General features: G+C 35.5%; 4 protein-coding genes across 8 annotated transcripts; 2 read left to right on the top strand and 2 right to left on the bottom strand.

The window, feature by feature from the left end:
- Positions 1 to 17,625: 17,625 nt before the first annotated feature.
- LOC121249184 (DEAD-box ATP-dependent RNA helicase 17) lies at positions 17,626 to 29,329 on the bottom strand. 3 transcript variants are annotated; one of them, XM_041147900.1, is made up of 10 exons: positions 29,162 to 29,329; positions 28,963 to 29,072; positions 28,775 to 28,884; positions 27,720 to 27,825; positions 27,501 to 27,609; positions 27,014 to 27,372; positions 26,871 to 26,944; positions 19,113 to 19,417; positions 18,342 to 18,588; positions 17,626 to 18,194 (listed from the first exon to the last, which is right to left on the bottom strand). In XM_041147900.1, the coding sequence occupies exons 1-10, from the start codon at positions 29,212 to 29,214 to the stop codon at positions 17,931 to 17,933; spliced, it is 1,737 nt and encodes a 578-aa protein (XP_041003834.1). In that variant the 5' UTR covers positions 29,215 to 29,329; the 3' UTR covers positions 17,626 to 17,930. The 3 variants fall into 3 exon arrangements, with proteins under 3 accessions (XP_041003834.1, XP_041003833.1, XP_041003836.1); XM_041147899.1 differs by having other exon boundaries at positions 27,720 to 27,863; positions 28,963 to 29,035; XM_041147902.1 differs by having other exon boundaries at positions 27,720 to 27,863; positions 29,162 to 29,303.
- Positions 29,330 to 29,512: 183 nt separating this feature from the next.
- On the top strand, positions 29,513 to 34,883 carry LOC121249185. Of its 3 annotated transcripts, none has more exons than XM_041147903.1 (7): positions 29,513 to 30,037; positions 30,329 to 30,422; positions 31,601 to 31,719; positions 31,805 to 31,888; positions 32,046 to 32,141; positions 32,219 to 32,276; positions 34,562 to 34,883. In XM_041147903.1, the coding sequence occupies exons 1-6, from the start codon at positions 29,726 to 29,728 to the stop codon at positions 32,273 to 32,275; spliced, it is 762 nt and encodes a 253-aa protein (XP_041003837.1). In that variant the 5' UTR covers positions 29,513 to 29,725; the 3' UTR covers position 32,276; positions 34,562 to 34,883. The 3 variants fall into 3 exon arrangements, with proteins under 3 accessions (XP_041003837.1, XP_041003839.1, XP_041003838.1); XM_041147905.1 differs by lacking the exon at positions 34,562 to 34,883 and adding an exon at positions 33,048 to 33,516; XM_041147904.1 differs by lacking the exon at positions 34,562 to 34,883 and adding an exon at positions 32,698 to 32,927.
- A 12,240-nt stretch (positions 34,884 to 47,123) lies between these two features.
- LOC121250194 (3-oxoacyl-[acyl-carrier-protein] synthase II, chloroplastic-like) lies at positions 47,124 to 57,955 on the top strand. The gene is made up of 14 exons (XM_041149200.1): positions 47,124 to 47,855; positions 50,529 to 50,734; positions 50,810 to 51,013; positions 52,070 to 52,180; positions 52,276 to 52,371; positions 52,550 to 52,595; positions 52,696 to 52,772; positions 53,060 to 53,128; positions 53,626 to 53,710; positions 54,926 to 55,080; positions 55,193 to 55,273; positions 56,844 to 56,903; positions 57,067 to 57,225; positions 57,571 to 57,955. The coding sequence occupies exons 1-13, from the start codon at positions 47,489 to 47,491 to the stop codon at positions 57,181 to 57,183; spliced, it is 1,674 nt and encodes a 557-aa protein (XP_041005134.1). The 5' UTR covers positions 47,124 to 47,488; the 3' UTR covers positions 57,184 to 57,225; positions 57,571 to 57,955.
- A 2,115-nt stretch (positions 57,956 to 60,070) lies between these two features.
- LOC121249922 (RRP12-like protein) lies at positions 60,071 to 70,265 on the bottom strand. Its single transcript, XM_041148782.1, has 18 exons — positions 69,266 to 70,265; positions 68,296 to 68,815; positions 67,910 to 68,170; positions 67,567 to 67,658; positions 66,218 to 66,427; positions 65,733 to 66,137; positions 65,037 to 65,215; positions 64,763 to 64,856; positions 64,602 to 64,658; positions 64,089 to 64,223; positions 63,849 to 63,917; positions 63,231 to 63,344; positions 62,803 to 62,964; positions 62,544 to 62,672; positions 62,337 to 62,438; positions 62,180 to 62,256; positions 61,648 to 61,794; positions 60,071 to 60,818 (listed from the first exon to the last, which is right to left on the bottom strand). Exons 1-18 carry the CDS (start codon positions 69,767 to 69,769, stop codon positions 60,251 to 60,253), a joined length of 3,825 nt encoding a protein of 1,274 aa, XP_041004716.1. The 5' UTR covers positions 69,770 to 70,265; the 3' UTR covers positions 60,071 to 60,250.
- Positions 70,266 to 72,089: the final 1,824 nt, after the last annotated feature.

Raw genomic sequence — 72,089 nt, 5'->3', positions numbered from 1 at the left:
TTATTTTTCTTAAACTTATTGAATTCTTCTATTCATCCATATCTATATACCACACATTTGATGAGATTAAAAAATAAAAATAAAAAAAATATAGTGTGAAAATAATAAATAAAATTTTTCTTATTATATATATATATATATATATAAATAAAACAACGTGGACGATCGACCTGGTTACCTCGAAACTGTTGTTTTTGTTAATATATATTATATTTATGCGTTAATCCATTAATTAAATGAAATGCATCTATTATATATATATATATATATATATATATATATATATCATGCATGAGAGATAGATGATGAGATGTTAGTATATCTAACGACAGGGACATGACATGCATATCTCTTTGATGGATCCACCCTCCATTAAACACGAGTCATGCATGCATGATGGTCCCATTAACGGAGCAAGAGTTAAAAAGTCATGTCCTTTCGTAGAATATGGTGGGGATTGCAATGCATGCATTTCTCTTTGTGGGTTTTGTTTTCTTTCTGATGATTTGATTAAATATTATTGTGACAGCCATATTGCATGGTACTACTACTACTACTACTAACCTCAACCTGGATTGATTATTATTGATGCAGCTGGTTCACGCAACGCTTCATCAACTACCAATGACTTTGCCAGATCGATATATATACCTGTCTGTCACAAGATTACTGATATAATATGATTTAATTTCATCTGTCGTAAGAGATTTTAATTTTAATTTTTTCTTATTAGTGTAAATATAAAGTGTAGAAAATTATGTCTTAACGAGAGAGAGAGAGAGAGAGAGGGCGGGTTGGATGATGGTTGATAATGCAGCCAGACTGAGGTCACCATCCAGGTGATTCAAAGATATCTCCATGGGGGGGGGGGGGGGGAGGTGACTGAAGGTTCTTTTGTATTGTCCAATAAGTAAAGTATGGTATAGCCACAAATATTTTTCGTGTGTGGGACCCGTTTCCAAGCAGGCACTTTAATTGCACTATTAAAAAGTGGGGTTCAATCAATCAATCAATCAATTTCCCATTCCCTTCCTACCTCCCTCCAACTTGTGGATAAAGATCGATCGGTTTGGAGGTAAGGAGGGTATGTGAATATTAATGTACGTTGTACGTGCAACCAAATTCCTTACCCACATTTATCCCCCGGCATCTTCAATGCTCTTTAATGGCCACCCTCTCATTTCCTCGCGCTCTTAAATGTGATTCTCAGGGTTCTTTTTTGCACTTTACACAATAATTATATATATATAATAATTTTTTCATCAATTATTATTTATTATTTCACATCTTACATTTTATAAAAAAAAAAAAAAATTATCAAATGTGAGATGTAAAAGTAAATAGTGACTGATATATAGCAAGACTCATATATATATATATAGAAAAACTCTACTATGCCGCTCAAAGTATACTGCTCAGTGTTTTTTTTTTTTTAACCGAATGTTGAAGAAAGTGATTTTAAATGTATTGATGTATTTTTTTTATTTTTTAAAAATATTTAAATACATTAAAAAAATGTGAATAGAAAAATAAAAAAAATATGAACTAATTTTATAACTAGCAGTAACATCGAGCGGTGCTACTCGGACAGCAGAGTAGCACCGCTCATATATATATATATATATATATATATGAAAATGATATACACACCACTCTTTTTCCGATCTTTTATATAATCTTATTTTAAATAAAATATATTTTTATAAAATAACTCATAAAAATAATATCAATTAATTATCAAAACATTCTCAATTTAAAGCATAATTGTATAGAAAGTTATAAAAACGATTGCACATATATCATAATTGGTACTCATACATACATTTATATATATATATATATATATATATGATGTGTGCCTGCAAATTTGCAAAATTAAACAACAAAATTTTATATTTGTAAGTCCGTATGGGGGACACATTTTTCATATTACTAACATGATATCATTTAATAATTAGCAAGAGAAGTTTAAAATTATTTTTTTTTATAAATAAAATATAATCATATCAATAATATGAAATATTGTGTGTGCTCATACATGCAACTTATAAATATAATTTTCTCTATTAAATATAGAACGAAATAACTGATCGGAGAAAAGACAAATACACAACGAATCAAGTAAAAACAACAAAATGAAAATTTGGTGGGCATATACAGGCTCGAAATTAGCTAGCTAGCTAGTTAAATTCGCCTTTCCTGGCCGCTGCATGTAGTTGAAATAATATTATAGATCAAGCTGTCCCATCAGCAACGTTGCATAGACAAAATTGAAAGAGTAGTGCTAACTTATGAGTTCAGTTGATTATAAAAAATTAAATTTTTAACGTGAATTTTATATTTATTTATTTTTTTAAAAACAAATACGAAACTTACGATATATCTTATAATTGTAAATATTATTTCTTAAATTAAAAATAATGACTAAACTCATTATTTAAGATATATAATTATTCATCGTACGTACAATTAAAAAGTCCTAGCTAGCAAGATGATGCATGGTTACATATACATGATACAGTGAATTTACGTTGATGAGCAGAAACTCGTTCAAATTAAGAACCCTAGAAGGCAAGCAGGACGCGAGATTCATGGCATAGTTTAGTGTTAGGAGGGAACCTTTTTCCTTAAAAAAAAATAAATTAAAAAAACAAGAGCAGTAAATATCATTGCTCTTGTCCCCTGTGTGTATCACACTACCCACGATTAGTACCTTCTGATCTCATATATATTATGGGCACCCACGTTAATTAATTCATTTAATATTTAAACACTGTTTCCTTTCCATTAATATATATACCAGAATCTATTTAGTACTGTAACAACGAACATGACCGACAATGCCTTTTGAAAATAACTATTCTTTGGCTCTGGCCAGTACTCTGCAAGTACTGTAAGTTTCTAATAAACATGCAAAATATGAATACTATATGTAAAAATAATTTTATAAATTAAAGTAATTTTATTTAATTTATTAAAAATAATTTTATAATTCAATAAATTGTATATATTAAGTTAAATTAATTTATAAAATTATTTTTATGTAATTATTTTATACTTAATTGTATATATTAAGTTAAATTAATTTATAAAATTATTTTTATGTAATTATTTTATACTTAATTAAAATATATTTTTTTAAATATATTATTTTATACTTAATTAAAATATATATTTTTAAATATTGACGTACAAATGAAGAAGAGCCGGAATTTATTGCTGGTGAGGAATATCTATGATCTACTGGCTATACAACAATTGTAGCAGAGTCCGTACCCTCCTTCATCATTTACCAATATATATAAATATATTCGTTTATTTATTTACTGACAAATTTTTAATTAAGACCGTTGTCGACCATAAAGATTTTTAATTTTTAATCATATAATTGTGGTAAATTTAAATAAAAATAAAAATTTAAAATTTTATACGTACATTTACAGGCATTATTAAGTTAGGTATAATTAACAAGCTAGAAATGCATTAGAATGAAGAGACATTTTCTCCGTTGCAATTGATTGTTAACTGGCGGGGGGGCGGGGGAAGATTTGATTTGATCACTTGAAAGAAAGAAAGAAAAAAAAATAAAAAATAAAAATCATTCGGTAGTTTTATTTTTTCGAAATCAATAATTTGACAGCCTTTTTCATCATGAGCTTGGTTAACTCTACTGTAAATTGTCCGTCTGTGTATCATGATGAGATCAAAAATATTCATAACGTGTTTCGCAACCCGCCAACCTTCTCGCCGTCCCTTTGTCGAAGCTGCGCTGCTTGACAGTGAGTCGCCTGTAACATGTCCTCCGATACCAAACTTAATATATTACTCGAAGGAGGGCGAGAGACAGAGAGGGCGTTTTTCTAGCATCAAAACCTGATTTTCCTTTGTGCCTCTATATGAACTTTCGTACTCCCATTTTTTTGGGCGTATTCATGTTTTCTCTATATTTGGGATGTTTGTCTCCTATTTTGAACGACATATCATATCGTCGCATTTAATGTGACAGTCTCTGACACCCATATTAGATCTCCGAACTTAAGGTAGTATGTCGCCGCATTTAATACAACAACTCCTATCAGAGACAAGATCTCGACCCGTATCGAGTCTCTGAGCTTGGAGCGGCATGCCATTGCATTTTGTGGCAACCCCTGTTAGGGACAAAATCTCAACCCGTTATCGAGTCATTTAATGTGGTGTGGCTGGAAGCGTGCCTACGTGAAGGTTGTCCCATCTTTCTTGTGTTGGTTTAGGTCTTCTTCTCATCATTTGCTGGATCCTTAATATATGGACTTTTGGTCTTGGTGAAGTGGGCCGGGCCCACCCCGGCGAGGGACAAATGTGTCGTTCCAATATTTACACCCACCTTATATATAATTAGTATCTTTTCAAAATAAAAAATGGCTTGAGGGCTGTTGTAATATTTTGCTGTGCATTTGCTCTTAGTTTTTAATACCATAGTACCATATATGGCTAGCTTAGGGCTCATTTGGAAACTTAATTGGAGTATCTTAGGATGCTGTAAATTATAATGAAATTGTTTAAGTTAAGATATTTTATTGAGTTTTGGAAAATATGAGAGAAAAAGTTGAATAAAATATTATAAAGTTAGAAATTGCTTTAGTATAATTATTTGAACTATTTTTATTTTGAAGATTGTAAAAGTTGTATTGATTTTTGTATTTTGTTTTGAAATTTGTAAAAGTTGCATTAGTTTTATATTTAGATAATGATTAGATGAAAAAGTTAAAAATTTAAAATTGAAAAGTGTTTTGTATTGAGTGAAATTTATGAATGAAATTATAAGAAATTTTGAAAACTTTCAGAATTCTATGCCTCATCTCTATGTCCAAATGAACCCTAAATTTCTATAAGGTTTGCTGTTGAATGGAATTAATATCCTAAAATAAACTCAGGTGTATATAGCACTGACATGTTGATAAACATAGAATAAAGTGGCATTAATAGTAAACTATATATACATATAAGTAAGGCTAGATGCAATCTTGGGACATGCAATCTTGGGACATGCAAATCTTGCGTATTCCTTTTGAAAATATTTTTTCATATAGGTTCTAGGTTTCTCCATTTTTTTCAAAGGGATGCACGAGACTTGCACACCCTAAAATTGTATCAATCATTTAACAATATTAGTTGTACTTCTCTAAGGTCAAACCCCTATTATATATATATATATATATAGTGACACCTCCAACATCTCTTTTGTGTGATTTGACGGGTTGTCGAGAAGTCGGGACATGTTATCCCGGATTATACATCCCATGTATTCATCACAATATTAAACATGCTCCTAGCATGTCGCTACTGATATAATGAACTTGCGGTGGAAAAATATTTAGACTGAAATAATTAGTATCAAACGAAAATTTTAAACCTCCATAATGCAACATCATATACCATTCACGAGTTACCAAATACATCCTCCTCAACTTCATCATCTTTTCAAAGCAGATCGAATAATAACTCTCGAGACTTAGAGGAAACAAGGTTCGAGATCAAACATTTGAAGTCTAAGCAATGAGAGTTGGAGAATCAATTGCATCTGGTAGCGTATATGGAGGTGCGATTACAACAAGACATGCGGAGTAGATAAAAATTCAATTCCAAAAATGTTCAAACATACATAGTTAATGATGTCCCAAAAGTTTAGGCTACCACCAACTTAGTATTAATTTTAGAATAATGTTACTCTTCATCCCAATTCTCATCATCATCTCAATTCTCATTATCCCATAATGTGGTGTTAGATGATTGGAGACTATTTGTGAACCTATCATCCAATGTTACATCATGAGATAATGAGATGATGATGAAAAAAATGAGGATGAATAGATCATTTACTCCTAATTTTATCACATTATGTCTATTGACTTATTGCAATATTTGAACAATTTTGATGTTTTAATTATAATTTTTAAATATGGTTTTCTTATTTTAAATTTGTCATTTACTATCAATGTTTATCATTCGAACGAAAAATCCTCAGTTCGAACAGTAATTATTAATTATTATAATTCGAACACTTTTTTCACTGCCATTCGAACGAGCAACATGAAATCATTCGAATGAAAATAAAATTGTCACAACGGTTTGAATGGATTATTAGTGCATTCGAACACTCTGCATGTTTGATCAATCCGAACGCATACTGTTATGTTTGAGCCAGTTTTTCAACATTGGAATGAAGAATAAACCATTTGAACAAGGTTCTTCGAACTAATCATTCGAACAAAATTTTTAATTCAAACATTTTTTCAGGGGCGTTCGATCGGATTATATATGTTCGTATGTTCGAATACAAATCATCTTGTTCGAATAACAAGAAAACGTTCAAATACTTGCTTCATTCGAATATGATCAAATAAATTAGTTTCGTTTGAATTAAATAACCAACCCGTTTGAATAGTTAACCGATTGTTCGAACCGATAATCTTCAATACGAATAGTTTTTTGGGACGAAACAATTTCATCCTCAAAAAAAATTTTGTTCAAGCGATTTCGAAAGGATCAGTCATATTTCGCCTCTAAAAGTTTTTGAGAAGGACTTTTGGAGACAAAGTATTTTCATCTCCAAAAATCTTTTGGGATAAAAATTTTCATCCCAAAAAATGCGATCTTGATCATTGAGTTGTTATATAGCCATAAAGTTATTCAAATACCAAATAAATGTCCATCTCATATATATATATATATATATACAGAGAGAGAGAGAGAGAGAGGGTCATCGTTCAATCATAATGGATTTTATTATGCATCAAAAGGGAAGGCTGAAAAAAACATGAGTGACGATTATTAAAATTGATCAGCTAGCAGTCATTAATTGATATGTGTGGTCATAATTAGAGTTTAAGTAAATGGCCTGATAAATAACTTGTGTACTAATTATATATGATTTTAAACCACTAATGATCAGGACAATGCATGCATGAAGCATTGATCGATCATGAGAAAATATGGATTAATATTCATTGCCTCTGAACAACTTTACGTACGTTATGATCAATTATGTCGGATTTCAATGCTCCTTTAACGTAATTGTCTTCATCAACAAGATATAAGTCAATAATAACCAATTAATTATATTTTTCACTTTTACAAAGGATATATAATACAAACCAAAAGCTCATATATATATATATATATATATATATAATTTGAACTGCATGGATGGCTGCATGTTGATCTCTGATCATCATAGGCCCAGTTTGGATATAAAAATCCCTCAACTCATCTCATATAATCTTTACAACTTTTTTAAATTCTCGCATAAAAGATACTAAGACATAAGGTAAGGATGAGACTAGTTGAGCCAGTACTTCCCTTAACAAGCATTATACGGTGAACTAGTTTTTTTTTTTTTTTTTTTGAATCAATAATACTTCACCTTTCATATATCAGTAAAACATTCATTACAACACTTGTCTTGTAAAACAATCGAAAAAAACGCCTCAGGGCCATCTTCTATCCAAACCAATTCCTCACTAGATTTAACAGCAACTTGTGCAAAAAAATGAGCTACTTTATTCCCTTCTCTATATATGTATTTTAGAATCCAATTTGGATGTGTGCAAAAAATCTTTTTAATATTTTCTATAACCTGTCCATGCCATTCCAAGCATTCTTCTCTGTTATTAACATCTTTAATCACTTCCAATGAATCCCCTTCAAGTATAGCCTTCTGTATATTAAGTTCTACAGATAAGCATAGAGCCCTTCATAAAGCAGCAGCTTCATCAACCACAGCAGATTAAACATAATCTCTTGGCAAACACAAAGACACCTATACATTCCCCTCTTCATCTCTAATGACCACTCCAGCTCCCATCATTCTCTGGTCTACTTTGAAAACAGCATCCCAGTTTACTTTTACAAAGCCATCACCTGGAGCTTCCCATTTAACCAACATTCTTCCTACTGCAACAGTTTCAGCTCTCTCCACCCCCTTCTGTTGTGCTTGTTGAAATTCATTGAGACTTGATTTTGCTTGCTGGAAAATCATCCCAGGACAACTGAAATTTCCTTAAAAAATCCACCTATTCCTCCTAAGTCATATATGTCGCATTACAGATACCACCAATTCCACCATTTCCAAAGGCAATTCAGCTAATAGTTTCTTCCATACTGCAACCAAATCCATCTCAGATGACTTCCACTTCTGCACTGGACTCTCTTTCTCAGCCCAAACATCCATAGCTGCAGGGCAGCTCCACAAGGCATGGCAAACAGTGTCATCCTCCCTCAGGCAGATAGGGCATAATGGCTTCTCCACCACCTTCCTCTTGTATAGATTCTTTTTGGTGGGAAGACAATTAGAAAGAGCCTTCCAAATAAAATTTTTTACCACACCCGAGGTGTTTAGCTGCCACAGTTCTGTCCACCCCTCTTTAGCTTTTCTTACATCGGAAAACTCCCCTTTCCAGTCATTCTTTCTGCTCAAGTCAAGGTGATAGGCACTTCTAACACTAAAACAACCATTCTTAGAGTAGGCCCAAATTCTTTTATCCTCCAAACCAGTATAGCTTAGAGGAATATTGCATATTACTTCAGCTTCCTCTTTAGTAACTGTAGCCTTAATTGTCTGAACAGCCCACCTCCCACCATTCCCAATTAACTCTGCCACCTTGGCTTCAGCATTCAGATGCTTAATAGGAGACTGCACCCGATGAGAAGGCTTACTAGGCAACCATTTATCGCCCCAAACTTTAATATTCAATCCATTGCCCACTCTCCATACTAGGCATTCTTTCAGTAGTTTCAGAGATCTCCATATGCTCCTCCAAATCATAGATGGTCCATACCCCAGATTAGAACTCAACACATCAGAATTCTTATAATACTTTGCCTTCAAAACCATAGCAGCAATAGAATCTGGCTTGGTAACAAGTCTCCAACATTGCTTAGCTAACAGAGCAATATTAAAACTTTGCAACTCTTTAAAGCCAAGTCCCCCAACCATCTTTGCACAACCTAACTTCTCCTAACTAGCCCATTGAATTTTTTTCTCATTATTTTTATAACCCCACCAGAATCTAGCCATAATACCAGATATCTCCTTACATAGCCTCTTAGGCAACCTGAATACACTCATATGGTAGGTAGGTATGGACTGAATCACAGCTTTGAGAAGTACTTCTTTGCCAGCAGGGGAAAGGAATTGATTTTTCCAACTATTAACATTATGCTAAACCCTATCCTTTATTCCTATGAAGGTGTCATAACAGGCCCTACCAATCATAGTAGGCAGCCCCAAATATTTTTCATAGCTGCTTTGTACCCTTGCCCCAAGATCATTCACAATCCTTTCCCTTTCTTCCTGTCTAACTCGAGAGCTAAACATCACAGTGGTTTTTTGTAAATTCATACACTGGCCAGATGCTTCTTCATATACCCGTAGGATCTTCTTCACCTTCATCCACTCAAGCCACTTGGCTCTTGCAAAAATAATACAATTATCAGCAAATACAAGGTGAGAAACCCTTGTACTTCCTCTTGTAACAGCCATACCTCTCATCTCACCCTTAGCCTCAGCTACATTAATGAGACTGCTTAGCCCCTCAGCATACAACAAGAACAGATATTGGGAGATTGGATCCCCTTGCCTAATGCCTCGTGAAGGGAATATAACATCACCTGATCTTCCATTCACCAACACAACACATGATACATAGGTTACACACTCCATAATCAACCCAACCCAACCCATCCCTCCCCAAACTCCATTCTCTGCATGACAGCCTTCAAAAAATTCCATTCAACCTTATCATATGCCTTTGAGATGTCCATTTTCAGTGACATGCTTCCTCCTTTACCCTTAGATCTGGTCTTCATAGAATGCAAAGTTTCACAAGCTGCAATAACATTATCCAGAATCAATCTACCAGGAATGAATGCACTTTGATTTTTAGCAATGATCTTATCCAGCACCAACTTGAGTCTATTTGCAAGGGTCTTCGAAATTAGATTGTACAACACATTGCACAAGCTAATAGGTCTATAATCACCCACCTTCTTAGGCTCAGGTACTTTTGGAATAAGGGCCACATAAGTAAAATTGATAGATTTATCAAGCACACCCCCATTCAGGAAGCTCAGCACTGCATCACACACCTTATCCCCTACTGTATGCCAATAGGTTTGATAAAAGCTTGCCCCAAACCCATCAGGGCCAAGGGCTTTCAAGGGAACCATCTGCTTAAGGGCTGTCACAACTTCATCCCTTGTAAAAAGCTTTTCCAACTCCTCATTCATCTGCTCATTGACTCAAACTCCAATTGATTGTACCCTTTTTAACACTTGATCATGTGAAGGAGCTGCTGTTTTATAGACCTCAGTGTAATACTGCCTAAAAGCCTCCATAACCTCCTCATTCCCTACTTTCAACTCTGAGGCAGCATCAACAACTAAAGAGATTTGGTTCTTTTTTCTTCTCTACTTAACACAAGCATGTAAGTACTTAGTGTTTTTATCTCCTAAGGAATACCAATTCCTTTTTGCCCTCTATCTCTACCTTATATCTTCCTTCTCCAACAACAAGCCCACCTCCTTTTCCAAGCTGTGAAGTTTTGCAGAAATATGAGGTCCCTCTCTATCTTGTAGCTCCTTAATTCTACTATTTAGCTGTTCAATGTCATTACATCTTTCACTATCCCTTCTTTTAAAAGTACTTCTCAGGTCACTACCACACTTTCTCAACATATTCTGCACACACACACAAGAGGTTCCCTGCCAGCCAGAGAAGTGTCATCCCAAACTGTTTTGATTAACCCTTCACATTCCTCCTCCCTTATCCAACTAGCTTCAAACTTAAATGAAGATTGATATGAGAGAAACACCTCATTTCCTTCCTGACAGATAACATAATTGGATGATGATCTGAGGTTCTAGCTATTAGCCCTTCCACCTTAACCTTCCCAAACAAATTAATCCATTCCTTGTTAACCACATATCCATCCAACCTTTCCTTAGTAAATGTGTGGTCCGAATGTCTATTGCTCCAAGTGCAGAAATTACCATTCATTCCCACATCCACCAGCTTGTTCATTTCTAAAGCTTCTCTAAAGCCCGAGATCAACTTTTCCTCTCTTCTATTGCCTCCCCATTTCTCATTTTGTGATAGCACCTCATTGAAGTCTCTAGCTACACACCATGCCTCTCCCTTAGGTGGAGACAATTGCTTGAGAAACTCCCACGACTGCCACCTCTTACTTGCATCAGGATGGCCATAGAACCCAGTAAAAGCCAACTTCTATTACCTCCACCACTAATAGAGGCATTAATATGCCACTGTGAATAGCTTTTTATTACCACATCATCCTCCATCTCCCAAAACAAAGCCAGACCACCCCTTCTTCCCAAAGGATTAATAGCCAAACACCTTTCCATCCCTAATCTCTTTTTTAATTTTTCAACAGCAACAACTTTTATTAGTGTTTCAATGAGAAACACAATTTTGGGCTTCTTCTTCTTCACCAACAGGTAAAGCTCTTGAACTGTCCGAGGGTTCCCAAGCCCTCGACAGTTCCAACATATAGTATTCATAATGCCAGGTGGTGCTGCTCAGCAGCCACCAACCCTAATCTGTCATCACAGACCATAGCATCACTACTTCTCCGTTTCTTCCCTTCCATACGCATATTACTTTCTACCCCCACACACTCATTACCTCTTTTAACTCCAGAACTTGAGCTAGTAGACTTACCTGCCTCAAGCCTAGCTCTAGCCCTCCTCTTCCATCTTGAGGTTCTTGCATACTCCTGGTTCTGCTCAGCTTCATTGGATTTCAACTTCTCAATCAACAAATTATTCTTCTGCATAGCAATCTGTACATCAGACATACTTATAGTCGAGTCAATTTTTGTTCCATGCACCTCTTGAACATTACTCTCCCCACATATTGGGGATTGGATCACCTGTTCTTGAGGTTTCAGAACCAGTTCCTGCACTTCACTTAGTTTAGCACATACTTCATTCACCCCCTTCCCCTCCATAACTACTTCCTCCTCCCTCCCTACCCCTTGAGATTCATCTCTCAGGTCTTCATTTCCAAAATTAGAATCAGACCAATCACCCCTCTCCTCCCTTCCACCTTTCCTTTTCTGCTCTCCATCCTTCACAGATTTTTTTCTATATTAAGGTAATGCTCGAAGCCACACACCATACTGACCCACATTTTCTTCACTCTCCTTACACCCTTCCTTTCCATGGACAATTCTTCCACAATTAAAACATAACCTAGGCAACTTTTCATGCTGAAAAGGCACCCAGCTCTTCCTTCCATCCACAACAATGGTCCTACCTCGAGCTACAGGTCTTTTCAAATCACATTCTACCTTCACCCTCAAGCATCTCCCCCAAGCCGAGCCACTTCCTGTACATCAACCTCCATAACCTTCCCTATCGAACTCCCAATTAGTTCCCCCATCTGTTTATTCATATAACTCAAAGGCAGATTTAACATTTGCACCCACATATGAGCATGATCAAAGTTAAACAGACTAGGTTGCATTCCACCATCAAAATCAAGCAGCACAAATAAGTGATTATCAAATAACCATGGACAGCCATCGAGAACCTTCATCTTATCACTTCGATTAACAAAAGTAATCACGAAGCAATTACCTCTAATTTCTTAAAATTCCAGAGGCTTACCAACCTTCCATACTTTTTCCATCATAGATCTAGCAACTTCCCTCCCTATCCTACGTTCAGAAATTATCTTCCCTATCAGACTTCTTCTCCCCTTCAAATCCATCGAGCCACAAACACCTTGTCCAACCTCAATCGGACAATCCTCCTCATCAGTCAGCTTCAATTTCCTCTATACTTCCTCCATTTCCTCCATCGCACTGCAATGCTGGGACTAGCAAGCAGAGAAATCCTTCTTTCCTCAGTCTAGGACGAAGAGTTATCGCTTCACCTCAGAGGTTTTCTAGAGCAGGAAAAAATGTTGAGAGAAGAGTTACGATAGATACGGTGAACTAGTTAATTAAATGAACAATAGAGCTATTTTTGGAGGCCAAATCTATTGAGCCTTTACTTATTTTATTTATTTGGTGTCTTTCTAAGCTCTCCTTGATAGAACTGAAGCTCTCTAGATACTTTATGTTTCTGTTGTTATTAGAGAAAAAACAACTCAAATATAAGAAAGTTATCACATTACATTTAGTTGGTGTATGTCTGTCAAGTGCTATTTGCATGTTATGTTGTTAACTCTTATAGATTGTGTATAGAATGTATATTGCATTTCATTCAATTCAACGCAGTGTACGTTTATAAGTAGTTATGTTGAACTAAGAATATATTTGTTAAAAACTTTCGTGTTTCTTTATGTGTGTCCGTTTTTCATATGATTAATTAGTTTAAATAAATTTTATAAAAAATATATATAAAGGAAGATTGGAAATAAATAATAGAACATAAATAGATTTAGAGAGTTTGTTATTTGGTATTGTTGAAAAGTGACCAACTAAACTAGAAAAAGTAAATTTTCTAGTGAAATTTTGGCTAAAGAGCAATTAGTTCACTACTAATGCTCTAAAGCAAAAAGAGGTTGACTTAGATACAAAAATCTTAAAATGACATAAAGAAAGTATGATTCAACTACTCTAAAGAAGTAAAAAGACCTTTATAAAAGGAAGGAATCTATACATCTACATAGGGGTGTAACCGGTCCGGTCCGGTTCGGTTTTGGACAAAATCTAGGACCGAACCGGTATGTACCGATTTTTCATTTTTAAAAATCGATTACGCCCCGGTTACCCTCCTAAACCGGTACATCCGATTTTACCGGTTTCCGGTTTTTTTAAAATGTAAAAAATATATAATAAAATGTTACTTTTTATGATAAAATATTATTAATAATTTAATATATATATTATGTTTAAAGCATATGATCAATTAAATTTTCATCTTTAAGATTAAACTTTTATTTTATAAATTATAAAAACATTATCTTAGATATAAATATATTAATAACATATGATCAAATAAATTAAAAATATCCATATTTAAGATTAACAATTTATTTTATAATTTATAAATTATAATATGAAATTATTTCATATATGATATATAATTATATATTATATATAAAAATTTAATATATAATTATATATTATATATAAAACTTATATATATATAAATGTTTTGTATAATATATAAAATTAATTTATATATATATATATTTTTCAACCGGTCCGGTCCGGTTCCGAAAACTATAGAACCGAAATCGGACCGGTTCCGGCCGATTTTCATAATATAGGAACCGGTTTCGGACCGGACCGGTTCAAAACCGGACCAACCGGTCCGGTCTTGTCCGGTTTTTCAGTTTTCCGGTTTAAATTTACACCTCTATATCTACATGCTTCTCTACCGACAGAGGATTCTCATATTATTGGCTCCCCCTCCATACTTCTACATAGACGGCATCATTTTCAACATTCCTCAAATTCTATTTCTTTCATTGTGATGAGAGCTATAAGAAATTATGAGAGATTATAAAAATCATCAAATATAGTAGATTTCACCCCAGCCCCAAACGACCTGCAAACGTAGACTTTTATGCTAAATTATGTAATTAATTAATATCTGTGTTTCTCTCTTTATTTACACTTTATATGATTTATTTGTTATGTATTTCATAGACGAGCATCCGAGCACCGTATCAATGTCTAACCATCACCGTGAGTCATTTAACCGTATTGTTAGACTCCAACCATGTTTGAAAAATATATCAACAGCATGCATGCATGACGTTTGCCTTCTTGAATTATTATCATATGCATGAGGATGTTTCAAGTTTTTTGCTTTGAACACTGCTTTTTTAACGGGCTTTCTTTCTGTTATTCATTTACCTCATGAGTTGCATCACTTCGGGACTCCCTTTCCAATTCCAACAAATTTTCCCATATATATAGATTCAGGAGTTATTAAAGAGTTAATGAGCACTTCTGTTTGGGAATCCTATAATTATGCATCCCAAATATATATTTTCTATAATTAGAAGATAAATGATCAAGAAAATACGAGTCTAAACCTTAGCGTGCATTAATTAAATGCTTTGAGATTTATAATATAGCGTCTGTTAAAAATATTATAAAGTTAAAAAATCTTAATATTATTTTTATTTTAAAGTTTGTAAAAGTTGTGTTTTGTTTTGAAATTTGTAAAAATTGTATTAGTTTTTGTATTTAGACAATAAATAAGTAATGATTAGATGAAAATTGTTGAAAATTTAAAATTGAAAAATATTTTGTGTTTAAGTGATGTTTTGAAATGAAGTTACGAAAAATTTTGAAAATTTTAAAAATTTTATGTTTCATCTCTGCGTCTAAACGTCCCCTTAATTTGTTGTGCCCTTCAACATCATTTTCACCCCTATAGGAATATTTGACTAGATCAGCTAATGGGTTTAATTTGTATAAATCTTTTTTTTTAATCAAAATTTTATATTTCTTAATTGAAAAGGTATATTCATGTGAAATAAATAAATAAATGTGAAAAAAAATTAAAATTTCTTTATCGATTCGGTTAAGAAGGATTGTCAAATGGAACGTGGTAGACCCAGCTAGTACGTAGGACTTTTATGTAAAATTACCCTAAGGCCAAACATCTTTGCACAACCTTTTTATAATACATCTGGAATTAATGGACATTAGCGACATTTTACTTTACTAAACACCATTGCAGCTAATTCATGATAACAACGACCTTCATACAAAGAAATCACCGCAAAAGTACAAGAACGGATAAAAGATCTTAGAACATTATCCACATCCCATCCGGTTGTGTAATTGGGGCGGCCAATCAGGGGTGATACAATTACAATTATGAATTCTGTTATATACAGTTATTTTTATATATTTTTTATGTATTCTATTAATGTAATTGGTTAAAATAATTATTTTATATTAAAAAAATAACACAGCTAATCCCATTAGTGAAGTGTGTAAAGAGTACGTAATAGTAATTGCACATAAAATTTTTATAATTTTTGTTATTCTATAATAAAACAATATTTTTAAATTAAAACACTTCAAAGTCAAAAGAAAAAAGTTAAAAAACTTTTAAAAATTTTAATTCCTTATTGGGTATGTAGTTGTACAAAAGGTGCGTAATAGTAGTAGCTTTATTATTTTTATTAGTTCTATCTTGTAGGTTTTGAGACGTGTGAAGTCTAATTGATCTCGTATTAACTCTATTTTAACCCATTTGGGAAAATAGATAAAATCTGTTAATGCTAATAAATTGAGTTCTTGTTGGGTAAAATATTAGGTTCTATTTGGATAGAATATAAGAATCAACCATAACCTATTAATATAATATTAGGTTCATGTCCGGGAATCGTGTCAAAAATTGTCAATCCTAAGTAAACAAATACGGTAAATCGTAGCTAATTGGATAGAATTTTTATTTTTATTTTGCAAAATAGAATCATATAGTCATGTTTGTAGGCCATTTCTTTGTAGTGAGGAATGAATGATATATGAAAAATGGGTTGGTATTTCTCATTTATTTAGCTGGAAGGAATTATCAGAACTTTGAGACTCAATTTGCAATTTAGGATACATAGCTTGTCGGTTGTCGCTCTCAGCTAGCTAGCACTTTTAATTCCCCTATTTAAAGAAAATTCAGCATCCTTTTTAATTGTCGTTACTCTTCTTCCTATGTATGTTGAAAAGATCGGGTAGAAAAAGTCGTAATCTGAGATGGAGATTTGGACTTTAGGTGAGCCCGACAATAGGGAATTGAGTGGGCCAGAATACAGAACGCTGGGCCTCTGGTGCATTAAAATTGGCCTACTTTGTCTTCCAGTGTGGCCTTCTTTGTGGGGCCCAAATATAACCAAACCAAGGAAGCAACCTACACCTCCTGACGTGGGGCTTTGGACAACTCATGACCATGACTTCGACACTTCAGTCCATGTCTTAAAATTATGATCCTGCATCGCTATATCTTTTAGATATAATTCTACCCAGTAGCACTACACCGCACACCTCCATCTAATCAACATGCGATTTATCATTTTTATAATTTTTTTTCCTTCTATCTTAATATTTAAATATGTGTATTTAAATAAAATAACCAAAATAACAAATCACATATTAGACTATTAGTTAGATAGAAGTGTGTGGTATAAGACTTTCTTGCAACAGTTCTCATATATAAAATAAAATAATGATACACGCATAATCATTTTTTATAATGTTATTTTTACAAATTATTTTACAAAAATGTCTCTTAATTTAAAACATAATTAAATAAAGTGCGGTAAAAAAGGGGAACCGTATTGGGCCTGGAGAGGGAACTTGAGGTCTCTAGGACTTGCGTAGTCTACCAATCAATATGTTACAATTACATGTTTGCGTTTCTTTTAAGAGAAGAATAGTATTCTTCATTTGAGCATTATGACAAGCAACAATACAATCACACCAACTAATGTCATATTTTCTGTAGTATTTCATCTAAACGGTTGATCTATGAAACTATTAATGTCATATTTTCTTTTAATTTTGCATTTTTATAACAAGGGTTGCAGACATAGAGACTCGATCTTCAAGGATCCCTTGCGAGAGATGAAATAAATGCCATTTAAAGCTGCAAACATCATTGGCAAAATACTTGGTGTATTCACTATTTATCATGGTTGGGAACTACAATACTCTTTTTTGTGTGTCAAAACTTTAATCATCAAAATCTCAATACAAACTCTCTCAACTACGCTACAGCTACATAACTGTAGTAGTTATATTTGATTGCAAATGAACCACACAAAATCAATGACCTACCTCAAGTCCCTTAGGCCTTACCCCTCGGCATCCAGTCGCTCCGGCTCGGCCATTGTCTACTGCCCACACAAATCCTTTTAGGCACGGCTTATCCATCTTTAACTTTCGATTCTTATTGTTGCTGTTTCATATTTTCTGCCGCAACGTTTTGCGGGAAAACTTCCTCTTTTTCGATAGTCCCCTTTGCTTTTCATCTCTCTTCCTCTTCTTTGTTTCTTTTTGGAATGACTTTCCAACTAAGGAAGGTTGTTCTTTCAGTGCAAAGCTCTTCGCAACATGCCCCAAGTGAAGTTTCTTCACCATGAAAATTCTTTTCAGCTCACCACGATGGGCGGCATATGCTCGGACCCAAGAGCAAAATGTGGTTATGGCCAGTTTCTTCATCCTTGGCTATACACAAATATGAATGGAAAAAAACACTAAATTCAGAATCCATGAAAAGCAACATGCTAATTTGTAAAAGATGGAATATTCAATCATCCTAATATACCCATACTGACGGACTCATTGATAAAAAATTAGCAACGATTATTATACCTCGGCCAGTATAAATGCTTCAAGTGCCTTCTGCAGAAGTAGCACCCAGGGATGAGACTCTAAGTCGAGAACCTTCTTGACATGGCATTTCTCATTGTACAATGGAAAACTATCCAATACTTTAAGGAGGGGATACTCAGTTAGTGATATGCCATGTTTCTCCAAGTCCTGTAAATAATCCATTTCAACTGGTTGCAAAAATAACAATGAATCTCCTCTTTCACCCAGGCGAGCAGTTCTACCAACCCTGCATCATGGATCAAAGAGAGCATTAAGCTCCTATGGAACAAGACACAACATGAAAAAGAAACACCATTTGGGCTGGATTTTACATATTCTTAAGACACGGGCTGGGGAATTCTCGCATGCTCGGAAATAAAATTGTATGACAATGAACCCTAAATGAAAATTTAACCTCTAACTAGAGAACAGTATTCCAGGGAGCCCAATCAGATCTGGGCTATGCGTGCTTTATTTTTGAAGAAAGATTGGAAAATTTACAATACCACGGTTCTAAGATGTAGTCAACCAGATGAGAATCTGATGTGGTCTCAACAATTATGTATCTCATGTGAATAATATGAGCATGTAAACAGTACGAGGCATATTATATCATGACATTTGCCCATCGCCTTCCAAGTGGGCATTCGTCGCATATATTTGTTTGGATAACAAGATATCAAACAACAAAATTATTGGCACCATTAATAGTTGCCCAGAGAGTCTACATCGCTGAAAATCAAAGAAAACCTCAAAACAATGAAGTCATACCTGTGCACATATTCTGTGGCCTCCCCTGGAGAATCATATTGTATGATGAATCGAACTTTTGGAAAATCCAAGCCTCTAGCAGCAACATCTGTGGACAAGAGAAGAGCCAATTTTTCTGTTTTAAAAGCCTGAAATGCGGTTCTTCTATCCTCCTGCTTCATATTCCCATGTAACCGAAGAGCTTTGCATCCAACAAACTTCTGTCTTAGTTGTTCTTCTGGTTGTGGATGAGGTGAGAATTTGAACTCGCTTAGAAGAGAATAGTGAAAATCTACAGCATCACATGTTGAAAAGAATACCACAATCTGTAGAATGAGCATGTGAGTGAACTTAGGCATACTAAAGCATAAAAAGAAGAAAGCTTTTAAGCCATAAAAATACTCTTGTATAAACAATCTGGAAGAAAAAGTCAGCAGTGACCTTATTTCAGACAGTAAATTATAAAGGAAATCTGGAAAGCACTATACAGTTTTTTTTTTTTTTTTTTTTTGATAAGTAAAATTTTATTCATCAAATGCAACAGGATGTACACAAAAGAAACACATAAATACATTCTAATACTAGAAAAATGAGGACAAAAACTCAAGGACAGCCCCTCCATCAAGTACAATAGCTGAAAACCAACTAAACAAGGAACACACAAAATTTCCAGAGTTCTTCTACATTGCGTTCCCTATTATTAAAACACCTCATTCTTTTCCAACCAAATGCACCACATAATGCATAAAGGAATCATCTTCCAAACAGCTGCCACTTGAGAGAAAGTATGAAGTTGAGTCCAACATGCGAGTAAATCTACCCTGCTTTTGGCATAACCCAGGTCAGTCCGGATCTTCTAAACACACCATCCCATAACACTTTAGCCACATCACAATGTAGAAGTAGATGATCCACTGATTCCGCCGCTTTCTTGCACATGAAGCACCACTCCATAACAATCATTCAACGCTTTCTCAAATTGTCAATTGTTTGAATATTCCCAATTGCTGCTGTCCATACAAAAAAAGCAACCTTTGACGGAACATGAGCCTTCTAAATACTCTTACAAGGAAAAGAAATGTAATGCTGATCGGAAAGCATCTTATAATATGATCTAACACAACTTTTTAGACGCTGTATATCTCCAGTAAATTTGATCCCTCTCATGTTGTCTAATATCCACAGAATACAACAATCTGAAAAAATCAGTAATCTCCTCAATTTCCCAATCCTGGACAGGTCTGAAAAATCTAACATCCCAATGCACTTCTCCATTAGAGTAACTCATCAACTCTGAGATTGAGGCCTGCTGATTAACAGCCAACCTGAAAACAGCCGGAAAAGCTCTAAACAGTGCATTCTCACTAAACCAAACATCAAAGCAGAATCAAACTCTTGAACTATCACCTACCACAAATTTGACTTGTTTCACAAAATTACCCCATCCTTTTCTAACAAATTTCCACCCCCCCCCCCCCCCCCCCCCCCCCCCCCCCCCCCCCCCCCCCCCCCCCCCCCCCCCCCCCCCCGCAAGGGCGCCAATCACTTCCATACTTCAAACAATCACCCCCCCCCCAACCACAACGCTTCCTCTTCCTATGATATCTCCGCAACCACTTCCCCAACAATGCATTATTAAAACTACACAAATTACGGACCCCCAAGCCTCCATCAGCTATCGGACAGCAAACCTTTTTCCAGCTTACTAAAGGAATCTTATTCACCTCTCCCAAACCACCCCACAAAAATGCTCTATACAACTTTTCAATACGAATAGCCACTCCAGCAGGTAAAGGAAATAATGAAAGAAAGTAAGTTGACATATTAGAAAGAGGACTCTTTATAAGGGTGATTCTACCCCCTTTTGAGAAATACAACATTTTCCACGCTGCCAACCTTTTCTCAATCTTCTCAACCTCCCATCCCAAATATAGTTTGCCTTGAACGACGCCCCCAACGAGAGACCCAAATATTTCATAAGCAAATAAGCAACTCTACACCCCAATAATTCTGCCAAATAGTTAATATTACGCACATCTCCCACCTGGACCAGCTCCGATTTACCCAAGTTCACCTTTAGCCCGGATACGACTTGAAAACATAACAAGACAGCCCTCAAAGCTTGAATCTGTTCCCCAATAGCATCACAAAAAATAAGAGTATCATCAGCAGAAGACAAATGTGATATAGAAATGAAGCCATTATTATTAGTTCCCACCGAGAAACCTGATATAAAACCTCCGCCTACCACGGCCTCCACCATAGGGCTCAAAACCTCCATAACAAGAACAAATAAAAATGAAGATAACGGATCCCCCTGTCTCAATCCTCTAGAACTCTGAAAATAACCACATGGCTGCCCATTAACTAAAACTGAAAACAAAGCAGTCGAAATACAATGTCTGATCCAACCACACCACCTGTCACCAAAACCACATCTTTTAAGCATGTAGAAGAGAAAATCCCAGTTTACATGATTGTACCGCCTTTTCCACGTCCAGCTTACAAAGAACCCCCGGAACACCTTCCCGCATCTAACTATCTAAACACTCATTCGCAATCAGCACAGAATAAATTATTTGTCAGCCTCTAACAAATGCATTTTGGGGTTTAGAAATAATCTTATCCATCACCTTGCTCATTCGATTTTTCAAAACCTTCAAAATTATCTTATAAATTCCACTTACCAAACTTTTTTTTTTTTGATAAGTAAAATAAGTATTTATTAAACCACCAACTGTCAATTACAAAGGTAGAAACAGCCCTAATTATGTAGGCGCATTAGAAACTAAGAAATCATGAAGGTCCATGCCATTAAAATCCACAGCAATGGCCCAAGTACAAAGAGTCCTAAAAAATAACAGTTTTAGCTCCGCCAAGGATCTTCCTTTGTCTTCAAATGTCCTCCCATTGCACTCTTGCCATAGACACCATATAATACAGATAGGGATCATCTTCCAAACTGCTCTAATCTGTCTCACACCTTGAATTGAGATCCAGCAAGCCAATACATCCAAAACGGTTTCCGGCATAACCTATGCTAAGTCCATTCTTTTAAACACATCATCCCAAAGAGTCCTGGCTACCTCGCAGTGTAAAAGTAAATGATCCACCGACTCACCCCTGCTTTTACACATACAACACCAATCTGCAATGATTATCCTCCTTTTTCTTAGATTATCCGTGGTGAGAATCTTGCCTAAAGACGCTGTCCACACAAAGAAAGAAGCTTTGGGAGGAGCCTTATTGCGCCAAAGCCTTCTCCATAGAAACTGTATCTCAGGAACTCTTGTGAGGACCTTATAGAAGGAATGAACAGTGAACACTCCTTTCCCTGCAGGACTCCACCACAAATCATCTTTATGCTGAATATTTGGACGACAAGAGTACAAGAGACTATAAAAATCTTCAAAACTCCCCATCTCCCAATCCTGTGCTGCTCAATTGAAATTAATGTTCCAATGAATGCTCCTACCTGAGACTTCCATAACCTCCGCCACTATAGCATCTTTGGCACTTGCAATCAAAAATAGAGTAGGAAACAAATCTTGTAGAACACTGGTACTACACCAAACATCCTTCCAAAATCTGATCTTGGAACCTGTCCCCAATTGCAGTCTAGTGTGTCGATGGAAAACCTCCCATCCTTTTCTAATATGTTTCCATAGCCCAATTCCAGAGGCCCCTCTAACTTCTCTAGCACACCATCCCTCTCCTAAATCACCATATTTGTTCTCGATCACAATCTTCCATAAAGCATCTGGTTCCTTGGTATATCGCCACAACCATTTCCCAAGTAACGCCCGATTGAATGACCTCAAGTTTCTAATACCCAAACCACCATTAGAGATGGACGGCACACCATCTCCCACTTGACTAAATGGAATTTACACTCATCTCCTAGACCCCCCATAGAAAATCTCTCTGTAGCTTCTCAAGTCGACCCGCCACACTTACCGGTAATGGGACGGAAATCCTTCAACTCCGAAGCACCAACTCTTTTAGGGATGAGAGCGATAAATGTGGCATTCATTGACTTCTCAAACTTTTGATAATCATAAAATTCTTGTAGAACCTACATCACCTCCTCTCACAAAATCTCCCAACAATCTTGAAAAAAAGCCATAGAAAACCCATCCGGGCAAGGAGCTTTGTCTTTTCTCATCCCGCATACCACCCGATGCACCTCAAGCTCTTCAAACAGACTCTCTAGCCAGCTTGCTGTAAAAGAATCCACAGCCTCAAAATTCAAGCCATCAATTTTAGGTCTCCAATTTGCCGTCTCAATTAGGAGGGTACAATAAAATTGCACAACATGATCTTGAATCTCATCAAGTGTAGAGAGCACATTATTATCAGCTTTAATCATCTCAATAGCATTGTTGCGCCTATGAGAGTTAGCCATTTTATGAAAGAAACTAATGCACTTATCCCCCTCTTTAAGCCATAGAACTCTCGATTTCTGCCTCCAAGATATTTCTTCCATCAAAAGTACCATCTCAAGTTCTAACACTACTTCTTTCTTTCTTAACAAAAACTCCTCACTTTTCCCCCTCAACCTCCAAGGCCTGTAGCTCCTCCCAAAGAGATTTTTTCTACTGCTCTACATTCCCAAAAGGTTCCTTGTTCCACTTCTTCAAATCAGCCTTCAAAACTCTGAATTTACTTGCCAAAACAAAGCCAGAAGTCCCCACAAATTGATAAGACTGCCACCAGCTTCTCACCTTGTCTACAAAACCCTCAACTTCAAGCCACATATTCTCAAACTTAAAATAATGTATACCCTCACAATCAAGTAAAATGGGAAAGTGATCAGAACATACCCTTGGCAATCTTTTCTAACATAACTCCGGATAATGAGTCTCCCAAGAAGAAGAGACTAAGAATCTGTCCAACCTTGAACCTCCTCTATTAATTAGACCACATATATTCTCCCCCCCCACCAAAGGCAGATCCAGTAATTCCAAATCAAATATCAACTGAGAAAAATCCTTCATGGCTGAAGACATAGAAGAATTACCCTCTCACTTGGATAATGAATTATATTAAAATCTCCACATATGCACCAAGGCAAATCCCACAAATAGTACAATCCCAACAATTCATCCCACAACAAATATCTATCTCGATCCCTATTTGGCCCATAAACACTTGCCAATGCCCATTTTCACCTATCTTCTATATGTTTTAAAACACAGGCCACTGAGAAAACTCCAACACAATCCACCACCATCTCAACAACTCTCTTATCCCACATCACCAATACACCACCCGAGGCCCCCGAAGAAGCTAAGTAGGTCCAACCAACATATGAACATCTCCACAAGCTATGAATGATACTTCTATCCACAAAATTCAATTTGGTTTCTTGGAAGCAAATGACATCAACCTTCCAACTACGAATGAGGGATCTAATGCAAAGACGTTTATTAACGTCATTGATCCCCCTTACATTCCAAGACAAGATTTTAGGCTTCATTAACTGAAGAGGAATCCCTCCCTTTTAATCTGTCCCTCCCCATAGTTCCCTCCTTATTATCATAGTTAATAAAGCAATGCAAGCATTTGAACTCTCTCCTCTTCCTCATAGCTGAATTCATGGCCGTGGATCAACCAGCTTCTATGGCTACTAGGAGAGCCTCAAATTGTTTTTCATACCCTTCACATGATAATCCCAGACAAATCTGTATCTCCTCCACTTTTTTTAACACCCAATCTAAGATTTCCTTGGAAGCAATCTGAGGGGGAAGCATCCGTAAAGGCGTCGGACTACCCAACTCCTCCTCAACACTGACTACTTCAACTTCATCCATCTATATATTAGAATCCAACCTCTCATTCTCAGATAAACTGCCCCACTGTAAAGTCTCATCCATATCATTCAAACCAGTCTCAATTTCTTCAAAATCTGCATCCGACTCCCACTGTCGACTCCCCTTGATAGCCAAGAACTGCTTCAACAGACTAGTGCCAGCATCCACCAGATTTATCTTGTTACCTACAGAATCCAAAACCTCTGCACTACCTTCAAATTTCTCCACGATTTCCCCCCTCCTCATTTTCCAGCGCCTGAGGCACCAACACTACACCACCAGAAACTTTGAATGTACCCGTCGAACTTTTCTGTGCCAGAACTACGGCCTTCGACTCGAGTATCGGCACCAATACAGATGCGGTAACCTTATCCGACATTTCCAAAATATTGAAAACCTTTCGTTTCTCCTTCTAGACCATTACCTGGCTTCCACTTAGGCCTGGCCTAGTCTCTTTATTCTTTCCCTACAGCTCTTCACTTCCCAAACCACCCACTACGTAGCCCAGCCCACTCCCCTTCTCATTAACCACTTTTTTCCCCTTATCAAACTTAAAATAAAATGGGCCTAGCTCTCCCTTACTCAAGCCCAGCTCGACCCACTCAAAATACTCTCAACCTTATTTTTTATATCCACCAGATAATCCATCAAGCCCACCAACGACAACTCTTCATCTTCCTTAAGCGATCTTGTGCTATGAGACTATTCATCTCCTTTGAGGAAATGAACCGTCCTTTTTTCCAAGATAGAATGCGACTGCAATCTTCCATCCCTTCTGCTTGCCTCCTGTATCTTCCCCAATCTTTGTTGCGGTGGTTTCTTCAGAGCCTCCACATACGATTCCTTCCGCCCAACATACACCATGGTAGAGGAACCCAAGTTTTTCATGAGCTCTATCGCCCGAAGCAGAGGAAGACGAAATTACTCCAAACTTCCTCCAGCCCTCTCCCTTCAAACCTTCTGGCACAACAATCGACCCAAGCCTCTTATTATGCCCAAACTCGAACACGATCAAAAAACGACCAAAACTGTTTTGATTCCTCTGCACTACCAAGACTTGATTCCCTTTCCTACAAGTTCTAAAAAACTCATAAGAACCCCCTGAAGCTCCACACGCCCCCACCACTGAAGCCAACCAATCCATCATTGCAGCATCAATGGAAATAAACTTGACAACCTGACGACTAATCTCCGTAATTTTCCACCACAGATCATTTTCACGCTTAAATTCAAATAATTTTTTATCAACAAGTAACTTCTGGCATGACCCCATTTGAAAACCACTCCGCAAGACCACTAAACTACTGAACTTTAACTAGATAATCGTTAAAAACTCCAGCGAAAGAGATCAGGAATAGATAAAGAAATGAAACTCATTGAGAGAGAGAGAGAGAGAGAGAGACAAATTTTGCTCAAATCTAGGAATGCAAGTGGATATGAAAATTTTTTTGTGAATACATAAAATTCAAAAATGTTATTGATGCCCTGGGATTGACTGTAGAAACTATAGTCTCTTAAAATAAAATAATTCATGACTGGAAACACTAATAATGTGAGGATAACTGACCAAGATATTGGAAGCACGTGATTGAAAATAATTTTATAGAGCTTGAGAAAAGTCATCTCACCCTAAACCAAACACAAGCATCCTATTTGTAATTACTTATTCTCTTCTTTCCTTTTGTGCAGTGGGGGCTAGGCGGACAAATTACAACATTAATTTTGAAGTCATGAATTACAGAGGTACTCGAAGCTCTGGATCCCACCAATGTTTAAAGACACACTAGTGACAAAGAAGGATATACACCAGTAATTTTGTAATAAGTATATACACCAGTAAGTTAACACATTATTAAACTTTTATACCCACCAAATCCAGTGTAAAGCCGTTTAGGAGATCAAAAATATAAAACCTCACATAATACATAAACTGGTGAAATGTTTAAAAGTTCAACTGTACTCTTACCTTTTGGGAAGTTCCTCTCTCAAGAAGATCCTTTAGAATGGAAAGAAGTACAGCAAGCCGCAAGCCACAAGACACTGCATAAAAATTCAATCAGAGCTTTTCCATAACAATGCTGTGGAATCCAACTTTGTACAGGTATGTACCTTTCACATATCTCTGAACTAATTGAGCTGGAACTCTAAAATCTCCATTTGAAGAGCTCATCATTTTAACGGGATGTTCTAATTCATAATTTGCATCAGATCCCAATGAACCAAAATCTTTAAATGATAACACTGGCTGCATTTTCTTGTAATCAAGGCCGATCATAACAGGATTCTCTAAACTTATTTTGGCAAGATGATTTACTTTTTCATTTAAGGTAGCTGACAATAGAACATTCTGCCTAGGATGTTCAGAAATATATGACTCAGCAATCTCCTTGTCAACGGACGCATCTTGCCTTGAACCTAAGATATCTAATATTTCCTCTATTTCTTTCCCAAATCCTAATTCCAAAATCCTGTCAAGACCAGATAAAGCTAATGAAGGCATGAAAAGTGTGAAAAACATCAAAGATTTGGAACAATACCATAAAAGTTAGGTTGAAAAATAAAACACTAACTACAGATGTTTTAGTGTAAACTATACCTATCTGCTTCATCGAAGATTATCCAACGCAAGTTAGTGTGCAAGAATGATGATGTATGCCTTAAATGATCCAAAAGGCGCCCGGGAGTTGCAACAAGTACAGATATGCCTGCAACGGACCACATGAAGAATCCAACATATTACTATAGGCTGTGTTCAAATATACTATAATAGGAGTAAAAACGATTTCTTACATCATAACTAGACACGATTTCCTACCTTTGCGCAACCTGGCTTTCTCCTTTGACCTGTTCTCACCACCCATTATATAGCCCGGAACAATCCAATGAAAACGGTGCAATAACTTTTGCAAAATTTCATAAACCTGCATGCACAGCTCCCGCGTTGGAACAAGGACCAACGCTGTTACCAGAAGATAATTAAAGTTGAGGTACCCAAAAAAAGATATTAAAAAACCTATAATGGTGGTGACAGGTAAGTAGTAGTAGCATGTATTGCTTCTAACAAAACTCCTTACTGCTAAACACTTATTAAAAACTGATGGAAGTATATACGAGATCCACCTAACATGAAAGGAAAAAGAGCAAGAAATTCTTGAAAAGTAAAGATAGAAAGAGAAACATCTGGGACCATTATTCAACAATCTTCAAGACCACATCTTTTCTCTCTCCATAGATACCACAATAGACACTATGGGATCATCTTTTGCAAAATTGCATATTTATGGTTGTCAAACTGCCCTTACATTATGTTAAAAGTTCCAAAACCCAAGAAGACATCACCCAACCCATCCCAAAGAGGCCAAATGTTCCATAGGATGCTAGCAACCTCGCAATGAAAATAATATGATCCACTGATTCTCCACTTTTCTTGCACACCAACTGCAATTAACCACAATTATACCCCGCTTCCTCATGTTGTCCAAGCAAGGGGAGCCTTATTTCTCCAAATAAGCTTCCAAGGGATGGGGGGCCTCGACATGAATCCCCAATATGTTAGGTTACAAAACCTTTGAACCAAGAAAAAGAAAATTTCAAACTCATTGTAAAGTTTTTCCCATTGATATGGCTTATTCAGCAAATCTGACTGGGCGAGAGCAACTAAAAACTCAAATAGCGATTTTCATAACCAAAAATAGAACTACTGATAAGCTAGTTTTCTCCGCACAGTGCCTGGGTTTGAATCCCACGCAGCTCATTCGCGTGTCCCTTGAAAAACATAACAAAGAAAAGCTCAATAATAATAATAATAAAAGAACATGCACAATTACAGGGCATGAGAAGGGGTAACCCTCCATTAATGAAAAAACGTACCAAAAGTCCCATCAGACCGCTGAATACGAGGTTCGTGCTCCTGCAATTGGTGAATAATAGGAGCCAAATACGCAATAGTTTTGCCCGTTCCAGTAGCAGCATTAACAAGTCTAAAAAAATGCTTGATTAAAGAACACAAACACAAACATCAAAACAAAGGAAACAGAAAAGAGCAAGAATAAGGATACACATGACGGCCAGATAGAATAACTGGAATCGCTTGGGCCTGTACCAGCGTCGGAGCTTCGAAGTCCATCCTTTCTGCTCACAGAAAAGCCGTGTGTTTGCGACAATTAAGCTACTTTAACTCAGAAAATCCAGCATAAAAAGGTTTTTTCTTCCTAAATTTCACAGATATCTCGCAGGGAGAGAGAGAGAGAGAGAGACCTCGGAGCTCGTCGCATAAGGTGGGGTGGAGGCCGAGGCTGGAGAAAGAGCATGACGCGAATATCTCGCTTTCCTTGTGTTCTTCCTTGCTCTTCGTCTTTGATTCTTTGCTGGGTTTTTCGCTCTTCTTCGTCGCCATTACCAAAACGTTCTTTTTTCTGTTAAACTTTAGGGCGACCGGAGGATTTTAAGTACAATCCTAAATTACATACGACGTCGTTCTTATACTTAATTCCCGCTCCGGGTCTTTGAAAAAGTAACCAACCAACCGGATCCGGGTTTATGATAGGCCCAGATAAGCCCGGTAATCGTTAAGAAGCTGTGAAGACTGCCCGTTTGAAATTAGAGCATCAAATCGATCGATCGATCGATCGGGTAAGGCTTTTCATAGCTCTCCCCACTTTCCTTGTACTTGAGATTCCATTAATTATGGAACTCTGATTTTTGGATCTTGGCGCTACTCCTTTTTCCGGTGATTTAGGGTTTTGCAGAATTGTGGATTTGTGAAAACAAATTGCACAGTGGTTTTCGTTTTCTTGTTTCGGTTGATTTAAAGCCCAGTTGATGGCAACTGAAAATGAAGTTGAAGAAATTGACAGCTTGGAGAGAGGTCTATTGTCCCGTGCTGGTTCTCAGGAGGAGCTGGTAACGGAGGCAGAAGAAGAAACGGTCCTGTATACGGCGTCGTTCCAGGAGATGGAAGAGAATTTTGTCAAGTATCAGACTGCTCAGTGGGTTCTCTACTCCTTGCTTCTGATACTGGCCTGGGGAATCGGCTTTTTCATGCTTCTTTATCTACCTGTGCGGAGATATATACTCCGGAAAGATATCCGCTCCAGAAAGCTCTATCTGACTCAAAACTCCATAGTATATAAAGTAAATCAGCAAATCCTCTTCCAATTTATTTCATTTTTTTATACTTTTTTAAGATCACATGCAACTTAATACATGAGAATTCAATTCGATGAAATGTATTTACTTATATAAGTTATGGTGGTCGAATTTCTCCGTAGAGTTCTTTTTAGTAGTCAGCAACATGTTGTCTGATCTGTGGACCTTTGTTTTATTGTTTTTCACGTAAAGGGATTATTAGTGACTTGTGAAAATTGTTCAATCCTATCTGATGGAGTTTGGATGCCATTGAGTAATACTGTTTCTTTTGGTCAGGTCACAAAGCCGGTACCATTTCCATGCTTTGGAGTGTTGAAGAAAGAGAAGCATGTCTTGTTACCTTCAGTTGCCGACCTTGTCATTGAACAAGGTAATGTGTTGGCACTATACTTCTACATTATCTCAAATTCGTGACAAGTTTTATCAAAATACTGCGGTTGATTGCTTTTACAAACTAGGACTTTAAGTAGGATTAAGTAATTGCTAATTGCCCGAGGGGTTGGCTCAAGTGGTAAAGGCCAAGACTTGGGGGTATACTCCAATGTTTTGAATACCGTACCGAACGTCGTACCGGTCAAGGCACTGGAACGAAATATTTCGGTACCGGTACCGTTTCGGAATAGCGTTTCGGGATAGTCGATATATGAATAAATTATATATATAAAAATTATATTCCAAAATAATAGTCTATATATAAATAAATTATATATAAATACATATGTATATAAATTATAAATAGTCTAATCTGAATTGGGGGTTAAAAAATAAACTTGTAGTTTGAAAAAAAAAAAAAAAAAACACAGGCCGAAATATCGGCCGGGACCGGCCGAAATATAGACCGGTACAGGCCGAAATTCAGGCCGGTATGATTGGTACCAGCCGGTACGGCCGGTATTTTGGCCAGTACGGAACAGGTATAGTACTTGTACCGGCCGGACGGCCGAAACGAAAAATTTCAGCCGTACCGGCCGGTACGGTACGAAATTTAAAACACTGGTATACTCCCCCAGGTCTAAGGTTCAAATCTCTTTGAGCTCAAACAATCTCTAGGGGCCATCGGACTGGAGGATTTTTCCCTTGAATTGCCCAAGATGCACTTGCGGGAAACTTCTTGCTGGGGGCATGTGCACCCCGGGATTAGTCAGGATGCTGTTCCTGGACACCCGATGCCAATTAAAAAAGAAAAAGTAATTGCTAATTGCTATGTATTGGCCCAAAAGATAGAGAGAAAAAAGAGCAAATATTGACTAATGAGGAGTGACTTCCCAGCTCACGGTACGCTGGAATAGTTAGAATTACAAGACGATAGCAGTTTATATTGTTAGAAAATTTAAATTTGGTTGACTTTGACCTACCAGTTTTTACAAATTGAGTTGGTAGAACCTGGCTGCTCATGAATGGACAGACCATCAACTGTTCTTGCTGCTTTTATCCTTCAGATCTAGGTGCATACATAATACATATATCTGGGTATTTAAATTTACAACCTAGGTTCTCCTAGTACATCTTTCCTGGTAACATTTTGGAAATTTTTATTTTTATTATCAGGATATTTGCAATCCCTCTTTGGTGTCTACTCTCTTAGAATTGAAAATGCTGGTGTAAGACGGCCTCCAAGTGATGATGTTCAAATCCAGGGAGTTGCAGATCCAAGCGCTTTCAGAAAGGTATTTCTTGTTACATATCACCTTTGTCTGGTGACTTCAGGTTGATGGATACAAGTTCCACTGTCTCCCTTGATGCCCTTTTCAGGCTGTTCTTATTCATCTCGCGAATATGAGAAGTGAGGTTTTCTCTAGACCGGTTTCCACAATTGAAGACACTCCCAATCTAAGGGTAGGTCATTCGTCATATGCTTTGATACTGCTGGATATAATTACAAGCTCAATTTTTGTTCTGATAATAATTTAAATTATGTTTGTATTTTTCAACACTTCATCTCTTTCTCTCTCTCCAGTTTTTTAATATATGTCTCTCTTTGCGTGGACTGCAGGGGTCCCCATCAAAATCTTTAAGGCACGATTCTTTTCCTCATTTTGGGGAGCAAGTACTACTACAAAAACTGGAGGAGGTTGGAAATTCAGTGAAGGTAGAAAACCAGAACAACATCCTATTTTCTATAAGTTTGGAATGCTCTCTATTCTTATCATATGTATTCTATCACAGAGAATTCAAACCTTAATTGAGGACCAGCAGTCTCAAACATCAGAACCAATAGATTGAGGTAAGTGGGCTCATAATGCATATTAGAATGACTATTTTTCTTGCTTTGTACCATGCTTTGTTAGACATTTCTTTATGCAGAAGCTGAATCTTTTGAATAATAAACTCATTGACATGCATGTATCACCAACTTCAAGTCTACCAAAAAATAAGTCACGACAAATTTCTAAATGCATCACTATCTGACTAATCCTTTTCATCCGCACTCACTTATCTTTCAAATGCGTTTGGGCCTTCCATTGAATGGGCAACCTCCTGGATTGGTTATTCATCTATGGCACAGTTTCAAGAATCCCAAGAATTCAACATTTTAATTTTTGCTTCATTATTGTAACAATTTTTATTCAAGTAGGATTTAACTTATCCGGTTATTGTCTATTGGCTGATTGGGACCTCCCCATGCTTTGTAAAATGGAATTCGGATTGTAAATACACTTGAGAGAATTCTCATGTTGAAGAAGCTTGTTGTGTATGGACAAACTTCATCGGATTCATTTAGCTACTGACAACTTCAAAATAGACATGAACTTGACAAAAGTTTAAACTAGCAGGACTTGTACTACCTTGTACCCCACTCTACCTCTGCTTACACAGAGGTTGAGATTATTTATGTGGTTTCTTGAATACTATTATAATTGGTTTGCTTTGTGCTTTTTGCTCCCCCCCCTTTTTTTTTTTTTTTTGGTGTTGGCATACCGGTTATAATTCCAAAATGGGAAACAAGAGAGATTATTGATGTCCATGTTGACCTAGATCTTGATCTGCAATGCAGGATTCAAAGTGACGCGTAATATCGTATCGGGTCTTTTAAACTGTGAACACATTTTTGTATTTGCTCCTCTGAGCTACCATTAGAGGAGTGATATCTTAGACCCTACAATAGTTGTTTGATTTCAATTGAGTTGCATTTGTTTCCATGTGTATGTTTATGGGAAGGGCTGGACTAGTCTTACCAACTAGATGATCATTAGGTTTTATGTTATCATTGACAAGCTGAAATGTTACCTTTTCCATATATCTTAAATCATCCATTGAGAGGTCTCTGAATGTTTTTATGCACTTTTATTATTATTTATTCTTTTAAATCTCGGCTACCTTCTAAAATCCTTGGAGATTGTGTTGTGTCCAACTTATGTTCTATACTTTGATGCTTTCAATCCCACTAAGAGCAATGCCGAATGTGGAAGCTGTAATTTTGTCAAAAACTGCTGATTCGTATAGAGCCATCGAACCGGCCCTACTGGAAACTAGAGCTGTATGCATTATATGGACAAAAAGCAAATGACTCGGATTGTTAACGTTATGTTTCGCACACCTTTAGGCCGGGTTCCAGCAACTCGGATCTTGGGCCTTTCACCTGCACACTTAAGAACACACAGAGTGGAGGGCTTGGTGGAGGCTAGGGAGTCTCCAATGCTTAAGTCAATATATCTCCCTAGTAGTTTGTGCAAGAGCTTTCAGGAATTAGAGAGTTCTTTGTTCTTGATGGTCGGCTTTTATACTAGATTTTTGAGCAGGGACAGCCCATACCTTGCCTCAAGGAGTTCATGTCACTTCAACTGTTCATTTAGTCAGAATCCTTTAATGCAGCGTGACTCATGGGGTGGCTCCATTAATGTGGCATGGAATCCAGGGAGCGGCGTCTTTAATGCGGCATGGCTCCCTGACTTACTTTATCCCGCAGATGTTCATTGTTAAGCCCCTTCATCCCTGCTGTTAGGAGATCGAACGTTCCCCGTATCTCTCGTTCACCTGCCTATTCAGGTTCCCGAGAGTTGGGTGTCATCGGGGGTTGTCAGGGCGGCGAGTCTCACCTGTCCCTATTGTTCGCTTTTCCCACACAATGGTTGCTTCTTGAGTGGGTTTTGCTCGTAGGCCAAGTACTCTATAGAGGCCCATTGACTCCTTTTAGAGGAGGGTTGTTGGGCTTGATTGGGCTCTCTCCCTCTCCCCTAGAGACCCTTCATGGGCTCACTATACGAACCAATAGGGGGGGAAATCCCCTTACATGGATCATTCAATACCACGCTCTTGTTTTCACTCCTAGGCAGTGCATCCCTTGTCTATGGTATTGTCATGTGGATGTACATATATATCATCATGATCCTTGTTGGCTTAAAAAGAACTCAGGATCTAATATCAACAGCCTTGTACAATATATGAACATAATAAAAAATTGGTTTTGTGGGTGAACTTATGGAATTATGTCCTCATTTCCATGCCTAAATAACTGTTCTTTTTCTTTGATGGGTATTATATAAAAATAACTAATATCTGATATGGCAGTGCTCTAGGTGGCTTCCTTCAATTGGATGATTATCTTTCCTCCATTAGATAATGGCCTGTTGGGCTTGGAGAGAGAAGTTGGTCATAGATGGAAATAGGGTATGTGAATGTTGATACACTCGGCCTTTAAATGTTGAGAATTTTGATGCGAATTTGATTTCTTGTGTCTTTGACAACTTTTTCCCTTTCTATGAATATTGTTTCTTATAACTTATAGGGTGAAGGGCACGTGAGAGGGATATGCTCGACTTCCCTTGTTTGATGTACTTGATTTCTTTTGTGTGGTTTTCAAAGAATCAAATGTAAAGGAATTAATTAGAAGGCATTGAAGAAGTATTTTGCCATTGATTTTCAATATGCATTTTACCAAAACAGAAAAAAGATCAAAACCAACGAACATTACATATAGAATACATCACCCAATAACTATTAAATATTAAATACCATTGTCAAGTCCTTATTGTCGTCTAAGCTCCTCTATACATTTGATGACAATGTGATCTACATCAATGGTTGTAGGTGCCTTTGATCAGCGAGCAATTAGTAAGTCTCCAAGCCCTAATCTTTCATTAAAATGTTTGTACACGTCTTGATCCCGCATTGAACACTCTACCAAGTCAAACTAATGTATATCTTTTTTTTCTAAATAATTCAGCCAAATCTAACTAAAGACGAAAATAATTGAATTTCAACAATTCTTGTGAAGATTTACTACTTCTATTTTTTTGCATCCAACTCTATTATACAAAAAAATAGTTCTATTTGAAGGTCTTTACATCACACGCTACACAAAATCATAAAAATGATTAGATCAAAATAAGCACGTCACAGTATCAATTTGGCCAACCCAACTTGGCTGGTTTGCATTCAGAGATGAGATAAGATGAGATGGATTTAGATAAAATATGAAAAATATTGATAGAATATTATTTTTTAATATTATTATTGTTTTGGGATTTAAAAAAGTTGAATTGAGATTTAAAAAAAAATTAAATTATTTATTATATTTTGTGTGAAAATTTAAAAATATTATAACGATGAGATGAGATGAAAAACTTTCTGAATCTAAATGGGATTTTAATCTATATTACCAATTTGCCATGTGATAGTCATTAGCCACAAAAGGTCAAAATAGTCAACACCCGTAACATGCATTGATACTGGTCATGTTATTATTTTGTGGCCATCTGACCTGCATTTTAGCCCACTGGGCTGTTTTCTTCCCCTTTGATCGTTGATGGTTGTCAAGGTGTCGTTCGCTTTTTTGTGCTCCTCCTGAAACCTCGGCATTGGGCCTTTCTATGTGTAAGCTGTTGTTCTGAGGATTTTTGAGGTATCATCCCTAATTTATCATGTTTAACTATCTCAATCAAGGTTTTTCAAATTTTCGTTTGAACTTAAGGTTTCAAGTGAGAGAAATACACATAAGATAAACTATAACATATTTGTACTCATTTAATACTGCCTGAAAATAAAAAAATTTATACAGGTGGCAATAAATATTGTAGAACTTACTTTATGTGTCTATCTCTTTCAACTGAGGCTCTCAAGTTTGAGTAAAAAATTGAGAGGATCTTTCTCCAAATTATCTTACCAAAGACTCAAAGAGAATTAAATACTCATTATCATTTATAATATATGCCTTTCATTAGAACAAATACAAGTTTAATTTTCTTGATCATGTATAACTCTTATGTTGTGTTTAGATGGCTGGATTTGGAAAAGGGTTTAAATTTGAGTCTTTGAAATCTAAATTCTTTGCTTCGATCATATTAAAACTTAGATTTAGATTTGGACAAAATTTCAGAATCTTGAATTTCAAATTACACTAAATGAAATGAATTTGAAATCATGGCATTGATTTACAATCCTAAGTCCAAATCATTCTACCCAAACTCAACCTTAAGGTATTCTATCAAGTAAATTTCTTTAATTATTTCTTTTTCTTTTTAATTCAATTGATGAGATCTTGCCACCTTAGCATTTATAACTCATAATCTAACTAATCATCCACTATTTATTGTCAATTTCTCTTCGAGTGGTGAAATCACCTAGATTGTATTTAGATAGAAGAATTTAGATTTGAATTTGAATTTAAACTTGGATTTCAAATCGACCATGATTTTTAAGATTTTGAAAGGCTTAAAAGCTTTTTCGACTATGATACAAATCCAAATCCAAATTTTAACCTAGGGTCCAAAAAGAGATCTCAATTAATTTAAAGGCCGAAATCCAAATCCTCATCCTAAGGGTTTGTTTGGGGTTAGGGAAGGAGTCTTAAAAAGTTTTTAAATAGCTTTAAAAACTCTTTAATAAAAAAAATTAGGTTATTTGAATGTTACATATTAAATCACTTTTAATCTCAAATAAGTTAAAAAGTATGTTAGAGGAAAAACATCAAAATGATGATTTTCCTCATACATGTTTTTTGGGATAATACGAAATGTAATTTGAATTTTAAAAATAATGTCAATGGATGAAAATATCTATACAACTTTAATATAATTACAACTTTCAAACTTTTAAAGATATGATCATAATCTTCAAAAATTTAAATAATCGTCATTTCTATCTCATAATGTACTTTTTTAATTTGTTTCCAAACAAATATTAACATGTTTGAAAGTGTTTTAAATATATGGTTATCAAACAGTAAATAACTTTTTAATAGTATAACTTATTACTTAAGTTATAAGTTATAAATCCTAAAAGTATAAGCTATATTTTTCACCGCAATCTCATACATGCATATCTATCCAAACGAAGTATCAAGATATTTATGGTATAATTTATATAGGCAAGCCATGTTATCTACACTCTTGTAGTAAACCTAACGTACTACATACATATCCCATTGGTTGGCAACCCACTTGTTTGGTGACGAGGAATAGAAATGGGCAGCAGGTCAGATTGCACTGAAAATTTCTCAATGTTTCTTTCTGTAGTTGGAGAGCATCCCATGAGAACCCCTCACGTGTGTTTTCTTAAATATTTTCTTTGTGGGTCAATTCAGAAAAATAAAAATAGAAAAAAAAAAGACAGGAAAAAAAAAAAGTCTTAATTAAGAAGTATAGTTTTAAGGATGGTTGAGACTGAGGTCGAAAAAGGAAAGGTAGTTGAATGTCCTTCTTTTTAATTTTCTTTTTCCCATTATTATTATTATTATTATTATTATTAACATAGGATATGAGCAAATGTGCTGTTTGGTTGCTGAGAAAATTCAGAAATTTGGTTGAGAAAATAAGAATTTGGCTCACCAATCTTCACTTCCCAAATTGATTAATTCTGCTCATGTTTCCTTTTCTCTCACCATATCACTTTATTTCGTTGTATTTATGTTCATTTTGGGTAGTTTAATGCTGGAATTGAGTAATTACCTATCTACATGGTTGTCGAGACATCCTAGTCCACGTTATAAATGGTTGTACCAGGATTCTTTTTCCCCTACTCTTTACCATCTTCTTAGCGACCAGTGGAAGCTTTTAAGTTTTTTTTTTTACCTTTCTTTCTTTCGAAGTACATCAACCTAAAAGAATAGTTGGTTTGGAAAATATATATATGAAGTCAATTATTGTTAAGATATCTCGGAGATTGTTTATGTGTATATAAAGTAGTGCTGCATGTACTTACAATTTTATATATATACGTAAATTACTTATTTTAATTTTTTTGAAAAAAAATTCAAATTTTGAATTAAAATTTCATAATTTTTATCATATTAAAAACTTCATCTTATGGATCATTACGGAGGCAATTTCATTTTTGTTGAAAATTTGGAATTTTTCTCATCACAAAATATTGACATAAACGGGATGAAAAGGAAGACGAATAACGTAAAACTAAAAGGGTATTGGAATATTTCATCCCTCTAAAATTCTAAATAAATAATAACATGTAAGTGATGTATAATATTTGTGGTTACCTAACCAAGTTTGACCAACCAACCAAGTTACGTGGAATATTTAATACTACATTAGTCAGACACCCAACAACCTCGGTTTAATGTTGATTGTTAAAATAAATAATAAAATTTTTCATTTTTCATCACTTAAGTTTTTAAAATAAATGATAATTTCACGTGGTATAAGAATAGAAGTCATGAATTCAAATTTTAATTCTACACTCTATTTCATTTAATTAAATATTTCACGTATTAGGCCTACTTATTGAGGGATAGTTATTGAGGGATTGTGATGAAAAATATTAAGATATAAAATAAATAATAAAATCTATATTTTCGCATCAATTTAAACGTTTAGGATAATTGGTGATTTCACATCAGTGATATGGAAGGGGCTATGCTAACAAGATTGTGCATGATGAAATTGATATTTTTGAAGATTTTAAAAACCTTTCATAGTAGTACTATAGTCACAAAGAGATTATACAAAAATAATCTTACAAACTGATATAATTTTATGTGATCCGTTAGATCTATTTTATACTAAAAATAACTTTATAATATGACAAATCACATAAAAATATATTATTTTATGAGATTATTTTTACGTAATTTTTTTGTGGGTACGTATTTTCCAAATTAGATTACTCTCTAATCACCTCATGTCCATACTCCACATCAATTGGTACAAATAATAAGAATTAATGCCGTGCATGTTAAGCAAAAGAGTAGGCGAAGACATTACCAGAAATCTTGCACAGGGGAGATGAACCATATAAATTATAATATATATAACTTCATAAAAAAACAAAAAAGTATTTTGCTTTGCGCTTTCTCTACTACCTTAGCCGAAAACTCATTTTTTAGATAACCAATATAGATTGGGAGTTCTAAATATATTTTGAGATTTAATAAATTTGAATTGTTTATTTTATTTTATATAAAAATTTAAAAAAATTATAATAATAAGATAAAAAGTTTTCAAAATTTTAAATTTTATTCTTGAAAACAAACCGCCCTTGAGTTAAGGGAGGACCACCTTGAAACAAACCGGCCCTTAAGTTAAGGGAGGACCACCTTGAGTCTATTAGCATCTTTGAAATGGCCTTATTATATTATAAATATACAAGCTTTTTTTTTTTTTCCTCGGTAAGTTAAATATTTATAGATAAACTAACGGATACAAGATACAAGTTCGGTGGGGTGGGAGTCCCCTACAGTCTTCCCAAAGCCAACAGACATTATAACACAAAAGTAACAAAACAAAGTGGGTGATCGGAGACAAAAGATTGACTCCCACCTAATTCCCACAAGGGGAGACCGCTTGGTGACGATTTTTAAATAGTCTAATGAATAGACTATAAAACTGAAGCTAGAAGCTGCAGTACAAATGGGTGTGCTGCAACGTGTTGGTCTGGACTGGCTGGATAGAACTATCACATCCACTTTCACTCGATCCTTGGTTAGGAAAAGTGGGAATATATTGTAGCAACCGAAAACTCTGTTGAATTGTTGGTGAGGGGGTGTTACTGGAGGTGGCGGCGCGTGCAGGCCACGTGCCACAGCTGGAGTGAAAAGAACAGTTGGATTTGGAAGATCCGAAGCCGAAGATCCTAGAACTGTCGCGCGTGGTGGCAGAGTGTTCTCCGAGGCGTGACGGTGCATGAGGATCACGCATAGCATAAGCCGTGCGTGAGGTGAACACGCTGCACGGATGGGCGGAATTCTTCCGCCAGATTGACGATCGGCACTTGGAGAGGCTGAAGAAGGGGAGCGTGTCCACCCTAGGTCGCCGGAAAGCAGCAGATCGGCAAAGATGAATGATGCTACCGGAAAACTAAAAGAACAAGAAAAAAAAATATAGATAAACGGAAATAAACAGAAATAAAGGCAAGGAGGAGAGGTGGGTGGAATCGAAGCATCAACCCTCCTCCACCCGGTGAACGAAAATACTTTCTGGAAGTGGCGATGGAAAGAAACGGCTGGGAGAGAAATCGGAGAGAGAGAAAATACTTTCTATTCCATAAGATGCTATTCTTCCGCGTTTTTATATACAAGCTTATTGATTTTAGATGATTACTCCGTGACTTTTGAAAATGAATTTTTTTAACTTTGCTCGTTTTAATCCTTTTATTACATATTCGTTAGACTGACTAATGTAGTCCATGCCACATGGTTTATATGCCATGTCATCACCAATAAAATTTTGCTGTTTGTCACATTAAATAAAAATTAAAAATTAAAAAAAAACTAAAAACTTGCAAAGAAAAACAATAAAAAAAATAATCTCATTGGCTGGCTTGATCATTTTCTCCTTTTAATCTTTTTTTTTCCTAATTTTTTTTAAAGCTTACACCTTTTTTCTCTTATTTTTGACATTTTTTGTTTTTATTTAGATTTTTTTAATTTTTTCTTTTATTTTTAAAAAAATCAAAATTTGTCTTTTTAACTATTGTGACACATGGCATAATCTTATGGCAATGCTGTGGCTTCTAAGCCACGTAGCAAGGACTTCATTAACCAGTCTAACAGATCTTAACAAAATGATTAAAATGATCAAAATTAAAAGCATAAGGATAAAAAAGTTTATTTTTAAAAGTCGGAAAGTAATCTATCTAAAGGGGAAAAAAAAAAAAAATACGACGACTATTTTAGTATTTAACCCTTAATAATAAAATTCTACTATATATTAGCTACTGTTTTACCATACACCCTACATATTTTTTTTAACTTTATGTCACATCTAGCTATTACCTTCAACCTTTCTCTTCCCTCTATCTCTCTGTCAGACCTCTCTCTCTCATTCCTCCAGCTCTCCTCAACCTCTTTCTCTCTCTCCTCGACCTCTCTCTCTCTCCTCAAGCTCTCTCTCTACAATTTCTCTCTCCTCAAGAGCTCTCTCTCTTCGACCTCTCTCTCCTCAAGTTCTCATCGGCCTCTCTCTCCTCAAGTTTTGTTAAAGGACAAAAAAAATAAAATAAAATCCCACACGTTAAGTGTGTCTGACTGCTGCCAAACAGTAATTAATCCGAAGATTATTTTTTAACAATATGATTATATGCCTGTGGTCAGTGGTGTTTATGAAACATGTCTTGATGCCAAACAAGTTTCATAACTCCCATGTGAAATGTTGCTTATTTGATTGCCTTACCGTCAAATATATTGCAAAGTATATAATTTTCTTCCTCGTTGCTTTGCTCAAGCAGAATCCCATCAAAGTTCAAGAGACATCTCTCATCTATCTCCCTTAGTCTCTTAACTTCTATTTAAAAATATCAGCCCATATTTACCTTATTGGAGGAGCGGGGAGTTTTGACACAGTATATTCTTCCCTTCCTTCTTCCTTCCCCAGTACCTTTCCTCCAAGGCTTGTATGGTTTTTTTTTTTTTTTTCATTCTAAAATGGAAGAGACCAATCTACTAGGTTTCAATGAACTTCGAGGCCACCGATCTGCAGGGTGAGAGCGACAATGTCGATTAACTTGATTTTAGAAATGCACATGAGCCTCACGCACCATCCTATCTCCATGTCTCCACATGCTAAACACTCCAATGGCTTCTTTGGTTATGGATCTTCTAGATGAAGATTCTCAGGTTTCAAAGCAAGGTGCTATAGATACAAATGCATCTAACCGATGTATGGGACCTATAGTGTTTTTCTTTTCATTTTTTTTTAATATTAAAAAAAACTATCGGTCCGACGGTATCCTAAACATTTTCCTTTGACAAAACACCTACAGTCCAACCTCTCCGGCCAATCTATGTTACAACTTTCCCTAACATTTAGAATTGATGTATTGCAGCATGTAGTTTGATACATGGAAAATGCTGGAGAGACTGATGAAGTGCACCGATGTGCATTTTTGTGCTTTTTCTTTTTTCATAGCACCATCCTTGATAGATATTAGGGGTGTAATCGGTTTGGTCTGAGAGGTCGTGGATTGAAAATTTCAGTCCATCATTTTTGTTGGACCAAACCGTTAGCTATTGGTCCATTCAAACCAATTCGGTCTATGAACATTATTTTTTCTCTCTTTTTTTTTTCTTTACAGAAAAATTAATACAAAAAACTAATTAAATAAGTATAATTAAAATTAAGTGGCATCTTTAACATTTTATATATGCTTAATGAATATTAAATAATTTCATTATATATACGGTTAATATTGATCTCTTGGATGAGAATTACATAATCACATATATAGATATATATATATATATATATACATTTGATCGGTTTCAGTCCAATTTGACCTAAAAAAATTACACATCAAAACCAACTCGATCCGGACCCAAACCATTCGATCGAGTCAGTTTCCCGATCTTGAACCAAACAACCTACGGAAGCGGACCACCGAATGTCAGGGTATCCAACACATGAGTAAAGTTGGAAGTAATCCATAACTTTCTTTGCAAAAACAAAAGGGAATGATTATCTTAGCCCCAAGATATGTGGTAGTGAGATTTGAAATTGACTTCCAACATGGATGGTGCCAAACATTTCAACAAGTGAATAATTAATAGATTGGACTGACCTTAAGTTTTTTTTTTTTGTCTTTCTTCAGGGTTTGTGAAGGTGCAAACAAGTGTTAATGGAAGACTGGTTCAGAATAGGTTTTTTGCACTTTTTATTGGAATAACTGTTCCTTAAGTTGCTATTGCAAAGTCTAATCTACATTTTTCTTTCCTTTCTTTTTCTCTTGTAAGGCATTCATTCAGAAGAATGATTTGCTTACTTTTGATTCTATTTCTTTATTGACATCATATGCTAGAAAACAAAATTTCAAATAATTTTAAGGATGCACAGACTCTCGACAAAGACTTTGATGGACTCTAAAAATTATTTACGCCTAAAAAAATTCAAACCTTAAATGGAGAGAGCATATTACTAAAACCAAAGCCAACCCCAAAGGTTTTATCCCAAGTTTGGTAAGGATTGGTCCTGCAACTATTAGCCTCCCACTTGTCTCATTCTTTTTTTAATTTTTTTCGTTTTAACAGTCCATAAGGTTGAGTGCATTCAAGGATACAAACCTAGTTTTAAATCTTTTCAGTCTTGACTAGTTAACAAGGTTCTTTATAATTCTTCACATTACTATTACTGGGAAAGTGAGAAAAAACAAACGAAAAGTGAGAATGTCTTTTTGTTTATCATATGACATCTCAGTCCTGATGCACTACATACATCACATGATATAAGTACAAGAAAATAAAGCTATGATAGTCTCTAACCTTTTTTTTTTTTTTTTTTTTTTTGTTAAACTGTCCATTCTTTCCAATGAAACTCTCACATGCAAAAGAAAAGTTTGGGGGTGTCGGACAACAGTGATGGTCCATCTTAACATTTTTTATTTTATTTTCTTTTTGAATATTACTCAAATATAAAAAATTTTTAATTTTTAATTTTTAACTTTTTCATCTAATTATTAGAATATTGGTATTGGCCTATCCAAATGTCAGCCAAGTCTAAATTTTGACTAAATTTTTTCAAAATCAATTGTATTGAACTAGTCAAATTACTTTAAGTCAAGTTATGAGTTACAGTAAATAGAAAACCAAAACCATATTCAGTGATTTACTGTTTACCAACCAAAATAATATTTTATTAAAAAATATTCCCACTTTTCTCACTCACTCCTATGTCTCATCTCTCCCTTCCTTTCTTTTTCATGTTAAATAATTTATTTGGAAGGTAAAAATTAAATTATTAATTAATATATGAAGTGTATTTGTAAAATATAAAATCAATAAAAAATTATTAAAATATATAATATTATATTATTATTTTGACTTTAGAATAGCTAGTCCAATATAGATTAACCTTTTCAAAAGTTTTGACTTTAGCCAAAACCTCAAATTTTAGTAAAAATTTAGACTTAGGCCATATCCAATGCTCTTACTTAATCATTATAACTTTCATAAAATCTCAAACAAAACATAAAAAATAATTTAATTTTTTCAAATTTCAAAATAAAAATGATATTATAACAATATTTTAACTTTATAATATTGTTATTCAATTTTTCCTCTCTCATTTCTTAAAACTCAATAAAACATCCTAATTCAAATTATTTCATTATTATTCATAAATTATTTTACTACTATTTATAATTTTTCATCTCATCTCATTTTTTAAACACGCCTTAAAGTTATTCTCTCAAATCTCAAGGTAGGTATAGATGAAAAAGAACTGCAATGAAGAGAGTGGTGGACACAGCGTGGTGTCAAGTGATTAGTAAATAATTTCAGAATATAGAAACATGATACTCTCATTTTAATAATTTTCTGCAGAGAAGTTACGAAGGATTGGATTCTTGTTCCTTGATCATAGATCAAAGGAGCAAAAATCTCAACGTGTGGCAGTATTCAGGATCTACCCTTGTTATTCACAATTTATAGGGACATCAAAGTATATACTTCTTGGTGATGTATCCTCCTCAGCCGATTGTCCTAACTTTCCTATACTCGACAATACTCACGTGCTGGCTGAATAATCAATTCCAGAAAAATAGCTCCCCTGAATGGCAGAATCTGTACTATCCATTTATTTTTAAGATAATACTATTCATCCCACTCAAATCTACCGTTCCATTCTACCGTTTTGATTTTTTAATTTTATTTTTAATTTTTTTATTTAGTGATTAAAAAAATATTTTTTAATAATATTAATTTTTTTAATTAATTTTTTTAAATATTTAAAAGTATTAAAAAATACATATATGAAAAAAAAAAATTCCTATAACTAACGGTACCTGAGAGTGGAGACTCTAGCAAGGTCCTTATTTTTATTGTTATTTGGAGCAATGCAAAGGTTAAAAAAGTAAAAAAAATGCTACTTTACACGTTCTATTTGCCCCCGTACACTAGTAGCGAGCTCAATAAAATTAAATTTTAGTAAAAAAATATCTAAAGTACAAACTAAAGTGCAACAATCGGTTCAACAAATAAATAATAATTTTAACTTCAGATTATATCACTAGCCAAATTTGTTGAGCCAAATGGGTTGGCCAAATATTATTTTTGGACTAAAATATTATGTTTTCGCTGCTTGCTTCTCTCTCGCGCAAGTAGAAATGCATTATTTTTTGCTGTTTGCTTCTCCCCCCGGCCACCGTGATATTTTTTGAATATGAACTTTCAAGATAATTTCTATATATATAAATATTATATATATATATATATATATATTAAAATCTTAACTACGATTCCCAATTTTGCAACAATTGTTAGTTTAACGAATACAATAAAATATACACCAGAGATAAAATTCCTATTAGAATGTCCACTAGAATTAAAATAAAAATTTTATAAGAATAAATTACAATTATAATTAAAATAAATAAATAGTTCAAAATCAATATTTTAATAGAATAATAAAAGATTTGTTGAGCCTGTTGTGGATGTTGTTGAAAAATGATTAGCTAAATTTGTAAAAGTGAATTTCTTAATCAATCAATATTTTAATAGAATAATAAAAGATTGGTTGAGCCTGTTATTTGATGTTGTTGAAAAGTGACTAGCTAAATTTGTAAAAGTAAATTTCTTAATCAAATTTTAACCAAAGTTTGTTAAGCCCACTAATAATACTCTTATTTTAATATCTCATGTATTTTAATTTCTTTTTGATGCATTTGGTAAGAGAATTCCACTTTCATTAGAATCATTACCTCTATGTTCTCATTTTTCCATTAATTTATTTATTCATTTCCATGGAAGGATGCAACAATTCAGACATTCTCAACCTTAAAAGCATGCTAACAAAGTGTAAATGTTTGGTTTACTGTAAGAGGAGAATGCATAAACATCAGTTGTGCAGGATCCATTGCATTAAATACATGACGACAATGCTTGGTGAATTTTGTTGTTTTTTCCTCAAATCATATACAAAAGAGAATAGCATCTCATGACTGGTTAACCACCAAGAATATACAAAAAACTACAACTACTCTTCCCCATGCCCCCACCATATATACTTGCTCCTGAGAAAAAAAAAAAAAAAAAAACTAATGGACCACAGAACTCAGAAAGGCCAATGCATGTGGCCAAGAACCAAAACCTACACTTCAAATCAAAACTTTATTCTGGTCAATAAGGGTAAGTAGTCTTATTAATCAATAATGATGATGGAAGATTTTAGATAATGATTTATATAAGAGAAAAGATATTTACAGTCATAAATTATATAATTATTTAAAAAAAAATAATAAGATATAGAATTCACATTAAAAAAAATTAATTTTTTAATAATAAATCTCACTCTTTTTTAAATTGACATTTGCGTACTTTATAATTATATATAGAATTACTCTTTATATAAAGAGAGCATGATCTGGGGGTAGTAATGTCTTTTTGATCACTTGAAGGGTATTTGCTTAAAATGATCCAAGCAAGACAGGCTTTATAACAGCACCCAAGAATATTGTGAATATTGTGACATTATTATAATTTTTTTAAATTTTTTATGTAAAATATAATAAATAAATTATTTTTTTAAATTTTAATATAAAAATAATATAAAAAAATAATATTATAATAATATTTTATTTAACTTATTTCATTTCATTTTAACTATCTGTTCAAACCAGTCAATTTTCAGAATCATAGATTTATTTTTGTTTTTGTTTATTTAATTTTGAATATAGCCTTCCCTTTATATTGTAGAAAGACCAAGAGAGAGAGAGTGATCACTTGGCAGCCTCTTCTGAGGAGTGAGGACTGTGGAGGACTCAGATTGGCCAAGACTTGGCGCCTCAAAGCTTTTCCCAATCCAAACACCCGACAAAAAACCGAATGCAACTTTTCCCTTCTTTCTTTCTCACCCTTTGTTCACCAGTGCTGCCACTTCTATCTCTATGCCTTCCTCGTTTACATCTCAACCATCCATGAACACCTTCATCTTCTTCCTCGCCTAGATTAACATAACCAAACCCAAGTTCATTTCTTTCCATCTGGGTTTTCGATTTCATCTTCTGGGGTCTTCTTCGTTTTTTTTTTTGTCGTCGTCTTCTTCTTCTTGTACGTCTGTCATGGATGCGTCGTGTGTGACATCTCCGCTTTGCACGTGGTTGGTCGCTGCTTGCATGTCGGTCACGTGCGGCGCAGACCACTCCGCGTGCCCGTCCATGTTCGGTTCCAGCAAGAGACAGAGCAAATGGGCTCGCGGTAGGAGGAGGGTCTTGTCCAAATGCAGCTCCGAACCTCGGACGGGCTCGATTTCCTCCCTGTGTGGATCGAGCATTCAGGGCCTTATGAGCTCCTGCCTCGCTTTCGAACCCTGCCATGAGTACTATAGCTCCAATGGCCTTTCTTCTTTGGGATTTTACTCTCTGTTCGGATCCAAGAATGTTCATCTGAATCGTAGACAGAGGCGTTTGAATCGACCACCCCGTTCCGGTATATTCTTTCTGCGATACCCTACAAGTTTGAGCCTTTATTGTTGACTTTTTTTTATTTATGTATTAAAATTAACTTCGATTACTATCTTTATATTTATTCAGTAAATTGAAAACCTGGGATTTTGTTAACATTTGATTCATTTCCCGATCTTCTTGTGATTTGTTCTGAATTTTCTTAGAATATCTTTATTTTTCCATTTACTTTTTTTTTTATAAGTAGTTTTTCCATTTGCTTTGAGGTGGATTTACTCGATTAATTTAAGTGTTGCTTGTTTTCCTTATGTAGTGTGGAAATTTGGTTTTACTTATAAAAAAAAGTGTGGAAATTTGGTTTTGTTCCCGTTTCCTCTGGTTGCACACTGTGACAAGACTAGAAATGATGAAGGATTTTAATAATTGGGTCTAATATTATGTTGTGTTGGCTGGGAAGTTCACTTCAGTTTCGGTTATGGAGCAGTTTGGCTATTGGAAAATAGGTTCTTCAATATTAGTATCGCAGGACTTCTCTCTCTCTCTCTCGTGAGAACTCACTACCCTAAACGTGGTTCATTTACCAGTTTTGTAACAGTTGAATGGATATATTTGGAGTTATTATTGGTAATCCAGCACAACTTAGGTTGTTTCTTTTTTGATAAGTAATTAGACTTCAATAAAAGGCACAATCCAAGTACAACGTTGGTTGTTTCTAGTTGCACAGTGTAACTATCTTTTTTTTGATATATAAGAAAAGTTTTATTGAGACAAGTAAATAGGCATAGTCCAAGTACACATGAAGTATACAAATGCGGAAACCTAGTTACATGTTAGGAACTAGAAAAAGAAACAAGGAAATCATGGACACTAGTTCCATTGAATATAATGGCTGAAGCCCAAATAAATAAGGTGTTGAAAAAGAAACATCTAAGTTCATCCACTGATTCGAAAAGATCTAAGTTCGTCTCCAACAAGCGAAAAGATCCACCACCCTCCTTGGCATCGCCTACGCCACTCCAATCCTATTAAAGACCTCACACCATAACACCCTTGCCATCTCACAATGAAGTAACAAATGAACCACTGATTCAACACATTTTTTTACACATCTAGCACTAATCCATAACAGTTAGTCCACGCTTCCTAAGATTGTACAAGGTCAGAATTTTCCCAAGAGAAGCTGTCCAACTAAAGAAAGCAACGTTACTTCTCCATATACACTTCCAAGGAAAAGAGTGCACTACATTCGGACTAGACAGCAGGTTGTACATAGAGCGAACTGCTTCTTATTTCCGGTATGAATCCAAACCATCTTGTCTGTCTCAGCCAGGCCAATACTTGTATCATACAACAAACTAAACAGATCATAAATTACATCCATTTCCCAATCATTCACTGCTCTAGAAAAATGTACATTCCATTGAGGGGAACGACTTGAGCCGTCCAAACATCTTCCACCGAAGCATCCTGATTCTGAGTGATCCGGTAAAGACCTGTAAAAGCAACCTTAAAGGCCCTATCACCACACTATGAATCATGCCAAAAACTAATCCTAGAACCATCACCATCTACAAAACTAACATGTTTGGCGATTCTCCCCAACCACTCCTAATATTTTCCCACACTCCCACACCATGTGTACCTCTAACCTCATTAGAACACCAACACCCCCAAGCACTCCCATATTTGGAATCAATCACAGCCCTCCACGAAGTCTCACTTTCCTGATGATACCTCCATAACCACTTCCCTAAAAGGAATTTATTGAAGGTCCTCAACTCCACACGACAGTGGAGAAAAAATCTTATCCCAACTAAAACTAGATGGAACATGGCTTCCTCCCCAATACCTCCCTATAAGAAATCTCGAAACATCTTTACAATCCTATTAGCCACGCCAACTGGAAGAGGAAGATTAGAAAGAGTGCTTTTAACTAAGGTGATTCTTTCCCCTTTTGACAAGTACAACCTCTTCCATCTCGCCAGCGTTCTCTCTACTTTCTCAATCGCCCCATCCCAAATTGCTCTTGCCTTAAAGACAGCCCCCAAAGGGAGACCAAGATATCTTATTGGCAGTGAAGAAACCTAACAATCGGGTTTGGTCCTGATTGGATAGATTCCTGGTATCACCGTCGTGGGAGGCTCACTTTCCGGAGGTGTATCATGAGAGACTTTCAAGGATTTGCATGTTGTGAAGTAATCCCTCAGTTTTTTTATCTAATAGTCTGAAGAAATTAAACTCAGGTGGTTTCTTGTCATAACACATTCACGAAATGGAAGTTCTAGCTGCGAAGTACAAAACATTGTGACTCTTCATTCTTCAATTGATAGTATAATGCTTCTCCCTCTCTCTGGTGAATGCCTTGGTTACTTGAGTTAGGTGCACAGTCCTGATTGTTATATAGTCATCAGCCTTACCGGCATATTCCCACTTTCTCTGGTCAGTGAGATGAATGTTGCAGGCTTGCAGCAGTCCTGTCAATTCAAACCCTAATGCTGATATTTCTTCTTTGGTTATGGACTAAGTTCCATATTCAAACCAATCTTGGTAGTCATAATCATAGGCTTCACTTAATCAGGTGTTAAAATTGTGTTGTTTTGATGCACAAGTCTTATTTGATAAAGCTTTAAATTTATAAAGTTGTGATGATGTAATAACTATACACGTGCCACCTCTGCTGAATTTATTAATACTCTAGGAGAAGCCATGGCTGTAGCTGTGCAACCTGCAAAGGAAGTCGCAACAAGAAAGAAACCTCTCACAAAGCAAAGGCGAGTGGTTGTGACAGGGATGGGTGTGGTGACCCCACTTGGTCATGAACCAGATGCCTTCTACAATAATTTGCTTGAGGGTGTCAGTGGTATAAGTGAGATCGAGGCTTTTGATTGTGCCCAATTTCCAACGGTAAACCATATTTTCGCTATCTCTTCTTCTGGTGCTCACTATTCACCTTGTGCTTAATATTATTTCTTTCCCTAGAGAATTGCTGGAGAGATCAAGTCTTTTTCTACTGATGGATGGGTTGCGCCCAAACTTTCCAAGAGGATGGACAAATTCATGCTTTACTTGCTTACTGCTGGCAAAAAAGCCTTGGCAGATGGTGGAATTACAGAAGATGTAATGAATGATTTAGATAAAGCAAAATGTGGAGTTTTGATTGGCTCGGCAATGGGTGGAATGAAGGTAACATCATTCCTCAGCACAAGATATCATTAGAATTAACAAGGTTGAACATATTAAAGTTGGTAAGAACTTTCAGTTGCTAATATTCAATTTGATAGGAAGTGCATTCTGAGAACTGTAAGTTGTAGTTACATCTGCTTAGTGTTGGTATGGCACGCTTAAGCGCACACCACAAGAGTCAAGGGCAAAGCACTTCACATACCAAAAGCAAAGTGCACTTACAAAAGCACGCTTTGTGGTGCTTTTTGTGTGAGCTTAAAGTGCAGAAAAGCACACTTTTTTTAAGTTCGGTTTTCTTAGAAAAATTTATAAAAATCAGTTCAAACCCAGAAAATGATGTAATAAAATATTCTTAAATATTAAGTTGGTATTGAAGATCATTTACGTACCATGGTGCCACATTGTCACAAGTGATGTATATGCATTGAACCCAATATATTAGTCCAAGTTGGCTTTCTAGATGGGTTGATGTTTGATTGCTTATGTTAGCATAGAAGTCAATAGCTACATAATTCTTGAACTGTTTTAGTCTTGGACTTTTGGATATATTTTGATTGAACCATGTAATTTATTTGATTATGGCTATCAAATTCGTAGATGTGTATATTTAGCAGAGCATAAGAGAATTATATAAAATGTTACGTTTAAATTTTGTAATTAGTTTATTACTTGATTTTTATTTGCATAATACTCTAATAAATTGAGTTAATAGGCTAAATATAATACCATTTTGCTTTTTAAATATTTTTTTTTCCATTTTATGGATTTTTTTGTTATTATTTATCATTTTTAAAAATGTGAGCTTCTCAGGCGGCCCTTGTGCTTATCGCCTAGGCTCTAGACAACATTTGGCGCTCAAGTGTGCCAGCGCTAGCGATTTCACGAACACTACATCTGCTACCTATATGGTTTCCTACTAAAGTGGAACTTTTACTTTATCTGAAACCATGAGCCCTACATGAGAAAGCAGATTGATTCTGCAATTTAGCATATTAATTCTGTAGTCTGGCATATTGATTGCTTACTCCTTTTAGGTGTCCTTTGTATTTTGAACAGGTTTTTAATGATGCAATTGAAGCTTTAAGAGTTTCATACAAGAAGATGAATCCTTTCTGCGTACCTTTTGCAACTACAAATATGGGTTCTGCCATGCTTGCAATGGATCTGGTCAACTTAATATTTTTCAAATTTGTGATATGCCCTGATCAGAGCTGCAGTTATGGAGTTGACCTTCTAACAGCTCATTACTTAAAAAATTGCAGGGATGGATGGGCCCAAACTATTCTATCTCTACTGCTTGTGCTACAAGCAACTTTTGTATATTGAATGCAGCAAACCATATAACTAGAGGCGAAGCTGTAAGTGTCTTGCATTCAACACTCCTTCTGCCACAGAAGTGTGCAAGTCTCTCATATTATTTAGTCTCTTGTTTGTATTTTTCTGTCAAATGATTTGTTTGTAAGGTCCAACCTTGAAAAGAAAAACTAATAATCAAATAAATCTAAATATAAGCTGCAATCCAACATTGTAATGCAGGATGTGATGCTTTGTGGTGGCTCAGACGCGGCAATCATACCTATTGGTATCTCCTGTGTACTTTCCCTATTTTAAATTTATCTCAGAATATGCCAACTTTTAATATCATGAAGTTTACATAACATGTCTTCTACTCGTTACTGCAGGCTTGGGAGGTTTTGTGGCTTGCAGAGCACTTTCCCAGAATAGTGATCCTACAAAAGCTTCACGCCCTTGGGATATTGTATGTTACCAACAATCCTATTGGTTCCGTGTTGCTTCTGAGGAATTTTATAAAATATTGTTTGAAGCGTGAAATAATTAATGATTATAAGAATACATGCGGAACTCTCCCTTATTTTAAAAGTGACTAAATTTCAAGTGAATCCTTCAAACTACCATATTGTATTATATATTGTGATGATTTCTGTGATTGATGTTTGGGGAAAGATACTAGAGATGGCAATTCTTGTCTGTTTTATTTGGTATACTTGTGTATTACTTAACACGGATTTTTGTGTCATCAAACAGAATCGTGATGGATTTGTTATGGGGGAAGGAGCTGGGGTTTTGCTCCTTGAAGAATTAGAGCATGCTAAGGTATTCTCATTCTAACTCAAAAAGGCCATGTCCAACATGCAGGTAGGCAGTTCCTTTTAGCCAGTGAACTCTTCTTAGGGCCTCATTCTCTTTCAGATTATCGGCCATTATCTCCCTTGATCCCCTTTCGGTGGCATTTCTTCTGTCTCTCAAGTTCCTTCTAGTTTAAAAAATTAATCATTCATTTGCATTTATCCAATTGGTATTCATGGCACGAGAGTGAATCATGAGATAACTTTTCATTGCACCATCCTCAACTAGTACTGCCTGTGATCTTTTTTTATTTTTATTTTTATAATTAAAAAAAAGTCATCTCATGATTCACTCTCTTGACATGAATACCAATTGGATAAATGCAAATGAACTGAGCTGAACTTGCTAATTCTATATTTTCTCACTCACTGAAGACTAATGAAGCCCAATCCTTTCCTAGTATAACATGTGATCAGGTTTTTCCTCTGGGTAATAATCCTATTGGCTAATTTGTAATTTTACAGAGAAGAGGTGCAAATATCTATGCCGAATTTCTAGGTGGAAGCTTCACTTGTGATGCTTATCACATGACTGAGCCACACCCTGATGGTAATGCACCTTCTCTTTGGTTCTTATTATGAAACCCGTAAAACTGTTGTGTTACTTTCATAATTCTCTTGTAATGGACATATCCTTCACCAACTCTTCTTTAGTTCTTTGGTTTCATAATATTTTTCAATCTTATTTATATGATGCTTCTCCTATATGATATTGTTTTTTTGGTCTTTTCTCAATTCCTGTATTTTTTTTTTTTTTGATAAGTAAGAAAGACACTTTTATTCATCGAATGAAATAGGCGAAGCCCATGTACACAGGAAGTATACAAACACTTCTGTAAATTGAGTTGCAGTGCATCAATTATTTTTTTTATCGGTTGCAGTGAATCAATTATAATCATGTACATTCCTATTTAGTACCCACAGTACTGATAGCAAAAGGTTGTGGCACAGGAAGAGGCATAAAACCTGAAAATTAGTCATAATTGCCAAAAATTGAATGAATTAAACTATCTGGAACCGTTACCTTTAATAAAGTGATCTTTGTTAGAAAACCAACATGGTTGCCAACTTAGTTGGGTTGTAACAGCCAAGGTGCCAAGATGATGGGTCAAATTGGAGTAGATGTAATTATAAAATAGGTAATGCAAAAGTATCTTCTGTAAACATTTCTGTATGCAGTCCTATATTAATTGTTCTAATTTGGTCATGTTGCATCAGAAGTTGAGGCATGCTCTGTATGGAGATTCGCAGCTGACCTTTCAGTTGTGTCCCTGCTTTTTCATGTCTAACACTTTTTCTGATTTCTATCCTGACACTTGTGTTCATGTTTATCATCACTAAATTCTCTGAATAGATCACAAAAGGTTCAATTCCTAGTATTGGAACTTTACTTTTGACCTTTATGTTGCCAGATTTGTTATTAACATTTTTCAAATATTTGAAAAGTTCTAATCCAAAGTGTGTGAAATTCTTGACTTAGTACATCCATAAATGCTAGAAACACTTCTTTTGAGCATGCATTTTCATTTCCTTCTCACTCAAGTTAACAAAGATATTTTATTGCTAACCGCTTAGAATGCCTTCCCAATTGGTTACCATGCTAAGAATTTAATGCTAGGAACCGTACCCAAACCCTGACTTCTTAGCACTTTTCTACCTTGTATTCTTCCTTAATTTTATGGCGTAAATTGTAATTAATGTTGTCTCATACCAACTCAACAAGAAACAGTGAAAATGACCTGACAATACAATTTCTTCGAAACAGGGGCTGGTATTATCCTCTGCATAGAAAAGGCATTAGCTCAGTCTGGGGTGTCTAGGGAAGATGTGAATTACATAAATGCACATGCTACTTCCACACCGGCTGGAGACCTAAAAGAATACCAAGCTCTTATTGCTTGTTTTGGCCAGAATCCTCAGGTAACTTGGATGTATAAAGTTTGTCCTTTATGACAATGGGCTCTAATATACCATATTGCAATTCTTGACAAGATTAGTGTATCATCATACTTAATATCTCTCCTTTTGACAGTTGAAAGTGAATTCTACGAAATCTATGACCGGTCACCTATTAGGAGCAGCTGGTGCTGTGGAAGCTGTTGCGGCAGTACAGGTAAACAATGTCTTTGATGTTGGGATTTAATTCATGGAACTTTTTTTATGAAAAATTCTACTCATCATCCCCACACCACACACGATACATAATTTTTTAATTTTTTTCCCTTACTAAATGTGTGGTGTATGGATGATGAGTAGAAGAATTTAATTAATTTAGAAAGAATAAAACCAACAAAAATTAAAAAAAAAATAAAAAAAATAAAAAAAGTGTGGTGTGTGGGATAATGAGTAGCAAAGCTCTTTTTTTATATACACGTTACTTACAAAAAGACCTATATAATTTCTGAAGCATCTTCTTTGTATTCCATTGAGCCACATCATCATTTCATTTTATTTTATTAATCTATCACAACTCTTCACATGCTAAAAAGGCTTTTTGTTGTATTGCCTTTATTACCAAAATAAACCCAGTCGATTTTTGACATCAAGATTTAAAAAAGATTCGAAGATGAAAATTTTCCTACCATTTCTGATTGCTAATTCAAATGGTAGGGAAAAAAGACTCTTTATTTTATAGTGGTTACAGATTTTGCAGTACTTGTCTTTTTGTCTTTCCCACCACTTAACTTTTCTATCATTTTATTATTACTTTTCTAGTGAAGGTAAAAAATTTCTATTCATTTTATTATAGACATTGGCCTCGTTTGGATAGTGAGATGAGATGTGAATAATAGTAAAATGGTTTGTGAATAGTAGTGAAATGGTTTGAGTTAATATGTTTTATGGAGTTTTGGAAAAGGAGAGAGAAAAATCTGAATAAAAATATTAGAAAGTTAAAATTTTATTAAAATATAATTTTTTAATATAATTTTTGTTTTGGGATTTGAAAAAGTTGAATTGTTTTTTGTATTTTGTTTAGAAGTTTAGTTGTAATGATTAGGTAATGATTAGATGAAAAAGTTGAAGATTTGAAATTGAAAAGCGTTGGTGTGTTTGTGGTGTTTGGATATTGAGATGGAATGAAATGAGATGAGATGAAGACTTTGCTATCCAAACCAGGCTTGACTCTTCATTATTTACCACTTTGGCTTCCTCACCACTTAACTATTCTACTTTGAACTCTTTGTATGCTTACCAGTTTAATTTTGATATTTCTTGAGGTACATAAATTTTGATGTTTATTGAGATATAAAAATTTCCCTTAATCAAGATTATAAGAATATTCTTGTAGTTTAGACTCTGTTACTGAAATTTTAGACAATTAGATGCAGTTTCGATAGTGAGTTGAGATAAAAGTTGAAAGTTGAATAAAATATTATTAGAATATTATTTTTTAATATTATTATTGTTTTGGGATTTGAAAAATTTGAATTGTTTATTATATTTTATATGAGAATTTGAAAAAGTTGTAATTATGAGATGAGATGAGATGAAACGGTTCTTGTATCCAACTGGGACCTTAGACAACTAGTTTATCATGTAATGGAGTGTCAGATAGTATTCAGAAAAGGGCTATTTGAATTATTTTTCTTTTTCGATTGGTAGACATAGTCTCAATTCATGAAAAGCATACATAACAATTTGCAGTTCTGTGGTTGCTGACATGTTACTGTTTTTTGATATAGGCAATACGGACAGGGTGGGTTCATCCAAATGTCAACCTGGAAAACCCAGACCAAGGCGTGGTTTGTTCCTTTTCATCCTTTGTCAATTTTTGTTAATGTCAAGATGTTCCCATAAAGTCGTTGGTTCCTTAACGATGATGATTTAACTTCAAACACTTACCTATAAAAAACTGGTTTAAATTTAAACATCAGATTATCTAAATTTGGAAACATCTCAATTCAGAACACAAATATGTTGGTGGGCTCAAAGAAAGAGAGACTGGACATCAAAGCAGTGTTGTCTAATTCCTTTGGGTTTGGTGGTCACAATTCATCTATCATTTTTGCCCCGTACAAGTGAAGATCTGGTGGGCTACTCCAACCTTGCTGTATGATGCTGAAGGTATGTAGGTTCCAAGGTTTACGTTGTATCTGTATGCAGTGGAAATTTGGATGCCTGTGAGAGATAGAGCCAGATTCAAATTATACAAAACAGTCTCCTGTTCTTTTTGCTACATGATAACAATGGAGAGAGGCCACTCACCGCTGACATTCAGTTTGAGTACACACTTGTATGGATGATAACTTAAAAAAGAAAAATGTTTTGTTAAATTATCAGGACGTAGAAAAGTATTGTGCAGCTTTTACATGTGTTTCCTTGATCTACTAGGAACTGAAACAAAGGTATGGAAACTGTAGTCCTAGTCAGATTTATTGGAAGTATTGATGGGTTGGCTACGTTGTGCAGTTGGGTGAGTACCCCAGGAAGTCTACCTTGTATCTGATCTTCTAGTCGGTTGTTCGCATGGCCTCATGCAATCAAATTGGTTGGACATCTGGTAAGATGGCCCTGTGGATGGAGATGGAGATGGAGATAGAGAGAGCTTCGGGATGGCCGATCCGGGTATCATGCAATACTCTTGCTTTCGTTTTTCGTAGAAGTTCTGTTTTTCTTTCATGGTAAAACAAGCCAAAGTAGAGCTGGACATACTTGATAAGATAACCGGCATTGAACCACCATTACACTGCGCAATACTAGCCTTGTTAAAAGGGATTTTTTCTTTTTTCTTTTTTTCCTTTTGCATGTACAAGCGAATGGCTCACCTAATTTGTTTTTATGGTCATTTGTAATGGATTTTTTGAGTTGGCTGTTGCTTAACCTCGTCTGTTCTACACAAGCGAATGCAAAATATTCCATTCTAGTCATGCAATGCTGTAGTTTCATTTCCTTTAATCCAAATTCTCAAATTTCTATCCTTTATTTTTCTTTTATTTCTCGAACAAGTTTAAATTTGTTCACAAATTACTTGATTTAAAAAACATAAATTATTTATATTCTATCTTAGCATTATTTACAAATTCCAACAAATAAAATTAAGATTTTTGTTAATATCTTTATGTAGTCTATTATACATAAATGAATGATTATATTCATAACTAGTTGTGTACTTGAATGATTCACAGTAAGATTGTTACCTTAGATTATAGAGAAAAGAAGACAATATTGTACAAGGAAGAAAACGAAGTTTTGTGGACATCTAAAATTTCAATTTGTCTTAATATTTTATGATAATGACATTTCAAATTATTATAAATTTACATAATCAAATTCATGATAATTTAATGTAAGATTGCTCGTACTCCTAAAATTATATATGTTACAAATTTCTAAATATATGTTAATTATATGAGCAAAGTTCATACATTATATATGTCATATGGATATAAATCTGCAAATATTTTGCATAAAATTAGTGATTTAACTAGATATATTATTATCTTACAAGTTTAACTTAGTGGTGTATAATGGCGGAGATAGGAAATGATCTTTTTGTTGGGGGTACCACAACTTGCTTTCTTCAAAAGAAATGTTTTAACCACAAATAAATTCCGCAATAGGAAACCCACAAACTGACATAGTTTGATATAGTATTTTAGATTATAAATCTACTTTTATTAAAAAGTAGATATAATGTATCATATGAAGTTATATCAATTTGTAGATTTATTTTTATAAACTCTTTTTGTAATTGTAGCGCTTCTCTTTCTGAGTATTGACATTGGTTTCATCAAAGCCATCTCCAAAATTTGATGAAAAATACATGTTTTCCATAAGTCCAAAACATCCCGAGTCATAACCTTACATTGAATTAGGTATTAGATTCATCAAAATAATAATATAATAATATTATTTTAATAATAATATATTTTTTTTTTTCATATTTTGTAATTACACTAACCACATGTTAATTAATAATTTAATTTGATATTTTACAATTACACTAACCATATTTTACAATTACACTAATAATATGTTAATTAATAATTTTAATTATCTTCAAGCTCATCCCCAGTGAAGACTACAATCATGCAGTCGACAATTCTGCCAAACAATGTGTGCAAGCTACAATCATGTAGTCAAATCTTGAGTTGAGTGGTTATAGCCACTCCAATGCAGACACTTTCAATGATATATATGCAAAATTTGCATTTAACTAGACTTTTGATGAAACCAATATTAGTTGAGCATTGTCATTGAACTCATCAAATGAGTCAAATCTTGAAAATTTGATAAATTTATATTTAAAATTACTGCATTAGATTCATCAAATACTAAAATTTGAAACTTTGAGTTATAGTACATTCCAATTCATCTTCAAATTTGAAGACTCGCTCTTTGTACTCTATAAACATTATTTTATTTACTTAAATTATTGTTTTTCAATTTTGAGCTACAATATATTTAAGTTGGAAAATAATAATTTAAGTATCAAATTAAATTATTAATTAATATATAGTTAGTGTAATTGTAAAATATGAAAAAAAATAAATTAAAAATATTATTATTAAAAAAATAATATTATATTATTATTTTGACTAATCTAATGGAATCCAATCTATAGTTATGGCTAGAAAAGTTTTAGATTTATAAAAAATATATACTTTTCATTAAATTTTAAAAATAAATTTGATGAAACTAATACCAATACACTTATCGTCTAACTTTCTAATTTGGGTTCGTTTGGGCAATCAAACACATAGCGAAAGCGCAAACGCAGACACTTTTATCGGGCCTGGTTTCATTCATGATCTAGCGCAAAGCCAAGCCCAAGAAAAATAAGTAAACCCCTTGACCCATGATCGTGTTGCCCAATTGAGTTTACTTTGGTATTCCCACTGTTTAACTGATACCTGAAACATTATACAGAAACCCATCACCAGTGACTAATTAACAGCAAAACAAGTGTAAGCAAAACTGTAACATTTCGATCACGAGCATATTTCCCTTCACATTGTCACTACATGTAGAACAAAAATGCATTACCGCAAATTAAAAGTAGAATTAAAAAAAAAAAAAACTCAAAATTTTGAGAGGGGCACGTGCTGAAGGTGAAATAATTAAACAATGAATATGGTTTTCACCAGTTTTATTTCTTGCTGCCCTTTTTCTTTTGACTCCTCTTAAACTTCAGGCCCTTACTGGAGAGTAGACTCGAGGCACTCTTGCCTTCAAGCTTTTTTGTCATCTTCACCACACTTGCCATCCCTTTCCTTGCAGCAGCCCGATGCTCAGGTCTACGGCTCATCATTTTGCGATCAAGCGGCCAATATGCATATGGTTCAAGCTTATCTTTTCTCTTCACATCCCCACCTGCCTTCTTGCTGGTATACTCACTACCCGTGTAAGCCCAGCCGGACGCAGATGTTTTCCTACGCTTCTGGTTTCTCCTTGAGTTCAATGACATCTGACTACCTGCTTCACTCTTTGCATCCAAATCAGGGTCAGAGGGTGTCTGCTTTGAGTTTTCTCCCTCATGAATAATCAAGCGCCCTTCAGAGTCCAGTTCTGGTTCATCTGAATCTAGTTTCCGCTTGACATGCTTAGAAGATCGAAGAGCTGAGATTGTTTTACGCCTATCAAGCAAGTCAAGTGGCTCATCTTCGAATTGATCAAATAGGTGCTCAGGCAAGTTCATAGCTGCTCTACTCCTGGAGCTGGAGAGAATAAGAAAAATGATCAGTAATGGCTTGTTCCTTGTTGAGCAAAAATCAATAAAATTCATTGACAGTGTTTAATGAAGCAATTACTAATATATTAGGACAGGATACTGCCTTGCAGGCCAGGAAATCCTGATGGCATTTTTTGGCGGGGAGAGAGAGAGAGAATAGATATAAAAAGAATCACCAACAAACACAATTCTTCTCACAGCCTAGAATGATCCAACAAACTTCACTTCCGAAGTGTCACATATGCAAATTTCTAGTGTCAATTGTCAGAAGGTTAAAGAATCACCAACAAACACAATTCTTCTCACAGCCTAGAACGATCCAACAAACTTTGTCGGAAGACATGCAAATTTCTAGAGCCCAAGATTAAGTGCATGTTCGGCAACAAAACACTTGAGTGATTTTCACTCTACTGTTCAGTTCTTTTTCCCAATTTCCCTCTCAAACATACAAAATTAAAAAACGTCTCACTCAATTTTTGTTTTCACTCCTCATCTGAACATATTTCCACTTAATCAATTAAGAACAACATTATAAATAAGAACATAAATTAAAAAAAAAAAGAACTCTGATTACAATGGCCACCACAGGACCCCGTGGGTGGCCGATTTGAGTGGCCCTAGGTGGCTTTGTTGCCACCTTGACCAGCTCTTTTTTCACAAAAACCCATAAAAACATCATCTCAACTTCATTTCTTCACTATTCATAAAAAACTTCCCAAAATGTTTTCATCCAAATCACCTAAATGGTATGATTCTGTAATGGGTGATCTAACACTGACAACCAGAATAAGCAGACTCAAATGTGCAACACTGACCGTAATGACGCTTTGGACTTCAGCTGTGAGGAACCCTTGTGCTGTTGACCAGATATTGTCATGGCTTCCATATGCTCAGCATCACTTTCTTCAGTTTCATCATCACCAAAATCAGAAAATATTTTTGTGTGATTCCATCTGCTTAGCCTGAAAAGATAAAAATAAATAATTAGGAAAATGTCTATGTGCAGGTGAAATAATTACCTACAGACAGATTCATTCCTATGTGTGCCTTCGAATTTTATTTACACTCTTAAAGCAACAATGGCCATCAACTACTTCGATAGCTCACATTGTTTAGTAGTGATCAGCTTGTCAGTACTTGGAAACTATGTGGTACTAACATGGAGCCAGAAACCCCACTGCTTACATCTCGCCCACAGAACTTTTTGTACAGAACACTTCTTTTGTGCACACCAGGCACAGTATCTCTATCTGCCGGCTGCTACATAATAACATGCATGTACATCCTAGGTATATGCTGTATATATGTATATACCTTTCTTGATATTTTATTACAAGAGATTAATACCTGGAAGTAGTTGCTTTTGACAGTTGAGATCTTGCTTCTGATTTAGCCCTTAGGTTTCTCTCTTTTCGTTCATTGATCTGTGTTTGACAAGGATGAACCAAATAAAAATGACACCCACAAAGGTTTTTATTCTTCCATATGATGACTTTTAACAGACCTTCCGTATATTAGTAAGGAGTTTCATGTGTTCCTCAGGCATCACAGCCTTCACCGCTTCCAGACCACACTTCTTGACAAGAATTTCAAGGAGATGCTTAACCTGGACATGACTCGAAATTGACCAAAGTGAATTTGGAACAATCATTATATAAACTCAGCCGCTTACCACAGCAGTTCCAAGAGAGAAAAATGCTGATTAACCAACCTTAGCTTTGAAGTGGTTTTTGGTGTTATCTTGCCACTTGAACAATCCTTCCACCATGCTCCCCAAGTGCATTTGCAGACCTTCAGGTTGTGATTTTGTCACCAACACCTTCAACAAACCTAAATTAGCCTGCATTTAAGAGGTAAAGAAGGTGTAAAGATAAGGACAGAGAGAGGGAGAGAGAGAAATGATGTGTTTAGTAGTTCACAAGAACCAACAACTAGAATATCAACTCAAACTGGGTGCCTGGGGTGGGAACCTTGATTATTTCTTTATTCTTTCTCCGAAGGAGGAGAAAAGTGGATGGAAGTAAACCGCAAGCAGTAGAAACTAGATCAGAAAACTCATAAGCCAAGCGAGCCAAGCCTTTGACTGCAGCACTGACCATATGAGGTGTCTCGCTGGCCAGTCCTCCTGCCACCTGAAATCATGAATAACTTCACATATTACAAGAGAAGCACACGGTCATTTATAAAAATTTAAAGATTCACGATGTAAAATTAATACAAAATGACAGTTTAGTCAAAAGCATTCAAAAGAAAGAAGGGTCCATATGAAAACTGTTTGTGTTCCTAAAATGTATCTAAAACTTCCATTAAATAGAGTCCACGCTTTGATCAATTTAGTAACAAAAACCTTGAACACAGATCCATTAGTATCATGCTAATTGTTTTGGATAAGTAGTACCATGCTAAAAAATTGATACAAGTTTTCTCTATTTCCGCCTTTCTCTTCATCTCCACAAGCATGGCCAATTTGAACAAGAATTTCATATGCTCTATTTCTTGTTTTCTTATTTGCCTGCAAGAAGAATAATGATAGAAGACAGATCAGTATATACAGAGCAGCAAGTTGAGAAGTCTTTATGTGGGACAGAGAGAGAGAGTATGTCAGGCCAACACAAGTTATGCCTTTTTTTTTCAAACAAATGTATGCTTTCGTAGATGTGGCTGAACACCAACGAACCATCATCACCGCCATTACCAGAGCCACGATTAATCTACTGCAAATCCTCAACTGACACAAGTAATACATAGAATGCAAATAATGCAAGCAACATGTCCACCAGTTCATCAATCAAGATATTTTGAATAGCAGAAGATTATATTAATGTTTCTTTTAATCAATGAAAGTTTTTACATAAGCAGTGACGGCCAATATCCTAGACAGACAACAGAGAAAGACAATACTAAAAAAAAAAACTTATTTCTTCTTTTTTTGGATAGGTAAGATAAAATAAATCAACAGAAATAATCAATCAATCAGCCAATTGTTAAGCAAATGTTCAAGCAAATAACACAATACCTCTTTAAGCGCAAGTATTATTTCTGTTAGGAAGGAGCCAATGATGTGTTGCCTCTGGTTTGAATCATCCTGTAAGCAGAAGGATTGTTGGTCAAGATTAAGTTCTGTAAATCAAGTTTGAAACAACGAACAGAAACCTAAGCAAATTAAATTATATACTCAAGTTTGACCCTAGACTCAATTGAGAAGGGGATTTTAAGTTCAAAAAACATATTAGAGCCATTTCCTCTCTTCAGCTACCTTGGGAACGTGGACTGTTAGAAAGTACAAGCAATCAAGTCTGTGGCGTTTGGCAGAAAAATGGCATGAAGGCAGCACATCAATCATTAGCCCAAGCAATTCCTCGAGGTTTGATACAAGAAACCCATCACAATTCTGGCCACACAAATCCACAGCAAAGAGAGAAACTGGTCAGACAACTTCAATTTTGATGTGGCTAAAAGATGTCCTAATTGTTATGGCTATTCTATGAATAGGAGAGATATGATGAATAACTCAGAAAACAAAATCTAAATGCTGATGTCTAGGATGAATCCTGCCATTACTAAGACTTCGGCGAGGTAAACCAACCAATTTGTATCAATTAACCATGGTTCTTCCCATAGAGCATTCTCTAAACCGCCACATTAAAGGTAGAATGATCATAAATTATCTGGACTATGCAATGACTGATGTGAATTGTTTTTTTTTTTTATAAGTAATGACTGATGTGAAATGTACAACTTAAAAGCTTCTGCCATTACAAAAACATACCCTCAGAATAACTGAAAGAACTTTGTATGCCTTCTTTTGTATCAGACCATCGGCATCCTGCAGTTCAAACATTAACGTGGTAACACAAGCTTCTTGTTTTAGGAGTTTCCTCCATAGATAGCAAAGGTAAATCACAATACTATATAGAACCACTTACAAACCTTCAATGCAGGCTTTATTGCAAGAAATAAAACATCAATCTCTTTAGCATTCAAACCAGGCAAAAGTGAAACTGCCAAATCAAAAAACCGTGCCCTGCAGTTTAAGACGAAAAAATAATTCCTCTGTCAAATATTGAAACAACCAAAAAGTTATCATATCATGCATAAAACCCAACTTAACAATATCATTAAAAACGATTCATATGACCAAGAGCTGTCATGAGTGTAACCAACTTGTAGAAATATAACAAAAAAAGGGAAGGAAAAAGAAAACCTCAAAAGTGATGGAGAACTATCGTTTGCTAGAGGGTTCGTAGGTATAGAATTAGAAGTTCTTGAATTTCCTGGTTTGCCAGCCTCTTGCGTGACCTTCAAAAGCTTCTGCACTGTACTCAAAAAGAATCTTGACACTACTTCCTTATCTGATATGGAAGCAAATTCACCAATTGTGGACTGCATGGAACAAAAGACATTATTATACAATGCTTAAACTATAAAATACTACAAGCTACAACATTGCCATCGACTTTTCTTAAGTGAAGAATGCTACTTGAAGAAAGGTTTCAGTCAGCATGATGTGTGTCACAATCCAACTAGTGATCTTCAAGAAGACTGCCTCCCATTTTCTGGGATTGGAAAGAAAGCAGATAAATAAACTATTTTTTTTCTCGTTTTTAACACCAGAAAGCTGATATATAAACTTTAGTTGGACCTCCAATAAAGACCCAAGAAAAGTCCAAGCCACATCTTGGCTTAGACTCCAAAAAGATAGACAAGTTACAATTGGAGCACTTTTGAATCATTATAAAGGGCAAGATTATCTTAAAAAAAATGACCCATTCACCACCTCCCATACACAACCTAAGATATTACAATATATACGCATATATATAATTTTTAATGGAAAAATTAAAAATAAGTAATCAAGATGCATGGAAACAGCATTTTCAATGGATAATGGTTTGAGTACCTGCAAAGAACCACCATCATCTTTTGTAGATTGCATGAGAACATTTGACAAAATGGTTAAGGCCTCACGTGCAGATGACTTAAGCGCATGTAAATTATCTGCTGCAATCTGTAGGGTATAATGGGCCAGTGCCCGTTGTCTGGCCATACCTTCTTCAATATTAGGCATCTCACTTTTTTCGTCTGAAATTTTCTTATTCTGTTGAATAAGTATCTGCAAACTGGCACATATTATTCCACGAGTATCAGCTTCTTCATTAAGTGCATCCCATAAAGCTTTCTTTAGATGTTTGAAACTGTCAGCAGTATCCAAAGGATAGTTGCAAAATGAAGGCAGTAAGGACCACAAAGAGTACACGAGTGCATTTGCACTCCTAGATGAAAAAACCCGTCCTTGAAGTTCAAGCTGCCAAAAGTGAGAATACTTAGTAAATTCCAATGGAAGAGAGAAAGAGACTAATCTAATTGGTACGAAAGGCTTCACACCTTTTGAGATTTCTGTTTCATCAGTCCAATCATACCCAAAACTGACTCTGTAAAGAAGCTTAGACGGGCACCAACGGTATACTGCTTCAGAATTGGAAAGAGCCAAACATTTGCCTCAGACAGATCTTCAGCTTCCAAATTAAGAGGTACAAGGCCCAAGAACATTTCAGGTCCTAATGCACCAAGAGCTGTTCCAAGGCATTCATGCAGCTGCAAATTGGAGAATCAAAATGCTAGTCCATGGTGCAAAGTTCAAAACTACTTGATAAACTGGGTGCATTCCACAATATCTTTGCAAAAAGATGCATAATATCAATTCAATTTCCACCTAATATATGTCAACTTACTAGTGACAAAGCCTAAAATTTAGGAATCCTCTTCTGAAAATTATGCTGCCAGATTATTCCTAGAAGAGTTAGAAGTTGTTTAAAAGTTTATCATAGGGAAAATCAATTCCCACGAATGCCGTTTTCTGCCAACCCTTTTTTAGGGATAAATCCTAAATTATAGGAATTCTTTTTAAAAACTTATTCAGACTCCAAGAGCTTATCCAAAATATTTTTCTAACGAAACCCAGTCTTTAGAGGAGTTAAAAAACCCTACATTCGTCAGCCTTGATGTAGCCCAAGAAAATCCTAAATTTTCCTTACAAAAGAACACTAAACCCTATTATTTCACCCCAGCCACAATCCCCACTTAGTACTGCCCCTTTTCAGCCCCAAAACTCTCCTAAAATTGCAGCCTCACTACCTTTGTGTTGCCAGTCCAAAAGAAATTCCAGAATGTCCTATTCTCCCCCGCCCAAGTATACAGCCAATAAACTAGAGTGTATTCCTGTTGTGCCTCCCACTATATGAGCTCTTCTCCTTGAAATTTTACTTGTTAAACAATTAGAAAAGGTCCCCTAAGCGCTGCTGCAATTAACGTTAAGATGACGCAACAGAAAGCCCACCCTTCATCCAATAGTGTTCGCATCTGACCGTCTGAACCACCCCTGTTTTTGATTGTCCAATGATTGAAAAACAAGCAACAGCTTTCATTTGCTTAATTACCATTTTAATTTATGCAATCTTGGAAAAATGATTCTGAATGATGCGGTTAACCTAAGACTTGCAGATCTGTTAACACAAGGATGTGGAGATATAGGACATTCTCATAGTCCTCCCCAAAGAGTATAGAGATCAAGCAAAGATAAACCAAATGAGGGAGGAAACCCACAACTTCAGAAAGGAATGGATAGTTAATCATACTATAACGAGTTCTAACAAATCTTCATGTCAAATATTTTGATAAAATGATATCATTAGAATGAATCGTATATTCATATTTATGATTAGAAAAATAAATACCTGTTTTCTGAAAGGAAAATCTTCATCAGGCAACTTCTGCATGTCAGCCAAGTTGCTAAGGACCTCCTTCAAAAAATAAGAAGAATGATGCCCTGTATGATCAAAATTATGGTAATATTATAAATATAGAATCATATATATGAAATTAACAGACCATACTAGCAGATCAATGCGGCACTACAAAGTTTCTCAAACAATCTAATGAAAGAATGAGGGATACATCCCTATACAGCATCAGATTGCTTGATCTTTCTAAACATGCAACGTGTTAGTTAAAAACAACTGGATATCAAATAGCAGACTTAAAACTACAACAAAAGAAGTTAGATAACAATGGGAATACCTAGTTTGTCAAACATCGTAGAGACAACTTGAAATGACATGTCCCAGACAGCAGCATAGTGATAACCAAGCAAGCTTTCAATAGTTGCACATACTTTTTCAATGATGGTAGGGCCAGACTGCCTAGAATCATTGTTTGCATTTGTCAAAATCTGGTCCATACCCTGCTTGATCAAGCTTTCATCAATGCAAGCACTCGTCACATTCTTCATTGCATTCGTGGCTGCATATACAGCCTCCTCATGTTCAGATGCCAAAATATCTGCCAATGCCAAAGATGGAAATATTAACACTTTCACTTTCGATCAGATCTTAACTCAACAGATATAATTATTAAATGTAATCTAAGAAGTGTATACAGAATTAAAAGTAAAAAGGAAAACAGACCTTTGAGTGCGTTGAATACAACAGGTAGCTTTGTTACACATAGTTGCCTATTAAGGGAATACATTTTACACATTCCAACATCAAGCAAGCGTGCAGCAAATGTCATTGAATCAGCAGATGTCTCATTTGTGGAGACGGATAGAGATACTGAGTCTAACAAATCAAGCAATGCCTCGGGAGAAACAGCTAAAGCTGGGACAAGACAAAGTAAATACAAACTATCTGTTATCCGCCTTGTGACGGGAGGTTGGTGCAGCTCCAGTAAGCTTTTGTAGTATTTGAGGATGCTTGTTGTGTACTTAGTTGACATATGAGGAAGGCACTCCTTCAAAGCATCCAAAATATAAAGGACCTCTTGAGCTCCCTTGGGTCCTTCAGTGGCATTCACATTTGATCCACCAGCCAATAGAAGAGATTTTTCAAATATCTTTGTAATCCCTTCACATGCAGGTGCTAGCACTGATGTTTCTTGAAATCTTGATAAGGTATCTCGAAGACACACGTGTGATTGCCTTCTCACCTGTTGTTCAGAATCAATTTTTTTTTTTGGTTAAGAATCAAAATTTACACACAGCTTCATGGGTTAAACCACATAGCTTACATAATAGATAAAACCAATACGGAGTTTGAAGCTCTCGTCTTTCTAGATATTTTGTTTAAAAACAGGGAGTAATCCTAAAGGCTCTACCTTAAATTAAATTTGACACATCATCAAAAGCAATTCGTACTGCTTCTTGTTATTTGGTGAATATAATGGCGCCATATAAGCAATTACATTCTATCATACACCACGAATTGCTGCTTTTTAATTATTTTAGCTTCTATGTCCTTCAAAAGCCAACATTTGAAACTCGCCGAATTGCACATGAACATCTTGATTAAGTTTCCACCGGACTGAGTGGTTGATGATGTCAATATCAATATTGAATATATCCTAATACGAAGTGGTTCATTACGACTATTGACTTACCTTGGGACGGGAATCCGTGAGGAAACCCAAAAGAACGCCATACAAGTGACAAATGTCAGACCAATTGATAGAATCTCGGTTGTTCAACAAATGAGAAGTGCATTTCAATCCAGATATCACGGCTCCGACAGACAACAACGGAGACCGAAGAACCCGCACCAATAGTTCGGACAAGAAATCAGCCTTCTTTTTACGAATGGCAGGGGGTATTCGGGGAAGAACCAGGTGGAGGATTGTGAGGAGGGCGTTGACAACGTGAGCGGGTGGATCAAGCTCGAAGGCGAGGCGGTCAAGGGAGGAGCACGCAGCCCCGAAGTACGCTACTGGGCTGGAAGGAAGGTTCTGGTCCTTGAGCTCTTGCGACATGGCGCCTATGACTGAGCAGAGGTGCTGATGGTCCTCTTTGGTGGAGTTGCTGAAGCGAGAGAGGATCGAAAGGCACAAGTCGTCATTGGTTTCTTCAAGGAAAAACGTGGGATCCTCAATTTCGTCCATGCCTTCCATTGTTGTAGAAGTTGCAGAAAACCCTCTCAACAGCTCGTGTAGCAAGGATTTTAGACCACTGGAAAATGAGAGTTCGGGGACCAAATTCTTTTTTAATTCGGGGACCAAACTAAAACGGTAGTCCACACCTGTAAAACAAAGAGGAAAAGACACCAACTAATCAATCGGAGCGAGGGAGAGTGAAGTAACGGAAAGCGAGACAGGGTGCGGCGTAGACGAGACGCGGTGCACGGTAGCTTCGTGCCAAGCGGCGACGGAAGCAAGTGACGGAGGTCAGCAGCCACGAAGACTGTAATACGAAACAGGGAGATGAGAGAGAGACCGAGGGAAAGCGAGACACGGCAGGAGCGAGAGAAGAAACCGACCGGCGAGGAGCGGCAGCGGCGTGTTGCATCCAATGGAAACAGAAATCGCACAAGGGAGAGAGACGTGGGGCTGCTTGTTCGTTTGCAGAGAGGAGAAAAAGCAGTCCCGGGCGAGTGGGGAAGGGGGGCGCTGGAGAGGAGGGGAGGGTTTAAGAGGGTACATGGGTGGGCCTTAAGTGGGTCTTGGGCTTCTAACGGGCTGGATATTACAAACGAAGTGGTGCGGTGGCTTCCACGGTGTCGGCAGTTTGGGCTCTTGAGCATAGACGAGAGAAAGAGAGATATGGAAAGAGAAATGATATTTGTAGTGCTTAAGTATTGCGTATTTTTTTTTAAAAAAATGAGTAAATATAAAATTTACATAAAAAAATTATTTTTTTAAGAGTAATGATATATATAGTCGTGAAGTGTGTAAGCGTCGCGTAATCGTTTTGAAAAAAAATAAGGTATACTATTAAAAAATTAATTTTTTTCATGTGAGTTCTATATTTACTTTCTTTTTACAAAGAAATTGAGCGGCACTTGCGCACTCTACGACTGCAAATATCATTTCTCATTTTTTAATAATAGATTTGTTTTTTAGCAATTCTAATATTTACAGTTGATTATTGCAAGTGTAATTATAGGTATAAGCTCTAAATAGAAAACTCCTGTACAAAATTTTAGTAGAAAAATGGGTCTTACTAATAAAGAATAATCTTTATACACATTTTTAAGATGTGATATACTTTTTTATAAAGGCTTGTGCGAGACTTATCTATTTGATACTTGTACAAATCATTTCTCTTATTGCAATCATCGCGTACTAATATTTGATGTGGCTGGGTCCCACGTTAGATGGGAGAGAGATTAAAAAAGAGTAATGCTAGATGCAGTCGTGGAGTGCACAAACACCGTGCAATTGTTTTAAAAAAGAACGAGATCCACTATTAAAAAATTAGATTTTTTTTCATGTGAGTCCTATATTTATTCACTTTCTTTTAAAAGAATTGTGTGGCACTTGCGCACGACTATAAATATTATTTCTCTTTAAAAAAAAAAGAAGACATGCTCGATTTTGTTGGGGTATATGTGGAGACTGGTTTGGAGCTGAAAAAGTGTTTGCTAAAAGTTGGCTCGACAGTTGGCTCGAGCCAAGTTCGCTCGACATCGCTCGAGCGAAGGCAAGTCAGAGAGGTTCGCTCGAGTATCGCTCGACACTCCGCTCGAGCAAGACACAAACTCTAATGTTCGCTTGACACTCCGCTCGAGCCAATGTTCATTTGGCTGTTCGCTCGAGTCGCTCTCGACACTCCGCTCGAGCGAAGTACGCAGATTTTGCCAGATTAGGGTTTCCAGCACCACTCACTATATATATGTCATATTAGACTTGTGTTGTACGGCCTCAAGCATATTTTGAGAGAGAACAATTGTTTAGTGAGTGCATATTGTGTGAGAGCAAAAAGTCCTAGAGAGTGTGAATTGAGATTGAGTGATTGTAATCTCCTCTGGTTAATAAGATTTCTGCAGCTCCTGTGGACATAGGCAATTTGCCGAACCAAGTATATTGTGTGTCGTGTTCTTGATTGTGTTGCTTTTACTTTATTTGCCATCGTTGGTGTGTGTGCTTTGCATAGTATTTCACAACAGGTTTTCCCCCTCTTCCTCGTTCTTTCTCCCTCTCTCCTTCTCTCTAATTGCAAAAACCCTTTTTGGGTCACAATCTCTTGCTGGTTTCTAAGAAGGAATAATTGTCATCGTCTCCGAGCACCAAAGCACTGAGCGGGACCTTTTCAGGTATGGGTTTAAATATTTCGGACGTTTGGTTGGTGAGGAAAATGTGGGAAAGTCTGGAAAAGATCTTACATTTTAGTATGTATGGATTTGACCTTCATTGTAAGGTCCTTTTCAGTTTGATAATCAATGTGTAAGAAGGGTGAGGCTCCTAGCTTTCTATAGAACATGGTTAATGGCCT

This window comes from Juglans microcarpa x Juglans regia, chromosome 2D (assembly GCF_004785595.1).
Source record: "Juglans microcarpa x Juglans regia isolate MS1-56 chromosome 2D, Jm3101_v1.0, whole genome shotgun sequence".
NCBI classification, from domain to species: domain Eukaryota; kingdom Viridiplantae; phylum Streptophyta; class Magnoliopsida; order Fagales; family Juglandaceae; genus Juglans; species Juglans microcarpa x Juglans regia.
Note: the sequence above shows the minus strand (reverse complement) of the source record. Positions and strands in the feature narration are given on the sequence as shown.

Bases quoted from the DNA above. Each gene is read 5' to 3' on its own strand.
- LOC121249184 (XM_041147899.1), bottom strand. From the start codon at position 29,300: ATGGCGACGAAGAAGAGCGAAAAACCCAGCAAAGAATCAAAGACGAAG. The intron at 27,610-27,719 runs GTAGGAAATCGT...GGTCCGTTGCAG, and splicing joins GAAAGCCAGGTTGCGCAAAG to GCATATCTGTACTTGTTGCA. The intron at 26,945-27,013 runs GTACATACCTGT...ATTTTTATGCAG, and splicing joins AGTTCAGAGATATGTGAAAG to TGTCTTGTGGCTTGCGGCTT.
- LOC121249185 (XM_041147903.1), top strand. From the start codon at position 29,726: ATGGCAACTGAAAATGAAGTTGAAGAAATTGACAGCTTGGAGAGAGGT. The intron at 30,423-31,600 runs GTAATGTGTTGG...TTTTATTATCAG, and splicing joins CGACCTTGTCATTGAACAAG to GATATTTGCAATCCCTCTTT. The intron at 32,142-32,218 runs GTAGAAAACCAG...ATTCTATCACAG, and splicing joins AGGTTGGAAATTCAGTGAAG to AGAATTCAAACCTTAATTGA.
- LOC121250194 (XM_041149200.1), top strand. From the start codon at position 47,489: ATGGATGCGTCGTGTGTGACATCTCCGCTTTGCACGTGGTTGGTCGCT. The intron at 52,773-53,059 runs GTATGTTACCAA...GTCATCAAACAG, and splicing joins CTTCACGCCCTTGGGATATT to AATCGTGATGGATTTGTTAT. The intron at 53,129-53,625 runs GTATTCTCATTC...GTAATTTTACAG, and splicing joins AAGAATTAGAGCATGCTAAG to AGAAGAGGTGCAAATATCTA.
- LOC121249922 (XM_041148782.1), bottom strand. From the start codon at position 69,769: ATGGAAGGCATGGACGAAATTGAGGATCCCACGTTTTTCCTTGAAGAA. The intron at 68,816-69,265 runs GTAAGTCAATAG...TCTGAACAACAG, and splicing joins TCACGGATTCCCGTCCCAAG to GTGAGAAGGCAATCACACGT. The intron at 62,673-62,802 runs GTTCCCACCCCA...TCTTAAATGCAG, and splicing joins AGAATAAAGAAATAATCAAG to GCTAATTTAGGTTTGTTGAA.